Raw genomic sequence first — 72089 nt, 5'->3', positions numbered from 1 at the left:
GGTCACAGAATGAAGAACGTACACTGTGTTTTTAAGGCTGTCGTCTTGCTACCCTTAAAAGAAAATACTTCTAAGGGGCGGGGGGAGTCACTCCAATTTATTTAACTTGCAAGTTGTGCCTTCTGTTCCATAATAGTAAGTATACAATGTTGTTGTTGTTGTTGTTCAGTCGTTCAGTTGTGTCCGACTCTTCGTGACCCCATGGACCAGAGCACGCCAGGCACGCCTATCCTTCACTGCCTCTCGCAATTTGGCCAAACTCATGTTAGTAGCTTCGAGAACACTGTCCAACCATCTCATCCTCTGTCGTCCCCTTCTCCTTGTGCCCTCCATCTTTCCCAACATCAGGGTCTTTTCTAGGGAGTCTTCTCTTCTCATGAGGTGGCCAAAGTACTGGAGCCTCAACTTCAGGATCTGTCCTTCTAGTGAGCACTCAGGGCTGATTTCTTTGAGAATGGATAGGTTTGATCTTCTTGCAGTCCATGGGACTCTCAAGAGTCTCCTCCAGCACCATAATTCAAAAGCATCAATTCTTCGGCGATCAGCCTTCTTGATGGTCCAGCTCTCACTTCCGTACATTACTACTGGGAAAACCATAGCTTTAACTATACGGACCTTTGTCGGCAAGGTGATGTCTTTGCTTTTTAAGATGCTGTCTAGGTTTGTCATTGCTTTTCTCCCAAGAAGCAGGTGTCTTCTAATTTCGTGACTGCTGTTTGAATCCTGCCATTCTCACAAAGAGCTCACCCCCCTCATTTCACAACAAACCATGGAAGAATGCAGGGGCACCAATGCCTGGGGCCCAACCCTCCACCCCCAATATTTTGAGGAGCAGGCCCCCAATGCTCAAAAAAAGTCAGGGGCAAGCATGGAGCCAAGCATGGTGTGAATTCAGTGTCCGGCTCCTTCTTCTCCTCCTGCCATGGAAGGGAAGGAGGGGGGAAGCAGCCACTGGCCAATGAAACTGCACTGCCACCATATTTGGCTCTGCCCCTTAGCTTCTCTGAGGTCCTGACAGAACATCAACACTTCACACGCACGATGTTGGCGCCCCCCAATTTCCCTCACAAGTTGGCACCTCTGGAGGAATGTTCGAATGGACAGAAAGTACAAGGCTTGGGACTCAGATACCTGGGAAACCACCTTTTTGCGTATGCACCTGTCCAGATTTTGAGGTCATTGGGTGATTCCCCTCTTACAGTGTCAGAATTCTCTGACGTATAGCATGTGGTGATTTGTGAGAGGGCATTCTCAATAGTAGCACCCTAGCTCTGAAATGTTCTCCCCTCTCAGGTGCAACCAGCACCCACACTAATGACATTTTGATGCCTGCTGAAAATGTGGCTATTCAGCCCAAGCTTTGATTAAGGTATACTTACTTGACTGATGTAGTTCTGTTGATTGTATATTGTTTGATTTTATATGAAGCTGCATTGAAGTAAGATGTCGCTCCATTGCATAATGACGTTCTTTATTTTGGAATTGTGTGAACAACGATGAGTGTAAATCTGAAGAAATAAACAGCCAAGGTTCATGCAACAAATTTTGTACCTGGGTCTGAACCCATGCCATGCCACTACACAGGGTGCCATATTACCAATGTCCATCCCTGAGAGAAGAAATAACCCATTAGCTTCAGATGTGTGATTTTCCCCAAGACCACTGCTAGAAAAGTCCCCTATCAAGCTTTCCCATGATAACTACAACTTTCTTTGCCATCTTGAACATGACACTTTGCCTCTTTACTTGTGATTCAATAGGTGCCAAGCACATTCTCTGATAGGGCAAGCATTTGTTCCCATGGGGGTGATTGTAGTCATTGCAATCTGCTTTGTGCGGGTGAGTGCAAATAGGATTTTGCAGCCATTGAATGCTCAGCCTGCTTCTGAAATAACTTTCATCTATAAGGCTTTATGAATTAATCATCGGCTTAATCCATCGAAAAGCCGTACTTTGATATCTTTGCTCCATCACCTGCTACTACTCTTGGGAGATTAAGGTTTCTATTGAGGAAACGAGGATATTATTTCCATATAGGTGGGTTTTTTGGGGGGGGGAGCATTGCAGAATAAGAAGTATGCTGTAGTAAATTTGGAAGTGAGAAGTGTTTGATAAGGATCATCCACCTTAGATAGTTGTGTGAGAAATTTGTGCAACACACACACACACACACACACACACACACACATGTGTTTGGTTCCTATCTATGCATAGGCACTAGTTTCATACATATATACTAAAGTAAAGGTAGCCCTGCTATCCTATAAGTAAAAAAAAAAATCCAAAGCCTTTTCTAGGCCATCCAAAGCATCACAAAATAATGTGCAGACTTCTCAGTTTGCCAGACCTCTTCATCAGGCTAGACAGTAAACCAAACACAGGTCTATGACTTCATCATCAACCACCTTTTCCCTCCCCCCTCCCCCAATCCTTCCTTGTTCTCTCTATTGGGCAAAGACTGTAGCTTAATGGTAGAGTATCTCCTTGGAATAGAGAAAGGGTAGTACCTCTGGTGGGGGACATGCTATGCTCCTTCTGGGGTAGTTGGTCCACCTTTGGTCTCCACCCAGCACTCAGTTGTGACTCGAGGACCCATCTCCCGCATTCAGAAATAAAACACAATGACACATAAATTTTGGTTAATGGAAGGAAAAAGGCCACAACTTTATGGGTTACAGCATGTGATTGGTATTGGCATAGGCATTGGGTTGAACCAACTACAGTAGACTCCCCCCGCAGAGCGTGGAGTCTCTCAAGGGTTAACTGCCCAGGAGGTGGAGCCTGTTGATGCGAAATACAACTGAAGCTCCACCCCTGAAGTCACCGGGGGTCGTGCCACGGCCCTAGCCACCAACAGGGCGTCGGACAGAATCCACGACCGCCGGATACCTTTACGGAATACCCAGCAGCTGGAGGGTTAGGCGATGGCCCGAACCTTACCCCTCCGATACCACACTTAACCCAATGCCTAACTGCCAATCTAACAGAGTTGTGACAATTTGCTACGAGGTAGGCGAAAAACCAAGAGGCTGAGCCAATTTGCCACTTGGACAAAAACTCCTACCAGGCCCCTTGCCTAAACAAGGCAACCAACCGAAGTCCATAGCAATGTCCTACCCTAAAACCAACCTAAGGGAGGGCAGGCGGGTGATCCGACGGGTGAGCGATGCGGAATGGCCGAAAGAGCCTTAGGAGCAGCCAAAACCCCGCCCCTGCGCCAGCCCTATTGGCTGCCAGCTAGGGGCGCGGCGCGGTGGCGGGAAAAGGTAAGGCTGGGGGCAAACACCCCCCCCCCGCCTATGCTGGAGCTGGCTCCCGCTCACAACCCCTCCCCTCCTGAAGGAGGAGAGGCTTTCTCACCTGTGGTTCCTAGAAGCTGTCAGCATGCAGCAGCAGTTATACCCCAGAAACGGCCTTGACTAGCTGGCTAAACCAGGTGAGGGTAGCCGACGGGCCACAAACCCACAGTGAGTTTGGGACTTCTACATGCGAAGATGAGAGGATGAGACCAATAGTGGGTCCAACGGTCAAGAAGGTGGTTTCTGCGTGTTCTGTAGAGGGAAGTGAGAGCCAGATGGGGCTCATCAACCTGGGAAGGTAGTCCATCTAGAAGAAGGAAAACTCTGATCCAAACCTGCTTTGCCTTGAGGGATATCTCTGGGAGAAAAAAACCTAAGTAGTAAGCCCTACACAAAACTGGAGTGGAGTCACTAAGACGGTTTGATGGCACCTTGTAGCCTCCTTTTGGCAGCTCCTGCAGCCAAGCTGGTTCCAAATGTATTGCTCTGCTTTCCTTTGGACCACATCAGCAAGGCCGAGAAGGAGGTCCTGTTGTCTGAGAGGGAGGTCTTGCTGTTGTTGACCTCCATACAAACTGCCCAGGCTTGCACCCTGGGGGTTACTTCAGTGCTGCTAACTCAGCAGCTCGACTTCACTCCCAGAGATGCACTCCATTGCCTCTCAAGACAGATGGATGCCAGCAGTGACAATATATAGAGATTCATTGACTTAAAGAAAATTACATACCACTTGACTGTAAAAGTGGTTTACAAAAATCTGAACTAAACCATTAAAATTATTGATTAAAAGAAGAGGTTTTCTAAAATATACAATGGATGATCAAAATGAACAGTAGCTAAAAATGAATAAAACAGATGTGACATTTACATATAGGGATTAAACTAGAAACGAGATAGGATTTATAAATGTACACATGCAAAACTGACACAGGCATTAAATTGTCTGATCTATGCATCCCCCAATGTGGAATAATCTTTTGAGGTCTGCCCTATTAGGAAATGCACATAGAAAATGGCACATGTCACTATTTCCCATATCAAAAGCCAATCTCTCTCTCGAGAAAAGGGCAGAGAGGATGCACTCACCTTGCCACACACACTTTCCCTGTGCAGGGAGTTGTTTTGTCTGACAGCATTTAAATATGTGATGGACTAGCTACATGCTGAAGTGATACAGTACCATGAAGACTGCTTTTTCTGAATAGCTGAATAGGTTCTCAGTGGATGAGGATTATGTAAATGCTTTTATTAATTTATTATTACAGCGCGCACACACACACACACGCACACACACAACACTTAGAAAACAAACTACAAAAGAGAACACAAAATAAATGATAAACATATATCCATAAATCTGCAAGTATCTGCACACAGATTTATGTTATCCAATCTTTAGTTCTTATTCTATTCTAATAGACTTCCTTCCTCCTCAATGTAGGTCTGATTTTAAACTTGATAAACTGTTTCTTTCTCATTTTGCCTTTTTCTACCCCTCTCCATATGTTGTATTTGTAAACCGTGTTTTGTTTTGCAAAAATTATTCGAAGCAAGTCCAGGTTTTAATTTGAGGGCACTGGTTGGTTTTTTTTTTAATAATCTCTGTACTTTCCCCACTCTTTTTGAATTTTTTTGTTTAGACTGTCCCCTAATTTCACCCGTCATTTTCGCCAACTCAAGGTAATCAAATAATCTATCTTGCCACTCTTTTTTTTTTTTTGGTAGTGTTTCACTTTTCCAGGTTGTTTTTTTTTTTGCAATTAGTATTCTTGCTGCGGATGTTGCAAAAAGGAATATTCTCTTATTTTCATTTGCAATGTCTGAATCTATCATGCCCAATAGAAATGCTTCTGGTTTGTTTTTGTTTTTTTTACAAAAGTTTGTTTAAAATTTTTTTTCAACTCCTCATATACCATGTCCCAGAAGCTCTTAATTTTGTTACAGGTCCACCACATATGAAGTAGCGTCCCCTCTGAATTATGAGGATTATGAACATATTTTTTGATATCTTACAGTAAACATGTTATGAACATAGAGACCGCCTAATTTTTTGGAGTTCACTTTGTAAAAAGAAAAGAGAAGAAGAGTTTGGATTTGATATCCCGCTTTATCACTACCCGAAGGAGTCTCAAAGCGGCTAACATTCTCCTTTCCCTTCCTCCCCCACAACAAACACTCTGTGAGGTGAGTGGGGCTGAGAGACTTCAGAGAAGTGTGACTAGCCCAAGGTCACCCAGCAGCTGCATGTGGAGGAGCGGAGACGCGAACCCGGTTCACCAGATTACGAGTCTACCACTCTTAACCACTGCACCACACTGGCTCTTTCAAAAAGACAGAATCAGGAAAGCAAGAGAAAATGTATCCACTGAAACTCAATATGCCCTTTCTTTATTATTTCTTTTTCCATTAAAAAATAATTTACAACTTAAAATGACAAAAAGCACCAGAAGCCAACTGGACTTTTCTTGGTTAAAAAGCAAATAACCCGAGCTAGCCATAAAGCACCGTGAATTTTGTAATTCAATTCATCTTGAAGATGTATCTTAGACTATTTGAACGGTAAACATTGAAACAGGATTCTTCCCTGAAGCCTGAATCAGGGCTTATCCTTTTAATTGAACGGAACAGATCAGTTAATGGAGTTCTGTTCAAACATGCCACAGACAGCAAACAAAAGACAAAAGAATTAGCATGTGGAAAAGAGCCTAGAAAAACACACTGAGCATAATAGCTCTTTTCAAAGATGAGAGAGGCAATTAACTAGCTCATAGGTATTTCCAGGCTAAAGAGGATCATTCATTTGTATGATTTTAGGCACTGGTCTGGAATTGAATTTCCAATAGTAAACAGCTGCCGCATTTTTGTTTTCTTTTATATAGGTTGATAGTTAATGTGGATTTTTTTTGGGGGGGGGGTTCCTAACAGTTATTTGATTTTTAAAATATATATATGTTCTGTGCATTTTCAACCCCCTTTTCAGTTAAATATTCAAATGTTCTCTAGCAGTTCTAAACCTACCATAAGGTAAAAACCTATTTCTCTGGAAGGCAGAAAATTGCTGCACATTCCTATGCATGTCTGCTGTGGGGCTCACTGCTTGTCTCTGGTCAGGTAGTGCTTGTGGTTCTCATCACATCACCTTGGTCCATTCTCATACTTTGTCTCCTTTAGCAGTGTAAGCTTGGCATATTGATCATGAACTTGTCTCTGCTGCCGTGCTTCAGCCTGGTGAGCTGAAAACGTTGAGCTCTAGCTCAAAAGTGTTTGTGACTCTGTAATGTGATTCATCTGCTTGCTGGGCACTGACATCTAAAACAGAAAACATTGGTTGTTCTACTACATAGCTTTTTCTTCTTTGATGAGCTTACCTGATAGGACTATCTAAAGTACCTACCCCATCCACCCTGCTCAGAGATGGACACATTATTTTAACTTTCGTTTTATTTGCCTAAGTAATGACAATAGAGTCCCTTTGTATTTATTTGCCATTTCTGGCATTCACTTAACAACGAATGAAAATTGAACTTTCATATCAGTTTTTCATTGGTTACAAAATGAATGCATGCCCCTAACTGAACTGACTTCCTCTGAAACTTAGAAATCCCAGAAAGAACCAGATTCACTTTGGGGTAGATTTGACCGCTAGAATGACCAGCTTACCCTGCCTTGAGGCCTCCTGTCATTTGTGACATTGCCACAACACTCAGGAAGTGTGAAAAGTCTTGTTCACACAACTGCAGCACAATCCTATACTTGTACTCAGAGGTTATGTTAACTGAGTCTTACTGCCTAAAAAGTGTATTTAGTACTTACCGTAGTACTATCTGTGATCAGTGGCTTAGAGACCAACACCAGCACACAACCGGAAGAGACAATATCAGGTTTATTGTTTTCCGGAACTGCTGACAGCTAACTGCTACGAGTGTCCCCAAGCCACTCCACTGTGATGCATGAATGAGCTCCAGGTTAAGTCAATGCTCATGAGGTTTCATCCATTATAAACAGCTATCATTAGCATGGTTGTAAAGTAGATTGAACTGTATTTAAAGGGGAGGGGAGAGAGCAAGGAAAACATTGTGCAGAACAGCTGCCTTTCAGTTTGCTGTTCTTTACCCTAAAGATATGTGTGTGTGTGTGTGTGTGTGTGTGTGTGTGTGTGTGTGTTTCATGTAGTCCTGCCTGCACACTATCCCTGCCTTTTGGTTGAATTAACCTGAGAGTTTCGGTAAACAGCTGCAGACAGGTTGTGAAGAATGGAAAAATTAGGGTCGCTCACCAACTGTTTCCTGCCAACTCACGGTGGGCAGAGGAGGTAATATATGCTGTCATTATACTTCCATTCATTTGCATGGCTGGCTTGGAGGACATGTTTGTGTTTCATTTATTCACATACTCTTAGCCATGTTTGCTGTTTGCCTGCAGTAAAACCGAAAGCGTGTCATGCGCTATTACACAAGCTAATGTAACGTCTCCAAATAAACGCTCACTATTAGTCCTGCAGACAGTCATTGGAAGTAAAAACGGGTGTTTCCTATATTCTTTGTGATTGCCTACACATACAAAATCTCTTTTATTAGCTTTCAATTACTTGGGAATGTGAGCGCTAGAAGGGGAGAAAAAGGAAAAGTGCAGATTAAAAGTGCTTAGGTTTTAAAAGAGTTCTTCAGCGTGCAGACGGATTAAATTTAGCCTGAATAGCCCTTTTAGGTATTTAAATAGTTATAGTAAATGAGCAACTGCAGAAAACTGTTCAGTCACCAATTAGGTTTTTCATCTACTGTACTTCTTTGTTGGATTTAGTAAATTAAAGTCAAATGCTGCATCATAGGTTGTTGTTGTTGTTGTTTAAAAAATGAAACACCCACATTAAATGGTGTTCAGCATTGAAAATATACTATATAATTCTGACACCACTCTGATATACTGTATTAGGGCTTTTCCAGATAGAGCTAGGTAGGGTGGGATATGTCTACGATTAAGATGGGGAGTGGGTCAAAGAAGACTGCCTTGAGGACAGTGTAGATGACCTGGAGAAGCTGAGAGAAGCAGAGAGGTCTATGGATGAGGACATGACAGAGATGTCCCATTCCCAAGGTGAAAACTTCAATACTTGCATGGAGCAGAAGTGCATCTCCAAGGAATGCCCATTTTGGAGGGGGGGTGAATGCAAGGAATATGCCAATGAGGAGCAGAGGGGCTCCTGGTAGTGGATGATTCAATAATTAGAAAGAGATACAGCCACCCACATCACCCAGCCTAAAACAAAACCAAGCTTACTGGGGAAACACCCAGAGCTCGAGAGGGGATGGGTGGATAAAGGGGGGGGGAAGCCTTTCATTTTGATGGACAGGTCAAACTTTAAAGGTGTTCTGTATGAAACCCTCTGGATGTACCCACTAACAATTTAGCAACCTTAAGTCACTCTGGAAGGACCCATGTGTCTGTAAATTTCATCCACTTTGGCCATAAATGGGGGGGGAACCTATATAATGAGGTGAAATACCTACATACCTTGAATTCAGTAGTGGACGGAGTGATGAAGCACTTGCAGGTGAGTTTCTGCTGCTTGCTGTGAGGAGGTGAGGCAAAACAGCGGGGAGGTTGGCGTGGTGCATTTGCAGTGGCAGAAACACAGAATTTGCTCTGCTGCTGCATTTGCACCATGCTGACTTCACTGCCGCCTTGCCCCTCTCGGTAAGTGCAGTAGCAGCTCACCTATTGGGAGGTCAGGTGAGCACCTCTGCCTTGCCAAGCCATCTGCACCTGCCCAAATTTCTGCGCCCTAGAACAAGTTGTTGGTAGAATCAAGTTTGTGATGGAAAGTCGAGAGAGTCAAATCTATCCAAAATATTTGAAGGTTTTTTTCAACTAACAAAAGTCTAGCTAGACTGTACACTGCAGACTGGATCCATATTGCAGGATCAACTCCCTAGGGGAAAATATGTTTGATTCATAGTTCTTAGTTCAGGGAACTATACTCCTGTTTCTTCCATTTTAACCTCACAAACATCTCCTTTGTGAATCTGATTTTACTCTGCTATTGAACTGGGATTCTAATCACGTTAGGCTGCAGTCCTATAACTACTTACCTGGGAATATGCTCAAACTGAACTAAGTGTGACTTGAGTCTGACTATATATAGGATTACATTGTGATCATTTCTTCCCCTCCCACCCACAACATCAGTTACTCTACAGTAGAATATGCTTAGTGACAATACCACTGGGTATTCCACAGCATAAACAAACCTATTGCTCAGAACAGTGCAGCAACATTTATGGAACAGGAATGCATCTCTTGATGCTGCTATGTGGGTTGTGTTTATACATTCAGTCATAAAGAAGGCAGCAGGAAAGGAGTCTGGGGACATTATTTATGAACCAAAAAATAATAATCAAATGCTAGTTTAGGTGCTTAGTACTAGTACACGATGCATAAGGGCTTCTTTTCATGTTTGTGGTAGAGAAATTCAATTTGGTTTAAATTTAAAGGCAAAACCTACCAAAATTGTATTTTTAGAATATGTGAAACCAAACACAGACATTCTTTGAGATTCACACTTCTCCAAATTTTGCAATGCAGTAGTGCATACAAAAATGCATATAACTAGGGTAATTGTGTGCACACAAATGCATATATTAGTAAAAACAACATACAAAAATGCATTAGGGGAAATTGCTTTGCAAAAAAAAAAATTGTATATTAGGCAAGATTGCCTATGAAGTATATATAAAAGGGGCAATTCACACTAAAATGCTGATAAATTTCCGTAAGGCCTCTTTTTCATTAAAAAGAGAAAAGAAAAATGATGTGAGCTGAAGATGAGAAAAAAGAGAAACGAAAATGGACTTCTGTGCCAAACTGTAGCTCAATGGGCTAAGTCAATGTCGGAGATCAAAAAGGCTATGTTTTGGGAGAGGGCACCAAACCAGGTGCCAGTGGCCACACCAATATCCTCACTGTGAAGTTGGCCCTGCTGCCTGCCATCATGTGTCAAGCCTCCCCACCTCCTCCCATCCTAGAGGAAGGCAAGGAGGGAGACAATGGGAGCAGAGGTTTTTGGTACCACTAAATATGCAGCAAAGCAGGGAAGAATATAGGGCAGTGGTTCCCAACCTTTCTTTTTGGCCATCTCTAAAATCCTGATGCCCCTACCCTGTGACATATAATTTTTATTATTCAAAAAGTGAACTATCCATGTGGAGGAAGCCCAAAAGGTCATTAACTGTTAATAACTCGTTCTCGAATTGCACCCCCCCCTAAAAATCAAATTGCGCCTCTGTTGGAAACCACAGGTGTAGGGGGAGGGGAAGAGGCCCCCACCACTAAAGTGATGACCCTCCCACAGCAAAAAGGAAAGTCGGTAAGGAAGAGAAGGAGCTCCTGCTGCCATCATTGCCCTTAAGAGGAGGGGGGGCAGAGACCAGTGCGGATTTAGGGCAGCGCAACCGGTTCTGCTGCAATGGGTGCCACAATTATGAGATAGTAAATTCAGCAGAACAGAAGCCAAGAGGCAGGGAGTGCCAAATTTGGGGCTCACACAGAGCACCGCTGAAATTTGAAAGACCAAAACCCACCCATCCAGAGATACGGGGAAGGTGAAAGCAATGAAGGATCACACAGTGTGGTTTGTTCCAGGCCCTGTACCTGCTTAGGGATGAACCTGCCAGCAGAGGTTTAAAAATAATGCTATTTAGAGCAATGCCTAAGCACGGCAGAAGGCTCACATATTAACAGAGGGAGGTAACTTGGATTCAAGCCTTTTACAACTTTAAAGGTCAAAAACGTTGGGAGCTAATACCCAATGTTGCTATTTATCACATTTATGATGTACTTTCTTTGGCCAGCTCCCACCTACATGTATCCGAATACAGTGGTACCTCGGGTTACATACTCCGCTAACCCAGAAATAACGCTTCAGGTTAAGAACTTTGCTTCAGGATAAGAACAGAAATTGTGCTCTGGCGGTAGTGGGAGGTCCCATTAGCTAAAGTGGTGCTTCAGGTTAAGAACAGTTTCAGGTTAAGAATGGACCTCCGGAATGAATTAAGTACGTAACCAGAGGTACCACTATACAGTGGTGCCTCGCTAGACGAAAATAATTCGTTCTGCGAGTGCTGTCGTATAGCGAATTTTTCGTCTTGCGAAGCACCAACGAGAGAATAGCGGTTTGACGAAAAAAAGAAAAAAAAATCGGAAATTTTTTCGTCTTGCGAGGCAAGCCCATTGAAAAATTTGTCTTGCGAGACAGCCTTCCGCTAGCGAATGCCTTTCGTCTAGCGAGTTTTTCGTCTAGCGAGGCATTCGTCTAGCGGGGTACCACTGTATATACATACTCCTGTGATCTGGGCATTGAATTGGATCCAGGCTTCTGTGACTGAAGCCCCAAGAGGCCTTGGCTCTCCCTTCTTCTCCCTGCAACCCTCTTCTCTTGCCTCCTAGCTCAGGCGGATTGGAGGACCCTCTGAGAATGTGTGGAAGGTAATGAGAGAGGCTGCAGGGGAAAGATGGAATGAGGGGTTGCCTTCCTCCTCTCCATTCCTAGAACTCTTCACCCGAACCAAGCCCCTTCCTTCCATGTGTGACATGGCAACTTTGGAGCCAATCCACTACAGTGTTAAAGGTAAAGGTAAAGGACCCCTGTGAAAAGGTAAAGTCCAGTCACAAACGACTCTGGAGTTACAGTGCTCATCTCGCTTTACTGGCCAAGGGAGCCGACGTTTGCCCACAGACAGTTTTTCCGGGTCATGTGGCCAGCATGACTAAGCCACTTCTGGTGAAACCAGAGCAGTGCACGGAAATGCTGTTTACCTTCCCACTGGAGTGGTACCTATTTATCTACTTGCACTTTGACGTCCTTTCAAACTGCTAGGTTGGCAGAAGCTGGGACCAAGTAATGGGAGCTCACCCCGTTGCGGGGATTCAAACTGCCGACCTTCCGATCGGCAAGCCCTAGGCTCAGTGGTTTAGACCACAGCTCCACCCATGTCCCTACAGTGTCAACTACACTGCATCAACTACAGTGCTAGTTGAATTGAATAATTTACTCCAAGGCTGTGTGCACATTTAACCATATGCAGCAAAAATGAGTAGATTTTCTCATCACAGAATGTTGCATGCACCACCTCAAAATGCTGCTTTCAATCTAGATTTATTCCAGATCCTGCTGTCCAAAAGGGTGGGTGTGGTTACTGGATAAACATTTGAAAAACTTCTCTTTGATTCGGTTACCCATGGCTTTTTCTCCCTGTGCAGCTGAATGAAGAAGTTTTTGAGAACTGTGATCTTGGTATACACCCAACCACAATGTCATTAAATAGGTATGGATATATACACCTGTTGCTGCTCCCATACTTTTTCAATGGGACACACTAGGAAATAATGCAAGATGTATCTGCATTGTCCTTTTCATATTTTGAATGGAACTTAGTTTATGAAAAAGGACTTTTCAAGGACATAAGATATGTAATAGGCTCAGGGACTAAGTAGAAAGAGAAAACTATATTTCAGGGTGCATTGAATGCAGAATACCATGTCATGTGTAAGCACTCTAAGAGTCCTCCAATTCTCTGCAGGCTCTCCCTACATTAACTTGCGGCATGTCTCATGCTGCAACGTTCTGTTTGTATTCAGAAAACAAACATTTCCCCATTTTTTAGCATGGAGCTGAGGTGCATCTGTGTCTTTTTTTAAAAGACAGCAAGTGTAAGTTTCTCTAGAGGAGGTGACACCAGGAATCCACCAGCACATCTCAATTTAGCTGTGTGTGTGAGAGAGTGGGGGAGAGAAGTGATAGCGGAATCTATCTGTGGGCATAAATAAAACAAATCAATGTCAACGTAGCCAAAAATATATAATCCAATAAGGGTGCCGTACACAGTGACACAGGAAATCTGTGATCAGGAATTCCATAGGTGTGTGTGTGTTTTTTTAAGGTTAATAGCAGAGGGAATTGTATTGTGGCCAGTGTGCTTGAGGAAGGAGATTTAACTAACTAGTTACCAGTTCATTATCGTGTCTAGTTTAAGATGCTCACACTAGTGGTTAAATTCCTAAATGACTAAGGCCCCAAATATCTGAGAACCTGCCTCTTTCTCTCGCTTGGATGTTACTATCAGCAGAGAGAGTTCTCTTGGTAGTTCCACTACCCTCAGAAGTTGAGGAGGTAAACTAGGACAGGGCATTCTTTGTGAAAGGCTCTCTCCACAGAGCAGTGTCTGATACCATCATTATGATGACTCACATATTCTGAAGACTCACTTTTTGACCCTGGCCTTTAACATCTGGGAGATACATTTTCAAGACCCACACTTTCTTGTGACCGTAATTGGTTTTACACTGTTTTTAATATATATATTTTAAAATTACAGTAACCTGCCCTGGATGAATGGCAGATAAGAAACTGAAACAACAAGAGGAAGCGGTCCCTTTCCCTTGTGCTGTTTCCCCCAATTAAAATCACCACCAACATATGCCCAAAGTTGCTATTTGCCCCATGGGAGAGTACAAAAGGTACCACCTCTGCTCAAAATTTCTGCTTCCTATCCTACCGAAACAAGTACCAGAGGCCCCCTTGGCTTTTAAGAAAAGCAGCAGGAGCAGGGGATGTTCAGTTTCTGGCCACAGATTAAACTTCCATTGCAAGACCAAGAACATTGCCAGTGTGTTGGCTAGAGACACTCACCGGAAGCAAATAATCTACCCTCCCAGGAAACAGAGCATTGCCTTTCTAGCATGAGTGAGAGACAAGGAGTTGGAATCAATAATGTTGGAAAGGGAACTTTTACAAAGAACCTTTGATGGATTTGCTACCCATCAGAGAATACAGCTGATGAGCAGAGAGCATCTACCAGCCGCTGAGGGAAACTGATTCCAAAGTGGACATGATTACCTTAATTACTTGACATGTGTTAACCCTGGTATGTTGAATGTTTGTTTTCCTTTGCTTCATTCAAACACCAAGGTCCTAGACCAGGGGTCTGCAACCTTTAAGACCAAAAGAGCCACTTGGACCAGTTTCCGAAGGGAAAAAAAAAACTGGGAGCCGCAAAACCATTGCGACATTTAAAACAAATATAACACTGCATTTCATTTTTAAAAATCCGATTTAAATTTTAAAAAATCCGATTTAAATAAAAAAATCATTCATTTTTATCCACCCTGGGGACCACTACCAGGTCACAGCCTGATCCAAGGTGGGTTGCAACAGCATACAAATATTTGATTTGTTGTTGTTTTTTTTAAAAAAATGAGTCCTCAACTGCACACTTGTGTTAAATGTTTGTCCCATGTCTTATTGAAGACTGCTGGCTTTTACAATAATCTTAGTGTCTTTTACCTTTAATATTCCAGACCAGAGGCTATGCTCACCTCTTCCAACCTCCTCTCTTGCTAAATAAAGCACAGAATTGCACCAGAGAAGCCTGTGATGTTTGTGCTGACTTGCATACAGGTGGCTGTAGTAGTTCGTAGTGTTCAAACCTTTTTAGGGGAGTTCCCTGCCCCCTTAATGACAATGGCGATAGATTTTGCACATGAACACAGATCCAAGTTAGGACTCCTCTCTTCCACGCCAACAGGTGCTTTGTCAAGGCTCCCCTAACACACACTCAGGACAGAGGAAAAACTGCAAAACGTCCCGGCCTTACTCCGGGGCGGAGAGAGACGCGCGCCCGCGAGAGCACGGTCTGAGGCTGCGAGCGGAACCAGGAGTGAAGGAGGCAGCGGCAGGGAAACAGGCGCCACTTCCTCAACCATTTTTAAAAAGAGGGCTTCCCCCCTCGCCCGCCACCCGCCGCCCCTGGCCCAGCCCGCAGCTGCCTACCTCGTCGTCGCCTCGACTCAGCAGCCTTCCGAGAGGAACCGCGGCCAGCCCTCCCCCGCGGTCCCACGACCCAGCCGAGGAGTCCTGGCCTCCAGTGCCCATGCGGGGACGCGTCTGAAGGCCCCCTTCCTGCCCCCATCCCGTCCCGCCTCCCAGCTGCCTCTGGATGCCGCGGGGTCCCACATACCCGCCGACCCCGGAGCTCCCCTGTCCGCCCCAAGGCCGCCTCCCACGCTAGGAAGACTCCCGGAGCTGGGCAGGGTTGGTCCCGCCAGGCAGGCTCGGGGGGCCGCCTCTCCCATGGGCGCCTGCTTCGGAGGCGGAGGCGGGGTCTTCAAAGTTCCCCCTCCCGCTCGCCCAGCTCCATCTCTTCCCGAAGGAGCGTGCGCGCCTCAGGCGCGCTCCCCGCCAGAGCCCTCGGCTGAGCTGCGCCACCTCTACTGCGTCCCCACCGCCTCCGAGCCCCGCTGCCCCGCTGTTCAAGGCCAGGTGATCCTGGGTACGCCCCTGAGCAGCGCCCTCAGCCTACGGAGGGCGGGCCGCCGGCCAGCTGGAGGGCGGTCACTGCCAGCTGGAGAAGTGGGCGGGCGTATCCGCCCCGGAGCCCCAGAGCCGCGGCAGCCATGTAAAAGAGCCACATGCGGCTCCGGAGCCGCAGGTTGCTGACCCCCGTCCTAGACTATGAAGAAAGGTGCATGCACATGAAAGCTCATACCAATAACAAACTTAGTTGGTCTCTAAGGTGCTACTGGAAGGAATTTTTTTTTAATTTTGTTTCAACTGCGACAGACCAACACGGCTACCTACCTGTAACTGAAACAAACAAGGTCAAGGAAGGAAGCAATTTTCACAAGATAGATAAAGGAAAGTGATTGCAAGAGAAGAGGGGGTTCAGAGGGGGGACAAAGACAGGCAACTAACCAGTGCTTATGAAAAGTGAAGTGGGTGTTTGAGAAAGAATCAGGAAGGAAGGTCATTGGGGACTTATTAGAAAGAGTGACAGTGCAAAGGAACATGATAATTGTAACTGTGGGACCCAAGGAGAAGATAGCAGAAATGGTGAAACAAAAGAGACTGCACAATAAATTTTGTGCAGTAAACAAAATGCAGACTGCAGTCCTATACACCAGGGATGGGGAACTGTGGTCTACCTAGGGTTGTTGGACTGCAGCTTCCATCATCCTTTACCATTGGCCATGGTGGTTGGGACTGGTGGAAGTTTGAGTACAACAACATTTGGAAGGTCAAAAGTGACCAATTCCTACTAGACACAGTTATAAGGAAGTGTGAGTAAGCGCCATTGAATAGGACTTTAAAAGTTTTTTTTAAAAAAGGGTGAAGGATCCCTGGACGGTTAAGTCCAGTCAAAGGCGACTATGGGTTTAGGGCGCTCATCTTGCTTCAGGCTGAGGGAGCTGGTGTTTGTCTGCAGACAGCTTTCCAGGTCATGTGGCCAGCATCACTAAACAGCTTCTGGCGCAATGAGACACGATAATGGAAACCAGAGCACACGGAAACGCCATTTACCTTCCTGTCGCAGTGGTACCTATTTATCTACTTGCACTGGTGTGCTTTCAAACGGCTAGGTTGGTAAGAGCTGGGAGCAACAGGAGCTCACTCTGTTGCAGGGATTCAAACTGCCAACCTTCTATTGGCAAGCTGAAGAGACTCAGTGGTTTAGACCACATCGCCACCCACTTCTCCTGAATAGGACTTACCTTGGAGCAGACATGCAGAGGATTGCACTGATGGTGAGTTTGCAGGAGATGCTGCTACCCACTTCCTCTCTCCAATGACTTGTAGACATCTTTGCACCCACCATCATCTCACACAATTGGCCAGACATCTGATTGGCCATTCTAGGAACAGGATGCTAGACTAGATGGGCAAGTAGGCCTGATCCAACAAGACTCTTCTTATATTCTTAAAGGAATTATAAGGTCCATATGACATGTAGGAAAGGCATATGCTATGGGGAATTGGAACCATTAAAACCATCATACTGACTTGCAAGCCCTAAGCTCTTAAGAGGCAAATGTTGGTGTTGACTCACGCTAGAGTTTGTTTGGAGAAACAGGTAGGGAACATGGGAGGGGTCGCTAGAAATGGCTTGATAATGCCATGACAATAATGTTGTCGAAGCCAAGTGAATCCCAGGAGTCTAAGGCTTATCTGGTAAGAGCAGCATGGATAATGCCATTTTGGACTTGGAATTAAAGACTGTCAGTATATAAGGTTCCTAATGGCTTTGTGAATTTCTTTTCCTGTTTCAAATAGCAGGGTATCAGTTTCTAAATAAAGTTTTAAAAACCCACCTTCCTCTACATTGGAGAGGAATGCCATCTTTTCATACATTTCCTGCCTGGGAAAAAATCTCTGTGATTCAAAATATGTGCCATATTGGGGTAGCAGTGGTGGAGTATCTGCATATGTGGACAGATCCATGTTTGTTTTACCACATTCTCTTCCTTCTTCTCATTGCATGCATTGTGCCTGGATGTAACCTCCATTCTCACTTTGTGGAGAACTCCTTTCACCCTGTATAGAACTGGAAACCAACACCCCTGACAAATCTTGTGGTTTCGAAATGCTGGGCTTGTGATTTTGTGCATTTTGTACATTGCCTCTAGGCTTTGGCATTGGCAAGGCATGAAACCCTAATAAATTATCTTTCCAACAGGAGCTGTGAAGTTGTCCCAAAAGACCTGCATGTGGGGTCACAATAACTGTTCTTAGGTTGACAGGGCAGACCCCTCCTCCCAACTTTAGATAGGGAAATGATCCCCAACTGCACACTCACACACACACACACACACACACACACACACGTTACTTAGGGCCACCTCTTTGAAATCTGTTTACAAGCAAGCAGCCCATCAGCTAAAACCTCTCTCCCACCTACCCCCCAAGATCTTTATCGATTCTTTTGGCAGCGTGAACCACAGAGCTTCAGAAAGACAGTGACCGAAGGCACCGCATCAGGAAGGCAACAGGAACAATATGTTGATCGAAGTGCCCATCCGTTTGCGGGCAACCTTCATGTTACAGAGAGAGCTTTGCTTATCTGTAGGGAAGCCGGCGGTGGGTTGTCAAAGCATTCAGAGAGGCGAAAGAGACGGACAGTGAGACGGATTGCCGGAGCCTTCGCACCATGGACAGCTCCTGGTACAGACGCTGGAGAATTTCCCCTTCCTTTTGCGTGTGTGTGTAATAATAATAATAATAAGAAGAAGAAGAAGAATATCCTGCAGTCCACCCCCTATATTAGCAAACGCCTCCAGCTCCTCCTCTCCCTTGGGAACAACCATCTCGATCCGAGCCCGGGAGATCTGACGTCAGGGATCGCTTTCGTCGTTTTGACGTGTCAAGCCCTCATTTCCATTCTGGCTGTGGCGGGTTGGAGTCCTGCTCAAGCATGAGCCAGGCAGAAACGGGCGACCTGTGATCGCAGCCAGGCACTTTCTTGAGAACAGCCAGCTCCTTCTCCACCCCACCCCCCAACCAGCCTTTCTCCTGATCGCATAGCAACCAGAGAGGGGAAGGAGTTTTCCACTCTTCCTCCTTTTTTTGAACCACGAATCCTGACTTCTCCAGCTGCCTGACTCGATTCCTTGATCGATTCTCCTCGTTCTCTCCAAAGCGCACCGTCCTCCTTCTTCCTCGCCGGCTGCCATGGAGAGGCGAGGCTGGGCAGGGCGCAGCGCGGCCGTGGCTTTGCTCGCTGCCTGGAGCGCAGCCGTCCTGCTGGCCCAGGCGGAGAGGCAGTTCGTCAACGAGTGGGCAGCCGAGATCCCGGGAGGTCCGGCGGCAGCCCAGGCCATCGCCGACGAGCTGGAGTATGAACTTCTGGGGCAGGTAAGGCTCCCCGCTTCCCTCCCCACTCCACCCCATTGCGCAAAGCAGGCAAGTTTGTTTCTCCCGCTTTCCCGAATGGGAACCGGGCGGCGCGCGTAATTGACAAGCGATGCCATTGACTAAGCAGCTCGAGATAGCGGCTGTGCGCTAATGGCTCTGTTGCTGAGACAGAGCTACACACGTCACGTGCTCCTTTCTAGACACTGACTCTCTTAAGCAAGGACTTCTCATATTATTATTATTATGGAGTGGTAGGTGGGTTTCCTAGCTCAGGATGGCGAGTTCTCCGTCCATATGGCAAACACAGCCTCCGGGGAAAGTCCTCAGAGTTCTCAAGCTTTCTCTCCTGCCACAGGATTCTTTGCTTTTCTTCTAAGCACACCACCGAATAATCATCATCATCATCATCATCATCAATTTAAACAGAGTTGAGGAAATGACTTTAGGGATAGCATACTCTCTTGAGTTGTGCGAGAGGTGGCTTTCTTGGGGACAACACCAAACGGAGTTGAATCGGCAGCAGGTGCTGGGAATTACAACTCGGGGGAACCGAGGGATGCTTCCTCCTCGGAAGCCCCCGCAAGGAGACCTTCCTTGTTTTGCATTAACCCCTACAGTGCCGTTGCTGGAGGTGGAATGCCTTTAGCTGGGGTTCCAACCTCAGGATCGGTTTCAGTTGCCGGGATTATACGAAGTAACAATCGAGAGAACTGCTAATTCCCCGGGGATGGGTGAAGCAGTATGCAGAAGGAGAATGCATGTGCAGAGTACTTCCCCCATGCTTCTGAGTCACCACAGACATCTGGGTTTATGCAGAAGGAAGCCGTCATTCCGTGGACCGAGCTTTCAAACAAAGAATGAGCTCTATCTTTCCTCCCTCCCTCCTCCTTTGATAAAGTTCTACCAGCCCAGAGCAATGAAACCACTTGCCGTTTCTCTCCCCCAAACCCTCTGCACTTAGGGAGATTTTTGTGCCTCCGTGGTTTGGCGAAGGTGCCATGTGGATTGAGCAAGAGCAATCCTACACTGTATCCTAAAAAAGTTAATAGCGCCAGGTGTTTTCCACAATTTCCTCTCCCTTTCCTTCCCTCCAGCCCACCTCCTCCCCACGTTTGTCATGCCATGACGTCACTGTTGTCAGGGATGAGTAACTTCATTTACGTAATAGCAACCTTGCCCCGTTATCTAATTGTAGAGTTTCCTACCTGTATCCTGTACCCCAGCAGTTGACTCCAGTAGTGCAGAAACCAAACCCCTCTGATCTGGTTTCTAAAGAAACAGCCTAATATGTCTGTGTGCTAGTTAGTCCAGTGATGCAGAGCATGGAGAGGGTGGAGATCAAAGTCTAACATCTGCTTTCTCTTTTATTATCCTCACTTACCTCTTATGCTTGAAACAAGCTCCATTGCCACCGTTGGAAGCAAATTTAACTCCCAGCGCCCCCATAAAGGTAGTGCTGACAAACTGCTGTGCTGGCAAATAGAAGTGCATAGGATCTGATTCACTGCTGTATCCTGTGTCCTTGTTCCAGCGACACAAGCCTACCCCAGCCTGTTACACAGCAGTGGGTGTTGACAATATTGCATTGGCAAGGACTCAGACCACCCAATGAAGCAGAACAGAGGCACCCAGGAATACAGCGTAATGTAGAGATGAGCAATGAAGGGGCAATGTAGCCCAGGCAGTGCTGTAGTTGGGGGTGGGGTGGGGGCTAGCCAGGTTTTTTTTTTTTTGCCCCTGGTGAAACCTCCAGAGGAGTGCCATTGAGGCTCCCAGCCGCTGTGTGTGTGTGTGTGTGTGTGTGTGTATGTGTATGTGTGTGTTTGTGTGTGTGTGTACGCAAGTGTGTGTGGGGGGGGGGGTGCCAAACTGTGTCTTTGATCTGGGTGAAATAAAGCCTAGTTTTGCCCCAGGTCCAGAGACCATGCGATGAGCTTTTGTACCCCAACTGAGTCAGCTACTTCGCCACAGTCTAGGGCAGTGAGCTGTTGCAAAGAGATTGCAACTGATAGGGAGCGTGGCAGAGTTAAATACTCCCCTTGTTTTGCAGAGGGTTCTCTCTACCTGAGAATAAGCCACTGTGAATTTTTGTAGATATGCACATCTCATGACCAGGTTTCCTATATACAAGATCAACTGATTCATAGGCACTTCAATACTCCCCTCCTGTCAGAACTTAATTTGAGTCAGCAAGAGACACTGATTCTAAAGCCATAGCTCATCCCTGGAGCTTGTCAAGTAATAATAAAGAAAAGTCTGCCTTTCTTTTGCCATGTATATATCTGGATTTGGAAGGAAGGCTTTCTAGCTCGGAGGGTGTTGCTCCAAGCCTGTCAAGAACCACTTTGGCACCTCTCGTTTTATAAATTTTGATTTGTTTATTTTAAATACTTCCACCTTGCTAAATTTCCCAAAGATCTAAACATAGATAATACATGGGAGTTGCTGTTTGTAATGCATTTGGAATTCAAGTAATGGAGGACATTTGCAAGCACTCTAATGAAGATGTGTAGTACTTACTTAGATTGCTGCTGCATTAAATGGGAGGCGGTAATGTTGCTTTGAGATGAAGCTAACAGGGATGAGATGTTATATGGCCCAGGTCCTAGTGCTGTGAATGTGGTGGTGGCTGCCATCAGCAGTAAACCACTTCCACATGGTAGGAGCTCCACAACACAGCCGCAACACCTATAATGTTTGGGCAGTGGCCCTAGCATGGTTATTTACTAACCGCTGGCAGTCTTATATATGGGAGCTGAGTAGAACATTACTGTGGCTACCTGGAGCCCCAGAAGTGATTTCAGTGGCAACCAACCTGTGTTCATACTGCCTGAATCAGGCAACAGTTGTAGCTCTAGCTAGGAGCTCACATTTCCTGTCCCAATTAAAAACCTGGTAAGAATTGTTGCTGAGCAGGACTGAAGCCAGTCTCATTTAGTGCTTAACAGAAGGCGGAATCACTCAAGCTCTTATCTCTGTTTTAACACTTCCTGTATTATGCCACTAGCTGGGTAGTATCTAGGCATGCAGTGATTACCTCTCCTCCATCAAGATTTCCACATGATTCCTAACATTTGCTCATAATTGCAATTAAATGGCTGGAGTCTATGACCTGCTACTGTTGCAGCCAACGTGCCAGGAATTTTAAAACAGAAACATGCATGCCAGGCCATTACAACCCAACAAATAGGAGTTATGTTTCTAGTTTCTAGTGCCACCTTAGTGAAGGGAATTAGATCTCCATCCATGCTGAAAATAAAACCCACTCCTTGTCCTGACTGCTAAAAGTCCATATTTGTATAAGCTCCAAGTAAATGTCCACTCAAAAATCTTTCCCCCACTCTGCATACCATGTAACATGAGTCCCGACTGCCAGAACACAAAGTAGGAAAAATGAGGATTCTGAGCAAGCCAAAATTTGTACGGCTGCTGCGCAGATCACTGCACTGTGTGGCATTGCAGAAGCAGGCTATTTCAGCATAGCAATGCAAACAAAACTACCGTAGACATTTCTACCAATTATCATTTCGGCGATGATCACTTGGTAATGAGAAGTGGAGGGCCCTGAACATGTTGCGTTCAGGCCGACAGTGATTCCGTATATCATTTGCTCTAATATCGCAAAGATGAGCAAGAGGACAATATACGGGGGGGAAATCAATGTTACGGAGAAAGAATGGGAAATGATGAAATGAGCTGTGGGGAATCCAAGAAGTGCTGTCTAATGAAATCCATAGCAAGGCCATTGGATAAGAGAAAAGCGAGGAAGACAGAGTGGAATACATCATGAGGTGGCTGTGCTCTGCCTCCACAGTTGGAGTCAGCAATGCTTGTGAGTGCCAGCTGCTGCAAACCACAGAAGGGGAGGGTGCTCTTTTACTCAGGTCCTGCTTGTAGGTTTCCTAGGAGCCACGGTGGGAACAGGATGCTGGGCTAGAGAGGCCTGCATCCTGTTTTATGTGTTTTTTATTATTATTATTTATATAATATTTTTTTCTAATTTACATTTCAAAATATTCATTTAGACAACCTTAAATCAATGACTTCCCTTCTTCTCTTTCCGTGGTTCATTTTGCATACCACACACCCCTGCATATTTTGCACGAACTAAACCATTCAGTAATCCATTGTTACATCCATCAAAACTTATTTACACTGCTGAATTTATCTTAATGCTACCATATATTCAGTAAACATTTTCCAGTCTTCTTTAAACGTATGTTCTTCTTGTTCTCTTATTCTGTATGTTAAATCTGCAAGCTGCGCGTATTCCATCAGTTGAAGTTACTATTCTTCATTGGTTGAGACCTCGTTCGTTTTCCATTTTTGGGCTAGCAAAACATGGGCCGTAGTTGTAGCATACATAAATTAACTTTTTTGACATCTGGGAATTCTTTGTGTTTGAATCCTTTCAGTTCCATTTCTATCTATCTATCTATCTATCATCTATCTATCTATCTATCTAATCATCTATCATATCTATCTATCTATCTATCTATCTATCTAGCTAGCTAGCTAGCTAGCTAGCTATCATCTATCTATCATCTATCTATCATCTACCTACCTATCTACCTATCTATCATCTATCTATCTATATGGAACTGAAAGGATTCAAACAGGGTCTGATGAGGAAAAGCCTGGTCAAATAAAGGTAGGCAAATGCATTTACATGTCCTCAGCCTTTGTTTTGGTTGAGGATAAGGATGGAGAAGTCCTATGCTCTAAACAAAAAGCACATAACAGTTAATCGTCTGTACACATAGATGGGTAATAGAGTTGAAACCTATTTGTTCCTTTTAATTCTAAGAAAAATCCTGTCCCCTGTGCATATTTTCAACACATTGCTCTATTCAAGACACATTACTATTAGATTAAAAACAGTGTATGTTGACAATTATTCACGTGTTTAATTGCTTGGAAAATATTGGTGGAGACACAGTTCTGTTCCCACAGTCTTCGCACTTCTGCTTTTGAATAAATATTTTATCCAGCAAAATTGAATGTTCTTATATTCGAAGCATTTCTGGGAAATTCCAATTATCCGTTGCTATTGACTGTTTGCTCCCTGTGGGAAAATATCTCAGAAATCATCCTGTGTATTGCAGATTGGATCACTTGAAAATCATTATCTATTTAGACATAAGAGCCATCCTAGAAGGTTGCGAAGGAGTGCTACTCACATCACAAAAAGACTCTTGGATGATCAACGCGTAAGTATTGCATTTGCAGTTTCCCATAGACTGCAATACTGAATACACTTACAAGGGAATAAGCCCCCATGAACCCAGATGGGCTTACATCTGAGCAAACATAGATAGGATTGCAGTCTCCTCTGGCCTTTAATTTATTTATTAAATTCATATCTCCCTTTTCCTCAAGGAGATTAAGGGATTGCCCATGGTTCTCTTCAACCATTTTTATCCCTACAACAATCTTTTGAGGTAGGTTAGGCTGAGAAACACTGTCTGGCTCAAAGTTACATGGGTAGTTTCACAGGTGTCAGAGTTTGCTCTGTCGGTGGCAAATTGCGCCCCAACCTCAGTTTAAGGTACAGAAGCTGACTGGACTGGCAGTTGAATCTTAGGCCCCAAGTTTACCATGATACCACTTTAAACAGTCATGGTTTCTCCCAAAGAACCCTGGGAACTGTAGTTTGTTATGTGTCCTGAGAGTTGTTAGGAGACCTCTATTCCACTCATATAACTTCAATTCCCAGAGTTACCTGAGAAGAGTGATTGCTTTGGGCACATCCTCTGGGCATTCTCAGCAACTCTTTCCCCCTTCCCAGTTCAATTCAGAACTGGATTCAGCCAACTGAGTTCTGTCATGTTGGGGCGGGGGAAGCTTTGTATATTCTGGACTCTATCCTGTGCCCACTTTGAGCCCAACTGTGCTCCCGATTACATCACCAGCAGCACAACGGGGTCTGAATCCCCTCCTTGCATTGTGAGACACAAACCTACTTGCCTGACTAATGCAGCAGTGTCTGATGTTTCTGTTTGCTGAGTCAGTGGCAGAGATGGAGTGAGATCTCTGCCTCCTCTCTCCCCACTTTCTCTCCTACCCACTCCTTCCTTTTTGGTTCTTGAAATACTGCTATGGCAAATGGAAGGCCCTAGGAATGCTGGGAAATGCAGGTTTTGTGACATCCCTGTACTAGCATTTCAAGTACGAAGGTGAAAGGAAACGAAAGGGAGTAAGACTTCCCTTGCTGCCATCACTGCAGCCACAGCCAGATATATAGGTAGGAAGAGAAGTTCTTTTTCAGCTTGGATTGTAACCTGAGCCGCCAAAGAACTATGGTTCAGTTCAGTATATTCTAGTGTGCTTTACAAGCATGACAGATTTGCCTTGCAGTGTGCCAGTGTGGTGTAGTGGTTACGAGCGGTAGACTCATAATCTGGTGAACCGGGTTCGTGTCTCCACTCCTCCACATGCAGCTGCTGGGTGACCTTGGGCTAGTCACATTTCTCTGAAGTCTCTCAGCCCCACTCATCTCACAGAGTGTTTGTTGTGGGAGAGGAAGGGAAAGGAGAATGTTAGCCACTTTGAGACTCCTTCGGGTAGTGATAAAGCGGGATATCAAATCCAAACTCCTCCTCCTCCTCCTCTTCTTCTTCTTCTTCTTCTTCTTCTTCCAAACTGTATCATTGCAAAGTTCAGTGGCATCAATGTTTTCCATGTGAAATTTGGTGCTACACATGAAATAATCAGCAGGGAGATCCACTTTGCATAATGGGAATGGGTGTCAGTTAAGTAACCCGCCCTCTGCCCCTCAAACTACTATCTGTCGAAACTGAGCACTTACCAGAATGTGGCTTTGTATATGCAAAGGCTTGGTTGCAGAATTTGTTTTCAATATTAAGAGGTCAACTCTGACATGTGTGCAGTGCAATATTAATTACATTTGCACTAGCAGCAGCTGCTAAAGAAGGCCAGCTTCCTGGCTCTTGCTACAACCTTTTGCAAACAGGGTTATGCCTAATCTGCAAAGATATATTATAACATGAAATAGAGCATGCCTGTCCTGCGATTTAATGCAAATACCCTTTGCTGGGATAGTTCAGTTGGTAGAATTACCTTTTAGAAAGAAAATACAGTCTGTTGAAGTTAGAATCATTTAATACAATTTCCTAAAGTAATAAATCACCATATGCCAAGACTAAACAACAACAACCCAGCAACCTAAAAAATAATAATAATTAAAACTATCTTCCAGTAAATAGGATGCTCTTAATGCTTCCATAGACACACATGCTAAATTAAATAGGGTGTAGTCCTCTGTCATTAATGCTCTTATTCTATTATTAGATATGATCTAATAGTAACAGTTTTCTTAATGTGGAGCTTTGCAATGAGATGTAGTTACGGGGCCAGGTGGAAGAGCATATGGACTGTGAATAAACAACTTTGATACTGGTATATAACAAGAGAGTATATCTCCCACATTCCCTGCTATAATTGTTTTCTAGTTCACACAACTAAATGTTAAACTGTAGCTCATGGGTAAAGTTTATATATATATACATATGAGTGAGTCTTGTTGCTTAAAAAAGGGAGAGAGATAATTTTCTGTTACTGATGTGCCAAAAACCTGTGTGCCTGTTCCTCTGAAAAAGCTTTCTTCCCCTGTGAAAGAGGATTCTGTTTTTCTACTTCACTTTTGGAGTGCTTTAGAATTTCAGTAGCTGTGAGGGTGACCTTGTGTTATCATTGCAAGGTGGCCAAGGGTGATCTGGGTGCTTTTCTTTCCATTAAATATTTCTCCAGTTCTCAGCAGCCTCCCCAGTGGTTTGCACTTCCTGGTCTGGAAAAGTCCCATGGGCACCACCCCTGGATTTTAATTAAAGTGTGGGAAGCTGGAGAGGCTGTGGAGATCAGTGTGCTTGTTGTTTTTAAGGGAAGTTCTTCCTTTTACCTTAAATATATCCACACTGATTTCTCTACAATTAAAAAAGGCAGAAATGTTGTGAGTCTAAAATGCGCCTCTGAGATTCTCAGAATAGGGGTGGGATAGAAATGCAATAAAAATACTTTGGTGCACTAATAATAATAATAATAATAATAATAATAATCTCCAGGTTCTTTAAAGATGATACTATTGGCAAATATATTCCAGGTGTCTTGGGCAGAACAACAGTATGAAAAGAAGCGAAGTAAGCGTTCAGTATTGCGGGACTCAGCGGAAAATCTTTTCAATGACCCCATGTGGAACCAGCAATGGTATCTGGTAAGAGCTTGCATTTACAGTATATGTAGAGTCTACATGACTTAAGAAAAGTCAAAAGTCCACTATGAGCTGCAGTGCAACCATTTAGGCTGCAATCCTAAACACCCTTCGTAGGGAGCAAGTGCCATTGCACTGAACCGAGTGGGACTTACTTTTGAGTAACAATCCATAGGATTGCACTGTATGAGACATGCAAGGTATTCAACTCTTGACAAGCAATTTTCTACTCCTTAGATCTCAGCTTCCAATTATAAAATTAAGAGCATAGTGCACAAGAACTTTTGCAAAATGTTTTCACCTTTTGAGATGGCTTTCTCTTTTCTCCAATAAGTTTCTTATTGCTTATAGCACTGGCCACTGGCTACCAACTATCCCCCCCCCCCACACACACACATTCAGGTTCTGAAAATGGAAAATTCAACAGCTATCGAAGAACAGACTGGTGGTTTGGAATAATCTCTCGACTGCAATTGTTGGAATAAAATGCATTGAAGTTGCAATCAGAAGCAAACTAAGCGAGCAGGAAGGCACTTCCACTCACGCATTGGGGGGCGCAATTTCTGCCAACTCTTCCCTCCATCAGCAGCCCATTGTGCCATACCTCACACTCTGTGTTTGCTACTGTGACACAGAGAATGGGAAATCCCATCCCACAAGTGAGCATACTTCCGACCCAACAGACTTTACTTATGAGGAAAGAAGATCAGGGTACCAGGCTACAATTTACAGCACACTTACAGTACTGGGAACCAAATCCCATTAAGTATGATATGACTTGTTTTTGCTTAACATCAGGAAGTACATTACAAGAATTATTGGGCATAATCCAAAATTAAGCCCTGCTGATCTGACTGGAGAGCAGGAGAGCACATGCTTTGCAAACAGAAATTCCCAGGTTCAATCCCCACCTTCTCCAGGAAGGACTGGGGGGGGGGGAGAGAGAGAGAGAGAGAGAGAGAGAGAGAGAGAGAGAGAGAGACTGTTATCTGAAACGCTGAAGCAAACTACATGGATATATAAATGTATTATCTTTTATTTTTCCTAGCAAGACACAAGAATGACTCCGTCTCTGCCAAAATTGGATCTCCATGTTATTCCCGTGTGGCAAAAAGGGATTACTGGGAAAGGTGTTGTCGTAACAGTGCTTGATGATGGCTTGGAGTGGAACCACACCGACATTTATATTAACTATGTGAGTTTTATACTTCAGCAATCAATCAGTTATTATTTACCAATGGAGTGGCTCAACTCTTGGGGCTTGGATGTAGAAAATGAGTTTTATCTCCCTGCTCAGCAATGAGGCTCACTGGGTGACCTTCAAATCTCTTTTTGTCTGCCTGAACCGCCTCACGTAGGTATTGTGAGGATAAAAATGGAATCCTTCAATAAAGGCTAGGAGATTACAAAGATGACAAATAAAGTTAAACAAATTAATAATGAACAATAGTTGAAATGTCTCTTGCGAGCTCATGTGTGTGTGTGTGTGTAAATATAAAAAAACTGTTAGAAAAAACTAACAGGAGTATTCACTAAAATATATTATCAGTGCTATTTTTCTAGAAAAAGAGGTGCTGGAACTCACCACGAACACCTCCCTTGTTCTCTTAGAATGGCAATGGCACCCACCTGAGAGGTGCCATAACTGAGTTCTGGAAAGTTCCAGCTGAAAAAAAGCCCTATATATTATCATGCTGCTGCAATTGCAAAAAAAGAAGAAGCAGGGTTTCAAAAAGAATTAATTTATCTCCGCTGCCTCAGCAATTTCAGAAGTGTTCTTTATCCACCCTCTTCCTTTGTTTCATTTTTCAATTTAGGATCCTGAGGCAAGTTATGATTTCAATGACAATGATCATGATCCATTTCCTAGATATGACCCAACAAATGAAAACAAGTGAGTAACGTCCTGGTGTTTCTCTCTTTAATATATGCTGCCGATAATCTCTGCAAAACAAATCTTGATAGTTGACCCTTGGTGAACTTTGACCCCTTTCATAATATGTACGGTGCTATTTAAATGAGCTAGCGCAGGGGTGGGAAACCATTTTCCTGTTGAGGACTGCATGATGGCTGTCAGCAGGGACTGAGCCAAAAGTGAGTATGAGCAGATCCAAAAGTGGGTGGCTACACCCCTTGTTCTCCCTTTTTCTCCATATGAACCAAACCGGAAACTGCAATAATCATCCAAGGCCCTTCTTCATATGCCTCCTCCGTGAGAGGTCTGGAAGGTGGCAACTCGAGAATGGGCCTTTTCTGTGATGGCTCCCCACTTGTGGAATGCTCTCCCCAGGAAGGTTCACCTGGCACCTTCATTACATATCTTTAGGCGCCAGGCAAAACCATTCCATTTATCCCAGGCCTTTGGCTAATTAAACAATCTATAGCCTTTAAACTCTCTGGGGGGAGGGGGAGTTATAGTTTTTGTTTGTTGCTGGACTACAATACCCACAATCCCTGGCTATTGGCCCTGCTATCTGGGGCTGATGAGAAATGTAGTCTAACATCACCCAGTGGAGGGCCACAGGTTCCCCACCTCTGTTCTAGCCAGTCAAATAGTACAATATGGTTTTTCGGCAGGCTTGGCCTTTAATGATGGTTTGAGAAGTCCAGGGCAAGGAGAATTGGCTCATTTCAAACATGGAGTCCAGCTCAAGTAGTTGTTCCAAGCCAATGAGAATGCCAGTTTGTAGTGACACAATAAGGAACTTACACAATGGTTCACCAGCATCTATCAGGCAAAAAAATGATATTTCATTTACTATATGGATGCACTTATAACAGAAATAATATCACCGGAATAGAAGGTTTTCAACGGATTAATGTTTCAAGCCTTTTGAAAATCCATCACTCGGCTTCTCTGTAGCAGTTATCGGCAATGGGAGACCATTATCCTCCAATTCAAATGACATTATCTCTAAAATCTACCATTTCTGCATAACATCAGCTCTTTATTAATATGTAAATGGAATTCAGACTGGCAGCGTTCAACAGCTCAACTGCATACAAAGCTGTACTACTAAATAAGGCAGCTTTTCATCTACGGAAGGTGAGCAATCATATAGAACACATCATAGAAAACATGTTACCATTTACCCTGTGAATGGCAACAAGGACAAGTCATACATATAAATTCTGTTTTCTTTCTCCTAGATACCTTGGTATCTTGTGTACTGGAAACAAGGCAGGCATTGCTTTATAGTATTTCCATTTTTGCACTTGAGAAACTAGGTTTGCCCCTGGAATTAATTCATTAAAACTGGCTTATCATTCAAATGAATGGCAATGGCAGTATGCTGCGATCTGATCCCTGTGGGCTCCATTTGAATCTGGTACATTCAAATGAATAATCATTCATAGTAATAGTTGTAAATGGTCGGTATGGACTTGTGGGTTTTGTTGCAGACATGGAACACGGTGTGCAGGAGAGATCACCATGCAAGCCAACAACCTGAAATGTGGAGTAGGAGTTGCGTACAATTCCAAAGTTGGGGGTAAGAATCCAGCATAGCAATTCAATTTTAATAGTGTTTCCTGCCCCTGGTGTGCTTGAGGTCTGAGCAAAGGAATAGTAAATGGAGAAACTTGCATTGGCGAGAATGCATTATTAGAGGAAGTCTTCCATTTCTGTTATATGCCATGCAGAAGGGCTGGAAAGTATTGCTACAAAAGTTGCATGCTATAGAAGGCTTATAACCTCTCCCCAGGGCCATTGCTCTATTTTATTTTAACAGAAAATAATATATTCACTTAACCCTCATGGTTTTTTCCTGCCTGTGCACCTGTGCAAGAATTAGGCTGCTAATTCCTGTAAAACAGGCTAAAATTCAGTCGTGGGGCTATAGAATGCACTTTCACAAATGTTGAAGGGGCCATGTAAATGCTTCTCTGCACAGCCAAGAACTCGTCTCCTACGCCAAAGAGGAAAGGTCACAGTTAGGACTCCCAGTACCAGGCGCAACGTGAAAGAAAAAGATCTCATTCCCCCCCCTCTAATGGAAAATAATAGGTTTTCTAATGGAAAATGCTTCTGAAAGTGGCTTACTAATGGGAAAATTGGTGAAAATACTATTTTAAAAAAAACCGTTGTGGATGTTTAAAAGATACAAAAAAAGAAAAAAATAGTGGTCAGTCCAGTAATGTTATATAAATATAAAAATGCAAAAACAAAACAAAAAACAAATCTAGGTATGTTTTCCAAAACTCCTAAGTGTCATTTGTTCATGTCTGAGTGAAAGAGTAATATGGAAATAGACAGGGGCTCGTTTATGTTTTGCTTTTTAAATCTGAGAATGACAGGCATGTAGTTCAAGAGTAATGTAGCATGCAAGGTAAAAGATTTATTTATTTTTTCTACACAGCTTTTCTCACGGTGTCATCAATCAAATTTCCCAATTATCTTGGTGGTGTCCAGGTCATTTGTTTGTCTTATACTTGAATTGTATGCTAATGTTGTACAGCCCCTTTTTACCCACCCGACCGAATTTTAGAAATCTCAATTAACAGAGGATTCTGAAGCAGTACTAAAGGGGGCAGAAACATTGCTCTTTTTACATATACCGATATATATATATATATATATATATATATATGAAAATGGGACAGCTGTAAGTGGAGCAGACAACTGTGATGGCTGCTGTCACATTTGAATTTTTTCTGAGTTAACAGCCTTCTCCTCTCCTGCCTTGCAAGCTATCAATCATGCTTCATTCCAATCTGGCTTTGTCAACCTGCTTCACACCTTTATAACATCCTAAATGAAGCAACTGCATCTCAAGTCAGAGCCGGCCCAGTCATCAGAATGTGAGGCTGCTGATGAAAATGGTAGGAATAGGGTGTCCCTATTTTCAACGAAGAAATGTTGGAGAGTATGGAATTGAATCCCCTGCGTCAAATAAAGTCCTGGATCAGTCTTCCCCAACCTGGTGCCCTCTGGAAGTTTCGGACCACAACTCCCATTAGCCCGTGTCAATTGTATTTTTAAGCCCTGCCAGATTATATTGGATAATAATATATTTCTATTCTATAGCGACAAGAAATGTTTCATAATACTAATGTTGAGAAAGCATGAAATAACCACTAGTTGGTCTCTGTCTGTCTCTCTGCTTTCTCACATTAAGGCATAAGAATGCTGGACGGAATAGTCACAGACGCCATAGAAGCAAGTTCAATCGGTTTCAGCCCAGATCATGTGGATATTTATAGTGCCAGCTGGGGCCCAAATGATGATGGGAAAACTGTTGAGGGACCTGGCCGGCTGGCACAGAAGGCTTTTGAATACGGCATCAAAAAGGTGAGGCCTCTTAACCAAGAAAGTGGCAGTATTTTTAAGCAGTTCATAGATGCCAGGGTATAGGGCCTGGGAACTTGCTTCGTTCCAAGGAGCAGTATTTATGTGACTTGTTCCCTAGTTCTGTTGTTTTAGAGATGCTGTTTTAGAAAAACTGGAACTATTCCAGAGAGAAGTTGAACAAGAGTGGCTGAATGCTTTTACATACCCCTCAACTTTCCTCAGATGAAAATAGGGACATTTCTCACTCTCTCCCCCAACTGATCCACCTCAACTCCCTAATTTTTTGTCCATTCCCTCCCTCCCCCCCCCCCAGAATTTCCTATCTGAAGAAGGGTGAGTGTCACCACCACTAAACCAATGGAACACAACACAAGGCCCTCCCCCATCTTGAGAAAACCCCTTAATCCCGATTCTATTTTATCGTTTTCTTTGGTAGATTTACAAAAAGAAAAACACACACCAATAAATAAATTTTAGAGAGGCACAAGATTAGACACACAAAACATTTTTTTAAAAAAATCAAGACTCCTTGCACTTTGCTCCACTCCTTCTTTCTTCCCGCCCAGGGCAGCCCTGTCCTCTGCTTGCCCCTCAGAGCCGCCACGGCATGTGGAGCTGGACCTTAGTGGTAGCAGCCTCATCCTGGCTTGCTCTCCAGCAGCAGCTATCAGTTGTCCAAGGGAGGAGGCCAGCGGCAGTGGCCATGGGGAAGCCACAGAGAGGCAACAGGGTGCTCCATCACAGCAGCTGCTGCAGTCACCGCAGCCGCTGCCACTCAGGTCAAGCACCAGCTCATCTTCCTCCCCAAGCGGTGGCAGCAATGGTGAGGAAAATAGGGACATTCCAGGATCAAATCAGAAGCCAGGGTGTCCCTGGAAAATCAGGGCACTCGGGGGCTATGCTTTTAGACTCTAGGGCTCAAGATCTAGATAGCAGCAGCCCACATTGTCTTTCAGCTCATTTCCTTGACTGCCTGTTTTGCTTCCAATACTAATGGGGGTCTTGTGTGTGCAAAGAGGTGCTATAAAATATTGATGGAAACTTTCTGCTTCATGAATATTGCATTTGTCTCTCTTTACATACCAAGATTTTATGCATTATTTTGTAAGCCCGTGGAGTAACTCAATCCAATTATAATTAAGATGGTGAGAATGCACGTTGGGGGGGGGGGTTCTGTCATGTTAGCTCTTTAGTCTAGCTAAAGATCATGCAGGCCTTTATTTGCATCTTTTTATTCATGCCTACCTATGAAATACACGTTTACCATGCCAACGCCGGGAGATCAGAGAGCCCAGGGCATGGTGTTTTGTTTGTGTGTGTGTTGGAGTGTGTGTGTTGCTGAGTCAAATTAACAATATCAATTTGTATGCTGTTGGAGGGCATTGGTCATTATCTTGTTGCCCTGTATATGTAATAAAGGGAAATGCTGTAGATTCTGTAGGTAACAACGCTGTTTGCTGATCCAGGAAGGAAGATTTGTTTGCATTGTACCAAAGGTGCTGAGTTCCACATGACATGGGGGGAGGTTCATCATGTGCACGTGACATCGCACGTGCAATAACACACACGTGACATCATGTGCATTGGGAGGAGGCCATGAGTCCCAATGAGCCCCTTTGCCACTGAGGGTAGGTCCATGGGCCCCTCCACCATTGTGGGGAGGCCTGGCAAGGTCCTCCGCTGTTGTAGGGAGGTCTGGCAGGGCCTGGCCCCTCAAGATTGGGAGGCCTCAGCCCCATCCCCAGCTGACCTCAGCCCCATAGATTTGACACATTGTATCCACATAATGGTGCCCATCTGGGCCCAGTTGAACAAATAGGATGCATCTTTCGATGTCAATGGGAATACTCAGCCACGTCCTAGTAGCACTTGCAATAAATCAGCTGTCTGGGATTAGATTTGAACAGTGCTATTTTTCTAGAAAAAGAGGTGCTGGAACTCGCCATGAAAGCCTCCCTTGTTTTCTTATAATGGCAATGGTGCCCACCTGAGAGATGTCAAAACTAAGTTCCAGCGACTTCCAGCTGAGTTTGAATAAGGGCCTGTGTATAAATCCATTTGAAGTTAATTGTATTTGCTTTTAATATATTGCTCCATTTTTGTAGTTTGCCTGTTGGCCCACATAGATCACACAACAGGGAGCCCCATTTTAGCTGGCAGCAACAACTTGTATAGACATAGTTATGAAAGTGATCCATCAGCAAATGTACAGAAAGCAACTTGGCTGCAAGGAAGTCTAGAAGACCAGCAGCCTTTCTAGTGCTTCACTTATATTTTTCATAGTTCTCACCTCAAGAAGGGTATTTAGTACTTGGAATGGTTCCAAAACAGGCAACCAAAGTGACCAGGAGGTTGGAGCTACTCCCTTTTGAATTGGTGGGGTTTTTTGTTTTTGTTTTTGTTTAGAAGGTGAAAAGGGGGTGTACAAAGTTGATAAGGAGACGTTTTTCTCCCTGCCTTATCCTTCTTAAGTAATTGTGCCACGCCAGCTCTGGATTACTGCATGGCTTCTGTTGAGGCCTATATGAGGGTGAGTAAACTGATTCTGAATCCTGGCAAGATGGAGGCATTGTGAGTGGGTGACTCCTGAGTCAGGATAATTGATCAATGGCCTGCTTTGGGTAGGGTTGAATTCCCCCTGAAAGAACAGGTACATAGTCTAGGGATGCTCTTGGATTCATCTTTGTAGCTGGAGACCCAACATAATGTTGCATTTTATTTGTCACATGTATGCTTGTTGCTCTGACTCATGCATGGGGAGCCTTTTCCAGCCTGAGGGCCCCATTTCTTCATGGACAGCCTTCTGGGACCTCCATTCAAGTGGTGGATGGGTCCAAAGGCAATAGTGGGTGGTGTAGCAGATTGTGAGCTTTTAATTATATCCATCTAAGTTATATGTAGAGTCAACCCATTCATTTCAATGGCTCTACTCTGAGTAGCACTAACATTGGTGACAACCCTTTCCCACCCATGGAAAAATCAAAGGTTTCTGACTTTTGACAGATACTTTTGACATACACTTTTTCATCCAGGCAAACAAAGAGGCGTTGTCACAGTCCAATGACCTTCTTGCCAAGCAAAGGCAGTCGAGGAGAGCATGGAACAGGACTGGGGGTGTGTGTGTTTGGGGGAGAATCCTATGGGTCAGATAAAGAGGCCTGGAGGGCCAAATTTGCCCCTGGACCTGAAGTTGCCCAACCCCACTCCAGTTAATCAAATGCATTCCTTACAAACATTACCAGGAATAATTTCTTTCTTACTACTCTTTGTCCTAGCCTGTGAACTATTCATTTGGAAATTCACCCAAGCAGATTAATAGTGGACCACACTGTTCTTTATAGTGAGTGTAAGTTCAATAATCCCTTTAAAAAAAAAAAGACTCAACGAAAACTATCTGCTGAAAGGTCACCAGCAAGCTGCTACAAGATCTAGCCAATATATTTTTTCATGCTGCTCTAGCTCTGAGTGTTTGCATTTTTATAGCTGCCTCTCACTCATCATCCAAGACTCAAAAGGCAACGGGGGCGATTGGTCCCTGACTTTAACTAATGGAGAGTCATGGATTTTGAAACAACAGGAAGGCACAGATTATAGATTTTGCTATTTCACTGCCATGAAAGTACATGCCAAACATAGAACACTTGAAATGCCAATGCACTTGTGTGAATCATACACTAGTCACATGGGTAATAAATCAGCAATATTATACGTAAAATTCATGGAAATGAAATGAATTCTTAGCATCTATTTAAGAGTTGTTTAAAATATATATACCTGGAATCTGTGGTGTTCCCTCAGAGCAATTATTTATGTTGGTTACATTTTGTTTTTCTGTGTATATTGACTATATATTGTTCAGCTGAGCAAATCACGAGAAATTCAGATGCAATTGCTACCACCACCCCTATTGTAAAAATTGGGGTTAGATACTGCTAAAGTTTTAGAAGTTGTTGTTCTACATATCTAAGGATAATTCTGAATGTTTCTTTAAAAAAAAAAAAAAGAAATGTTCATATACTCAGTATTGTCTTCTCTGAATGGCTGCAACTCTCCAGAGTCTCAAGCAGAGAGCTTCCTCATCACCTGCTATCTGATCTTTTTAACTAGAGATTTCGGGAACTGAAACCGGAGCCTTCTATGTGCAAACCACATTCTTTAGTATGGAGCCTCTAATTCATCAGCCACACAGCCATGCTATTCAACCAACCACCCCTTGTACCTCCCCATCACTAAAAACCACTCTGTCCCCCAATGTGAAGTTTTCACCGCATATTCCTCCTGTCTCATTCCCCTTAGCCTTAAGGGGTCAGGCCTTTAAAAACCCCTGTGTCTTCAATCCACCGCATCACACTAGACCACATGTGATGGTTTCCCTAATCAAGTTATCCTTTCATTTGCAAGATAGAAACTGCATTCATTTTCAACCTTCCATGACTGACCCTTCCTGCTTCAGTCTGTTCTCATAGCAACTCAGTGAATGACCTTATAGCCATGCAGTGAATGAAGTGCTGTACTCTTGCACCAATTACAAATTGTTATATATTGTTATATTGTATTATTCCATAAAAAAATAAGGGGATAACCTTTTCTCAATCGATTTATATAGCTTACTAATTGCTGACGTGTTCAGTTCAACCTACGAAATGGCTGCAACAATGATTTTTTTGCGGGAAAGTACGACAATGAGGTGGCGCTGTGGGTTAAACCACAGAGTCTAGGGCTTGCTGATCAGAAGGTCGGCGGTTCGAATCCCTGCCACGGGGTGAGCTCCCGTTGCTCGGCCCCTGCTCCTGCCCACCTAGCAGTTCGAAAGCACATCAAAGTGCAAGTAGATAAATAGGGACCGCTCCAGAGGGAAGGTAAACGGCGTTTCCGTGTGCTGCTCTGGTTCGCCAGAAGCAGCTTTGTCATGCTGGCCACATGACCTGGAAGCTGTCTGTGGACAAACGCCGGCTCCCTTGGCCTATAGAGCGAGATGAGCGCCGCAACCCCAGAGTCGGACACGACTGGATCTGATGGTCAGGGGTCCCATTACCTTTACCTTTACGGCAACGAGGCTTCCACCCTTGTGATAACCATGCTGTTCCTTTTGTTTCCAATAGGGGCGAAAGGGGAAAGGTTCTATTTTTGTCTGGGCTTCTGGGAATGGCGGCCGCCAAGGAGACAACTGTGACTGCGATGGCTACACAGATAGCATCTACACAATCTCCATCAGCAGTGCTTCTCAGCAAGGCCATTCTCCCTGGTATGCAGAGAAGTGCTCTTCAACAATGGCCACAGCATACAGCAGTGGGGATTATACTGACCAGAAAATTGTAGGTTGTTTTTACCAGATTTAACAAGCTTTCCTTTTTGAGGGGAGGGGAGGAAATCACCTGATCCATGTTTTATGTTCTAATATGCCAAGTCCTTCTGTAGTGGGATGTAAGATACTGCATTTCCCTAATGATGAGACAAAACAGTCTTTCACTTAAGAGCAAAAAGTGATCCATAGTTTCGTCTTCAAGGTGTTGATTGCTGAAAAAAAAGAATGTCACTTATGGGTGAAAGGAGGCTCTCTCAAATCTGTCACCCCGAAGGACCAAACTGCCTCTGTATCACTTCTTGGACAGGGAATTGGGTTGAATTTGCTTTCAGTGTTTGGGTAGAAAATTTGTGGGTTTCCTGTCCCTTTCATGGCAGGGAACATTTCTGCTCATAGACCAACTGATAGATTTAATATTGCAGTGAACAGATCACCCTTCTTGTCATGTATCTAAAACAGGAGGTAGTATGCAAACCGACTGCAACCTTATCAGAAAACCACATGGAAGTAGCAATCATATTGCTCCTATAACATGGAAGGGGGGGGGACACCCTGGTCTGATTGTGAAACAGAGATGGGGGTTAAAATAACTGAAGTGTGATTGGTCAGAAATACTTCCAATTTGGGGTTGACTTATAAAGCTTCCCATAAGTGCAAATAAGAATATGCCGTGTTATTAGTTCTTCATTTCCACACATTGTACCTTTCCTTGCTGACATGTTAGGTACTTTATCTACGTGGGAAACTTCATTTTCTAATAAATCATCTGCTTCCTTTTCTGAATGACCATGTTCTGCTTCTGTTGGAGGGGAAGAGCAACATTCAGTCTCAAACTCTGTGGTTTTAAAGCCAGAAAGCTCTTTAAAAATTCCTAAGCCCAACATAGCAATGTGCTTTATGATTCATTGGTAAACGTGGAAAGCTAACTTGTATGCTCCTTGAGATCTCAGAATAAGGCAAGTTGCTTGACTTGGACATATTTTCCTTCAGTACAAGTTTTTTGTTTGTTTTTTTGGATACCAAAACTAGAATTAAAATGTATGCAGTAAAGAAGAGTCTTCCAATCTCATGCACGTTATTTTATTAGAAAGAGGCAAATGTGCCCTCAGGTTGGACTCGTTACAAAAAATGGGAACTAGATCCAGGCTCAACAATCAGACATGATTATTGGATTTGTTCTAAGCATAACTCATTCTGGATCCCACCCATAGACAGGAGTGTTTTAGTGCATAGAGATAGTAAACTAAAATTCTGTATGTATGATGTTTATCTCCTTCAGATAAGTGCTGACCTTCATAATGAATGCACTTCCACGCACACTGGGACATCTGCTTCTGCTCCTTTAGCTGCAGGGATCTTTGCTCTTGCACTGGAGGCCAAGTAAGTCTTCTTAAACTCCCTTTTAGTACCCATCTCTTTCTTTCTTGTTATCATCACTGTAGAAATAATGGCAAAAGCCCTCCAGCAGTTCAGGTCTTTAAAGTTAGCTGGATTGTTTTTAATCAGATCTCACTGTTCCTCACACTGTTTAACATATAGGCTCGTCTCCAGACTTAATCATGTTTAGCGTAGATCAATGGGACATACAGGTAGTCTGCAATCCTAACCCCACTTACCTGTGAATAGACCCCACTGAATTAAACAGGACTTTACTTCTGAGTAGACATGGTTAGAACTGTTCTGTAACTGAATAGTATTATGACACAATAGTGAATTGACTTAACAAATGTTATATAATCAAGTAGCATTGATCTTCTAATCTACTATTCCAGCCAACACAACACAATCTCTTTCTCTATAAAAGTCCCTGCAAAAGCATGGCTGGGGAACCTAGTAGGGTTCTGCTGATTGATGGAACTATGTGAAGAACAGCGGACAGGATGAAAGCCCTAGGATATTTTGCTAGGAGTGCCAAAATTCATGAGCATAGCCCCACCCACTGGAAAGAATGTGCTGAGTGTGTGGAAGAAAATTCCAGTGGATTGTGGCCAAATACCATTGGGTGAGATATTTAGAAATTGACTAGAATTTTGTTTGTGATAGTCCTAATCTAACCTGGAGAGATATGCAACATTTGGTAGTCTGGACATCTGAATTCGATCCGTTGGCCAACAATCCGGGATGGAAGAAGAATGGAGCTGGACTGATGGTGAACAGCAGATTTGGATTTGGATTGCTCAATGCCAAAGCACTGGTAGATTTGGCTGACCCTAAAACCTGGAAAGAAGTACCCGAAAAGAAAGAGTGCATTGTTAAGGACAGCAGCTTTGAACCAAGGTAAGAATTCCATTGTTAGTTAATAGCCTATGTCTACTGGAAATATTTTATCCCATTAAAGACACTTGAAAAGCCTAGAAGGTGGGTCACTGTTGCTTACCAGGAGAGAGGTGAGAGGAGAGAGGCAACAGGGTGGTCAGGGTTGTGCAAACACAATGGCAGGTGCTTCCAATTGACTCTATCAGTGCCTTTGCATTGTGATTATCTCCCTGCCACTTCATCCTGCTCCCTCCCTGTAAGAAGCAATTATCCACCTGCTGGAAAGCTAGCATAGAGGGTCTGGTCCAGTCAGCAACTCACGTAAGTTAAAAAAAAAACACAGTGTTCCTGGTCTACTGCTTCCCTTTCATGTGCATTAGAACAAGAAGAAGGCGAAGAATTAGAAAGGGACCACTATTCGTTGGTAGCAGAGCATCTGGCTTTGCATGTAAATGGTTCCAGGTTCAATCCAGTCAAAAGTCTTTCAGGGCAATGGATTGGCCCTGGATTGCTGCTGCCAGTCAGAGAAGACAGAAATGATATCTGCTCTGTGCCACCACCACTCCAATAGCAGGCAGCTATGAGCTGCTTTGAAAACTTCCCCATGGTTCTCACAGGTGTATGTAGCATTGTAATCTTGGGCATTGTGGGAAATTCAGCCCATAGCTGCCTGGTACAGAGCAAGCATCAAAGACCAGTCGATCCTTGAACCTAGCTTAGGTTGTAAGTTCAGGTGCTGCTGCTGGACCTGTGAAATACTAGGGGGTCGTCCCCCCCATATACTGGGATGAAAAAACCATTATACACGTTCCTGCTCGTTCACCCAGAATTTATTTCAAATGAGCTTTACAGGAACAGTAAACGAAGCAAAATGTCCATATCTTACCATGAGACTATTAATATCACAAGTGTAAAAAGGCAACAGAACCTCACTGAATAGATGAAGAGAATAAATTGACATTGGGGGGGAAATAACTGGATAATTTCCTTGTAACATTGCCAGGTTATTAAGATCTAGTGGTGAAGTTACCATTGAAATTCCCACAACAGCTTGTGAAGGTCAAGAAAATGCCATTAAATCCCTGGAACATGTACAATTTGAAGCAACGATTGAATATTCCCGCAGAGGTGATCTTCATGTGACCCTGACTTCTCCATCAGGTACAGGAGACAAACTATCCAGTTCAGCTATGTCTAGTAATTGTACCCTAGATGCAACCAGTTTCTCTTTTCTTTTTACAGTTTTGTGATGTTTTGGGAGCTGCAAGGATTAAGCATCCCTTTGGGAAGTGGGATGCTAGTATCAGCACACCAAAAACCCCTGAAATGTCAAACTAAAAATGTGTATCAATGAAGGCGCTTTTGGATGGCAAAGTATTGTTTGCCACTAGCAAGCACAACTGCATGTCAACATGCATATCTTATAACTAACCTGCCAGAACTGAGCAGGTATTTGATACACAGATTTTCATGGGTTTGGGGTGGGGTGAGCCAGCCACCACAATGCTCTTGGCACATGTTTCAAGGAGAAAACCCAAAATAATGCAAAGGAAAAAGAAATGAAAGCACAAAGGAAATTAAAAAGGAAACGAAATATCTTCCCCAGTCTATATACTTTGTACCTGCCTCCAGCTCTCACTTCCTGGAAAATTCATTTACTCCATGGTTTTTTTTCTTGGAGATGGCTATGGCGATCACACAGGGTCCCCGGACATTTCACCGTCCGTTGATCCTTGTGCCACCACTTTATTTCTCGCTGCCACCAACCAGGCCCTACCTGGTAAAATACTGAGTCCAGTCAGGGTTAAATTGTAACATAAAACTTTTGTTTATTTATTGTAGTTTAACAAGCGTGTGGTTTCATAAACGATCTCAGTCAATTACAATCATGGGGTGCCTATCCAGACCTATAACTTCCTCTCCCTGCTCTCACTCCCTAAACCACCTCTCCGCTTTTTACTTGTCTTCTTAGCTCCTAACTGTTCCTGACTCAGCTTATTCTGCTACACTAACTCAACCTACCCACAGACTCTCTCCCAATTCACTCCCACTCCAACCAACCACACAACCCGCCAACGAACTCCTCTCGCCTCTCCCAGAGCTGGTTTTATAGTCCCTCTGACTCCACCTCCCAAGGTTCTGATTGGGTAACCTGTTTAACTATTTCACCTCCAGTGCTCTCATATGTTAACGTCACAATGACCATGATTCATGTGCCCTCTGGCAAATTAGGCAAGGGAAAAACAATGGCTAAGGCAGAGGTGTTGTACCTGGGCTCTTGGTAGCATCACCTTGCTGAAAGTATATGTGGAACACTTTTTCAGTGATTTAAGGGGATTAAGCAAAAGGGGTGAAGAAAAAGTGGAGGAAGCCAATAGAGGCAACATTCTCTTTTTTTAAAACCCAGAGTACCCTGGGAATGAGGCTGAACATCATGGTGTAGCATCATCCCCATTGGGGAATTCTCAAAGAGTAGCACCTAAAGATGTTGCTTCTTGTTGCAGAAAAGTCTCTGAAAAGGTCCGTCACCACTTTCACTAAGATGCGGGGGTACTTCCTTGGCTCCGCCTTAGTTAGATTGTGTGTGTAAATCCCTGCTAAGGCCAATAATGTAAAGTAGAGAGGTCCCGCAGTGTTAAAATTGAAATATAACTCTCCCTTATTGAGGGCATGTGGAGTTTAATCTATCTGCAACCAGCCATTGTTGTCTTAGCAACAGAACTCATCTACAACAGAGCTCTCCTATTTTATATCTTCCATTTTATAGCTTCTAGGCATTTTTAAAAAAATTCTTATTATTTCTCATGACCAATCCTCAGGGCCCCTTCAATTAAAATTAAAAGTGAGCTTTCTGGTGCTTCATCCATAAAGAAGATAACAGTGTGAGAGATCACAAAACCTGTCAATTTGCAAAATAGGGACACCACCTCCTTTATCTACTCCTTTAGGTTGTAATCTCTAAGTTGCTTACTCCAGAGAGCAATGAGCATGCCAATTGTCATCAACCAGGACTACTCTAAAACAAATGTGGTGCAGAAAGCAAATTTAGAGAAGAGAAAATGACAGAGCACATGGTTTGTATGCAGAAGACCCCCAGTTTCAATTCCTAGCATCCCTAAGGAGGACTGGAGGAAACCTGTTTCTGAACCTGCTGTCAATCAATTTCGAGCGACTACCCACTAGTATACTAAGCTAGATGGACCATTGGTATGACTTAGTATAAGGCATGTTATTATGTTCATTAAAATCAATGACAAAGGCACTGATCATAGCCCATGTACTCCCACCAATACTATATTCTGAATCTTATTCCCCAATCATAAAATCTGAACCAATTACTGAAAAACTAAGCCAAAGCCGAGACGTTCAGGCCTTTAAAGGCCATTTACCCTGCTCATGGCAGTTTCTTTTTTCTTTTTGACTGTGCAGTACATTGACACATTAATGGACATGTTGTTAGTTCTATTCAACATATGCAGAACCTACAATCTTGCACAATAACTATATATTGAAGGAGAAGCAGAGCCATGCTACTATCCCCATCCTTGAGTTTGTGCATCTACCTGGCCCTACTCTTACGCATGGACATCTAAGCAATAGAATTCAGTGTATGTTGACTCTCCATGCATAGGATTTTACAGGAGCTGGAACCCTGGGTGATCAAGACTACAGCTTCTGTGGAAACCTCTGTGCATACTGCTTAGATCTGGCTTCCGCTGCTCAGATGTCCATGTCCAATGTGTGGATTTTGGTAGTGGAGCAGGATAAGACTTCCAATGTCAGGGATGATGCTGCTAGTGTGGCCCAAGTATCTCTTTCAACACATGCAGGGAGCTAATGTTTAACTTGTTTTGATGAGTTTTGCAATGATGTGGAAAGCTGCAGATAATGGTAGGGATCCATGGAAGTCCTTGGGCAAACAATTGTTTCTAAACAGTCATTGGAGAATCCCTATTTTTGTCTTCTGATCCAAGGATCTCTGCATCACTGCTGAGGTCACTCCTCACATCCCACTTTATGAGCAGCTTGGCAAGCAGTGCAGGGGGCTGCTCAGTCAGAAGTTGTGGATTTTGTAAGTGACTGATCTCAATGCCTAATTTCTAAACTTCCAGGAAAGAATACAATGTATTCAGTCATTGATTTTATTTGTTCAATGTGCTGAATCATTTTGGCAGTGCATTAAGATCTACAGGAACTCTGTATTCCCAAATCCACATATTACTATAGCTCTTGAGGGACAACAAGCTATTCCTTTATTCCTCAGTGAACCTAAGTGGTACAGAATGTGAAACTCAAGGTTGCTTTGTGTCTCCAGAGCTGACACTGTATTTATCTCTGTCTGCTAAGCCACATAAGTTTTCCTTGTGTGACCTAATCCTGGGATTCTTATTCCTTTCCTCTAATACAGGGACCACCACAGTCTTACTAGCCGAACGGCAAAGAGATAAGTCACCCAATGGCTTTAAAGACTGGGATTTTATGTCAGTTCACACTTGGGGAGAGAATCCAACAGGCACATGGATTTTAAAAGTTGTTGATACGGTAAGCAGGGGAAGCTATTGAAGCAGTCAAATGCATGAGTGAAATGATACTAGGGGTGTAAGCCCCTTCCTGCCAAAAGCGAGGAAATATACGGTAATCAGCGCCGCAAATACCTATCACTTAGTTTGGTTGGAAATTATCATGTGGTGCTTCCAGGAGTTCAGCTGAGACAATAAGACATCAGTGTTTCTAATAAAAGATCAATGCTTTATTTTTGCACATTGTGACAGAAGCAATGATTCATGAGATTGCTTTAAAGAGCAGGCATGTATTTATTTTGAAGAAATTGGGGTACTGAGAAATAAATGCAACAGGACAATGTACTCACACAGGAGACCAAAGAACACCACAGCCAACCACAAAAGAACAATCACGCCCCCACGCCAACCCCAACCTCTCTCACCACCAAAGGAGCACAAGCGAACAACAGAGAACCTGCACAGACAACGCTGACACCAAACACTACACATATTAAGTAAAACAGAAACATCGTCACCCTACCCCACCCATCTCCCCATCCCACCCACCTCTCTCCCCCTTCTCTCCCTAATGTCTCAACAACAACAACCGATTTGTAAAAATGTTATATGGAAAAATATGAGAGAGACATTGCATTACCTCTGTAAATCAAGAAAATCTTTAATAAAAATATTTAAAAAAATAAATAAACAAGGGATTCCCTGCAAAAAAACAAACAAACCAGGACAATGTATGGATTTCAAAGAGTAACACAAACAGTGTGTAGAAAGGTTAAAATGTTTATTCAGCCAGCCTACACACCATTTGTGTTGCACTTGGAGTCACTGCCACCACCAGTTTACTCTCCTCTGTCTCCCACCTGTACAAAGTAGAAGACTAATTATTGTGCTATGACCCCTCAGTCTAGACGATTGCAAAACGAAGGAAGAATTGTGAACTGGAAACTGATTTTGCATGGCACTTCAACTCGACCTGAGCACATGAAGAAACCTCGCATCTACACATCATACAATACTGTCCAAAATGACAGGAGAGGTGCGGAAAAGATGACGGATTTTGTAGAGGTATCAATCTATTCTCATCATACCCATCCTTGAAGCATCCTTGTAGCATTAGAATCAAACAGGAGGAAATCCCCCCTTTTAAAATGTCTTTCTGCAATTCCTCCATTCTTGGGTCTATGTATATCTAATTAATGTACAGAATTGGGAGGCAAAAATATGTGGTGATGGCTATTATGTAGCTTAGATGGCTTTAAAGGGGACTAGATAAATTCATGAAGGATGCAACAGCAACTGTTAGTCATGGTAGCTTAATGCAACTTTTGCCAACCTGGTGACTTTTAGATGTCCCTGGTGGTTCCTCTTTTGAATGGAAGTGAAGCTTAGCTTCCAACCATGGTGGCCTCTGCCAAAACGCAGTGCCCCAGCAATATATAGATATGAAATATATAGATTCCATAGAATGGGTTCTGTACCTTTTATAGAAGCATAGACCTTGCATTCTGGTACATTTAGATGACAGGTGGTCACCATTAATGGAAGCATTGCTGGGTCAGAGTAGTGAGGAACCCTTCTCAGGCTCTTAGACAATGCCAGACCTGGCTGACCACTGGCACCAGGCCTGAACACAAATGAACTTTGATAGCTCACATCACACTGCATGGACCATTCACAGGTAGCTAAGGACCTGTTTTATAGCCCCTTTGCACATAATAACTGTGAGGAAAGCTTGGATGTGCTAGCCCCCAGCCCATGAACAGCTGGTTGTATGAGTTCAACCCCCACAGGCAACATTCAACTTTTGACTCTTGGGGTTTCCAATCTGCTCAGCATTTGCTTTAAACATGTGGAGTTATTTTTCCTTTTGCAAATATTCAATGGCTCCTGACATTTGGCACACTCATACATACATACATATATGTATATATTTCAGGATCACACCACACTGGAGAACCTGAGTGGGAAAAGGAAGGTGACAGAAAGTACCACTGGCGCAGAGAAATTAGAGGAAGTGGCCTCATCAGATGCAATGCTCCGGCTACTGCAAAACGCCTTTCGTGACCAGATGGGTGGGAATCGAGTACCAAAAAAGGTGCTAAGTGAAAACTCAAATATTCCCTATGAACATTTCTATCAAGCTCTTGAGAAACTAAACCAAGCCTCTCAGCTGAAAGACTCAGAGGAGTCTCTGTATAGTGACTATGTTGACCTTTTTTACAATACCAAACCATACAAGCATCGGGATGACAGACTACTCCAAGCCTTGGTTGACATTCTGAATGAAAAAGATTAAGATATACATATATAGAATAAGGCACTAGGTTGGAAACATTCACAGCCACCCCTTTTCTTAATACTCCTCATTCCAGACTGGCTCCCACTTATTCAATCTGCATCATCATCATTTTTATGGTTTTTTGCATGCCAACTATCTTCTTTAGGAGAAAGAGAATGGGCTGCTTGTTGGATGTGAGGAAAGCACACCTTTATGAAAAGCTTTCAATAATCCTGAGAATAGGCAGCTTCCTTCGGGAATGAGACAAATTTATCAACTTGAGAAAACACTAGAGATTGAATGCAGTAGGACCTGTCTAAAAAATTATGTTACCAATCGCAGTTAGGGATATTGTTTCAAGCAGAAAAGCCAGCGATTATCTGTCTTCTCCTGGATTTAAGTGAGTTCTTCAACCCATAGAGAAGATTTTCTTTCAGAAGGAATAAGGCAGTATTGTCACAAAATGCAGCCAACTCCTTTCAACCCCAAATACTGAAGTTTGTCTGTGGACCCAATCCCCCACCCTGCCCTAGTATGGATTCACATGTAAAAACGCTCCTTCAAAAAAATTTCTTCCCTACAGCTGTGGTTCGAGAACTACACTGGTCCACATGCCTAAATATGCCTGCCAGACCATCTGGGACAAGCCACACCCACCTGCCTCTATAGGTAAAAATGTAGCCGGGCCCAAGCACTGACAATCAGCTGACCATCTACTTTGTATGTAGAACCTCTTAGCCCTGATCCACTTATTAGGAGAATCCTATACGACACCTATACCATGCTTGGATACTACATGGGATTATATAGATCCTGGGAAATGTAAATAGGATACTACCAGCACCAGTCTTCTTTAATAAGGCGCAGGAAGAAATGCAGATGTGACTAGCACCATGCCAAAGCCTGGGCATCAGGATCTAATGAGTCCAGTTAGGCCCTTTTGCTGGTGCTAAAACTCTATAGCCCTATTAGGCTCTGAATGTGCTAATTTTTGTTGTTGTTGTTCAGTCGTTCAGTCGTGTCTGACTCTTCGTGACCCCATGGACCAGAGCACGCCAGGCACACCTATCCTTCACTGCCTCTTGCAGTTTGGCCAAACTCATGTTAGTAGCTTCGAGAACACTGTCCAACCATCGTCCCCTTCTCCTTGTGCCCTCCATCTTCGAGAACACTGTCCTCTTTCATCCCCTTCTCCTTGTGCCCTCCATCTTTCCCAACATCAGGGTCTTTTCTAGGGAGTCTTCTCTTCTCATGAGGTGGCCAAAGTACTGGAGCCTCAACTTCAGGATCTGTCCTTCTAGTGAGCACTCAGGGCTGATTTCTTTGAGAATGGATAGGTTTGATCTTCTTGCAGTCCATGGGACTCTCAAGAGTCTCCTCCAGCCCCATAATTCAAAAGCATCAAAAAAATTTCAAAACTAAGTCCATACATTTCAAGAGACAGGCTTCCTGGGGGAAAGCCCTAATATAACCAGAGAGTACTAAATATAAATAGAAAATGCTGAATCTAACTAGATCTGGCATTATTGTGGAGCTTTTCTTGCCGTATGACACATTTGTCAACATCTAGCAGAGAGGCTATTTTGTCAGAAATGAAATCCGGGGAAGAGAGAGACACAGGGGCTTTTAAGAACAAATGGAAACTGAATGCGGAAGAAACATTTCGATGAAAGATACCTAGACTGGCTTGGCTGCTTTATTAGGTGAGGTGGTGTCTGTAGGGAGGCACCTTAGCCTGAACCCTGGTCAAGGCTGAAAGAGGTAAGAAGGCAAAAAAAAGGAGGACATCAAGGAAATAACTAGTGAAACAAAATGTGGGTACAGAGGCTGCAGGAGCAGTGAAAAGGAAATCAAGAGGACAGGAAAGAAAAAAAGAGGACAGAAGAGAAAATGTGGGGAAGGGCTGTGGCAGAAAGCATCACTTGCACAGCATCTAGCTACAGGTATGGTGACTGCCAGGGGAAATGCTAAATCATCAGGTAAGGTTCAAAAGAAAGTATAAATTGCAGGGTGTTAAGTGGAATGGTACCTTTTCCCCATGTGCACATTTTTTGTATAAAATAAAGCTGTAATCTATTATGCTGAAGATGCATCCCAAAGGAGAATATACACTGTTGAAATCAATAGTTTTAAAAATGTAAACGAGCACATTAAGATGAAACTAATGTAAATCTCATAGCTAGGTGAATAAATAGTGATGATCAACATCTCCTCACTCTACCCCTCTCTTTCCTCTATACAATGCAGTCATGGGGAAGGGCCATAGTTCACTGGCAGACCATCTTCTTTGCACGAAGAAGGTCCCAACTTCAAGCCACAGCATCTCCAGATAGGACTGGGAGAAAGTCCTGCCTGGAATTCTGGAGAGTTGTTGTCAGTCACTGCAGACCAGGCATAGGCAAACTCTGGCCTTCCAGATGTTTGGGACTACAATTCCCATCATCCCCAGCTAACAGGACCAGTGGTCAGGGATGATGGGAATTGTAGTCCCAAACATCTGGAGGGCCGGAGTTTGCCTATGCCTGCTGTAGACAATACTGACCAATAAGCTGGCTCAATGAGCTCAGGTGGGTCAAGGAGCTGACTCAATATGAGGCAGCTACCTATACAATGCTAATTTCAAATCAAACTGTAGTGCCAACCAACTGTGCATGGTGATGTTGGTTCGCACCCATTGAACCTCAAAGCATGCACAAATGTAGTCTTGATTACAGCAAGTATTAATCCCCCACCTCTTGGTGCTAATTACATTGGTTGTCACCCATGAGGCATGCCCACTTGCCTTTTGAGAACATCCCTCCAGTAGCAACGGGTCTCTGCATGAGGTGAAAAATTGGCTCTTAGGGGCTTCACCCTTCATTAGTTTAGTTCCTTCTCAACCTTCCTCGTCTCCTCCTACTTGCTCCTCAGCATATGCCATGAACTTTACACTGAAAACTAGTGGCAGATTTGATGGAGTTTTCTATAAAGTTCCCTATCTCAAATAACATTTAGCTCAAGGTTTCCGAAAATTGGGTCTCCAGCTGTTTTTGGACTACAACCCCCATCAACCCTAGCTAGCAGGACCAGTGGCCATGGATGATGGGAACTGTAGTCCAAAAACAGCTGGAGACCCAAGTTTGGGAAACCCTGACAGGGAACAGAAAGTTCAATGATATAATAACCTAATAGAAAGTAACAGTTGAAGTAAAGATGGGAAGATTAACAGGAAATTGGAAAAACAAGTTCCTCCCTGTGCTAAGTTATCAGAACCTGGGATCCACATTGTACATATTGCAGTGCTTCTAGCCCTCATTAGCATCTAGCTTAGATTGTGATATTTACTGGCTGCTTCCTTTAGGGGGCAGTTGTTATTGTTGTTGTTCAGTCGTTCAGTCGTGTCCAACTCTTCGTGACCCCATGGACCAGAGCACGCCAGGCACGCCTATCCTTCACTGCCTCCCGCACTTTGGCCAAACTCATGTTAGTAGCTTCGAGAACACTGTCCAACCATCTCATCCTCTGTTGTCCCCTTCTCCTTGTGCTCTCCATCTTTCCCAACATCAGGGTCTTTTGTAGGGAGTCTTCTCTTCTCATGAGGTGGCCCAAGTACTGGAGCCTCAACTTAGGGGGCAGTAGAACAAGTAATTATTCATTACTGTATGTGAAAATTACCACTGCACATCTAAATTAACATCAGTGATGGCCAATACATGATTGTAACCCTTTCTGGTTTTGTTTAGCTTTGTTCATTTAAGATCAGTAACCTGTATAGTAACTAAAATTATATGAGACCTATATTTAAAGTTCTCTGATACAAATTCTGTTGCTTGAATGCTTCCAACCTAGAGTGCATTATATAGATGTAAAATTATTTTTGTTAGTCTTTTCTTGGTGCCAGTCTGTGTTTTGTGAAAAAGTAAAATGAAAGATAAAGAATGTCTTATCTCAAAGGGGAATTATATTTTCTTTACAGCTATTTATAACATATTAAAGCTTTTATCAGACACAATTTGAAAATAATAAATTATTACAAACTTTAAAAATAATAAATGACAGCAAACCAATTTTTTTTATTTGAGCAAAACAACTTCGTCCAATAAAGTATTTTTGATGGCTTGTTGGGTTGACAACAGCCTTGTGTATATGATGTGATGTGATGTTAAAATTTACATTTGTTTAATCATAGCATAATACAATGTAATGTGATAGCAGAGCCCAGAGTGTGTGGTCTTAACATTTGTAAAGAAGCACAACACAGAGACATCACATGAAATACATTTGCTTGCAAAAATGAAGCAGTGCCATGAAGGGTTGAATCTGATGAAAAGCACAGACACATACAGCAGCAAAGCTATATAGTGGAACACCTCCCCTCTCACTGACTCAGCGAGAGGGCAGGTGTTCCACAGAGGTTGCCAACAGTCACTGGACTCAGCTATATAGCTGCAAATATGACGTTTTAAGTGCATTTTACGTGCATTATACAAATGTGACACTAGATGGCGCTGCTGAGCCAATGGCAAAAGCATTTTATGTATGTGTAGATTCAGCCACTCTCTCCCCCTAGAGGCCAGGGAAACAGGCAGTAGAGCTGGGTGGTAGAACAAGTGTGCCATCCCTTGGCATGGTGCCTCCTGAGGCAGTTGCCTCACCCTCATGTGTGTCTCTAATGCACAGCTCTGCTACCTCCCTGATTAATTATCATGTTTTTATCTTACCCTTCCTGCAAAACGTTCATGGCAACTGACCTGTGTTTATTTTGTGTGTGTGTGTGTGTGTGTGTGTGTGTGTGTAAGCATGTGTGTGTGTGTGTGTGTGTGTGTGTGTGTGTAACAAGACAGGGACTTGGGTTGCAATCCTACATAGGTTTATCTAGGCATAAGCTCCATTGAACTCAATGAACAGACATGCCTCAGATTGCAGTGTTCAGGAGGCCTGTTTAGGGATTGCACAGTTTGTCTGTTCCAAACCCAGTGCTTTTATTCTTTTTTTAAAAAAATGTTTAGGGGTACTCTCATTTTGATTCAAGAAAATCACCATTTAATAGTTCAAATTGGGGGAAATAAATACAGTAAATGGATAAAAGTACAAAGATTCACACAGGGGCGTAGCTAGCCGCTGGGCTGCCGGGGGGCGGCAAGCCAAGCGGCACCCATGGGGACTGGGCGTCGCTCTGTGCGCATGACGTCATGACGCATGCGCACGGAGTGACGCCTCCGCCCGGGCCAGCTGGCCCGCCCCTCTCCCGCTGCGCTCCGTGAGCGGAGCCGTCCTGGGGAAAGGAGAGGGGTTGGGCCAGCGAGGGGGGTGTCATTCCCCTCGCTGGCCCGCCCCTCTCCTTTCCCCGCGGGCTGCGCTCTGGGAGCGGAGCGGCGCAAAAAGCCTCTGAAAGGGGGAAAGCCCCCTCTTTCAGCGGCTTTTTTCGCCACTGGCTGGAGGCGGGCCGTGCGCTGCTGCTCCTGGGTGACAGAGGGAGCGGTGGCGCGTGGGAGTGGTGGGAGGGGCCGCCGCTTGTCACCCCACGTGCCACCGTTCATTCCGTCGCCCCGGGGGGAGCAGCACCGCACACACTGTGCGCTGCTGCTCCCGGGGTAACGGAGCGAGCAGCGGCGCATGGGGGTGACAAGCGGCGGCCCCTCCTGCCACTCCCCACGCACCGCCGGTCACCCCATGAGCAGCAGCGCTGCACGGACAGGGTGCTCGCTCGGCCGTGCGCTGCTGCTCCCGGGGTGACGGAGGGAGCGGCGGTGCGTGGGAGTGGCGGGAGGGGCCGCGGCTTCTCACCCCCACCCTCCCCTGTCGTCCCCAAGCGACGCCCCTGGATTCAAAAAATGTTTAGGGGTATGCGTACCCCAGCATGTCCCCCCAGCAAAAAAGCGCTGTTCTATATGTGTTTGAAAGACACTCTGTATGCCTATGTCACAGTAGCTTTGCTGACGTTTCTGTAAATAATATGCTTGTAACTCTTACCAAGCTATTTATTTTGTTACTTATTTACTGCTGTTAAAACACCGCCTTTCTGATCATTCACTTGAGGCATTTTAAAATTTAAAACAAGGATGTGTGATGTAATAGATTCAATGACAAAAGTGGTGGAGAGGGGAAGCTAGGAAGGAAAGAGGAAGCCCAATAAATTCATGTACCAATTATTTCAGAACGTTATAATGATGGAATGACCAAGAAGGGAGACACCTGGGGGGGGGGGTAGAGGGATGAGGAGCAAGATGCCACCTGGCCCCAGCCAGGTCCAGGAGTTGGGCCTTGCCCTCTCATCTCTCCCTAAGATGCAGCCAGGCAAAATGCCTTTTGATGGAGACAAAGGTGTTATCTTCCCCTTAAGATACTAGACAAGAACAAGGGCTCTGTAGCCAAACAATTATCGGGGAAATAGCTCTTAATGGTGAAGCTACTTCAGCTATTTAGCTATCTAAGAATATGCAGCAGAGAGTGATTTCTTTTCCCTTGCTGTGATATCTATCGGTAGCCAAGAATAAATGGGTTTGCTCTTGTTTTATCTACTAATGTTTTGTTTAACAATACTTCTTATCAGTAAAATGTTCTGAATGCTAAAACATGCAGTAATGCAGGCCTGTACAGCCTGATAAGGAAGTGCACTTAGAATGAAAGATTTGCAGGTTTATTAATGAAGTCCAGAGTTCCTCTGTGGAATAAAGCAATAAAAGCTCGGCTAGTTATAAAGTCAATGCCATATGTCAGTCCCATTAAAGGCAGTGAGCCAGGGCAGAATCCTTTCCTTTGAGGATCATGAAGTCTCTAACGCATAGCATGGCAAATATTCTTGCTAAGAAAGAAGGGAATGTTCCATCATCTGTATTCCAAAAGCCAAGTCAAATAGTGCGTGACTCAATGACAAATTTATATAAAAGAGATGCAAGATAATAGGAGGAAATACAAGGGATGCTTAGCCAATCACCACTTTTGCTTTGCAGGGGAAACTTCCTGCCACTCCTAGGTTGCAGGGCAAATACAGCATTCTCTGTCTCTCAGGATTCAACTAAAATGTCCCATCAGCTTTGTGCAAGACTTCTGCTTGCTCAATGGGGCTTTCCTCCTCTCTTTTCGCCCTGCAAAGCAGAAGCTCAACCGCTGAACTACGGCCCATCATTATTTTTTTGCCACAGAGCGCAAATCAGTCACGTATAATTTCACCTGAAACAGAACTGAAATGTAGCCTGCAGAGGCAAAGATCTTTCCTGTTTACTTACCTCTGCGGTGTGTGGGAGGGTGTGATATTCAGGCTCCGAGAAAAGTAGTTAATTATGGCATTTCATGTTGCACACACAGAGGCTGTTATTGGGTCCGTTCCATTTACCTTTGCCACCTACTATTTTCTAGGTCACCCAAGGAGCTGATCTACTATTCCTAATTGCTTTTCACATGGCTGGCACTGTTGGCAGTGAAACTACTGGAAAGATATGAATCATGATAGAAGGGCACCAACATATTTTGGCGCTAAAATGAAGGGTGGCCTGTTGCTCTGGCTAGAATATGCCTCTAACTCTGGAAAACAAAGACACACAAAAATGACTACTATGAGAGTTTTCCCATTTAGGAAAAATGAGCTGTTGTTAGGGATCCCCCAGGTTTTAACAGTGCTTCAAAATAAAGGCCCATGTCACCCACACTCTTGGGTTATCCATGTAGCTTATGTGCATTAAAATTCTTATTCTGTGCAACAGAATAGTGATAGACATCTCACCAGACCAGACTTTCTCAACCTGGTGTTAGCCAGATGTTTTTTTAATCATATTTATTGATTTTCCAATATATATTTCCAATTACCAATCAAATTACAATCCAAATTAATTATACAATTCCAATTAAAACCATTCCAATTATACCAAATTTTATAATTTGTGGATTCCCCATGTCTCGGACTCCAGAGCGCTTTTCTTATCTCTTCCAGTTGCTTTCACAGTCCAATATTTTCACAGCCTCTGATAAATGCCAGCAAGCAGACACGATTATAATAAATAATGTCTCTGTATGGATAAAGCCATCCTCCTTCCAAATGTCACATTTCGGCCGGCAGGTGTTAGCCAGATGTTTTGGACTCCAAACCCAGGATGGTCAATGGTAAAGGATGATGGGATTTGTCGTCCCAAAAGTCTGGAGGTCTCCAGGTTGTGGGATGCTGTACTAGACTATCTCACCCCTGCCAACCATTTATGACAATGAAGAAGAAGACCAACTATCTGTTTCTTCTAGTCTAAGATGGGAGAGCTGGCTTAACCCAGAGACTTTAGCAATGGGGTCTTGACACCTTGCTCATTGCTCCTCCATGGTAGCTTTCTATCAGAGGAAGCAGTAGCACCACCACGGCAGATGACCAGACACGGGTATCGCAGCTAACATCTGAACCGGAGTCAGGTGAGTAAAGGGGCCAATAGTTTTCTTCCATAAAGCTTTTGACATGCTCCTGGATTCTCTGTCTGGTACTTTGAACAACAAAGTGAAAAGTTCCCTCTCTCCCCTGGTTTGCTTGTTGCACAGATGGACTGTTTGTGATGGCGCAACACTGAATTCCACCCCTCGATTCCAACTTGGGCAAAAAAAAAGAGCACCATAACACCTTTATCTTTTGGATTTGAATTAAACACTATCTGGATTTTGATAGGATGCTTCTTTTTATCAGGTTAAACTATTGCCCATTTAACCCAGCGTTGTCTGGCAGCAGCTCTCCAGGGACTCAGAGAGCAGCTTTCATCCCATCACTGGCTGAGACCAATAGCAGAAAGAGTTGTGCCAACTCTTCATTGAGTGAGCAAATAATGCGTCACAGCCAAGATTAACTTTTGTTAACTCTCTAACTATGGAAAGATTAGTCATCTCCAGACAAATATCAGATTTCTGTTACTCAGAGCACCATCTGCTGTTCTTGCATTTGTCAATTTCACTTCCTATTGATTGTCTTCTTAACATAATCGTTTCCAAAAAGGTTGTTGCCTTTCATCTATTGCAGCAAAAACAACAAAGATGATTGCAGCACCTTAAAATTGAACACATTTATTGCAGCATAAACTTTCATTGACAACAATCCACTTCAGTGATGCATGAAGTGTTTTCTGATGTTGGCAGGCAGGCAGGCAGGTAGGTAGGTGGATAGAAGGATGGATGAGAATAGATAGATGATAGATAGATAGATAGATAGATAGATAGATAGATAGATAGATAGATAGATAGACAGACAGACAGATAGACCACTGAGCCTCTTGGGCTTGCCGGTCAGAAGATCGGCAGTTCGAATCCCCATGATGGGCTGAGCTCCCGTTGCTCTGTCCCAGCTCCTGCCAACCTAGCAGTTCAAAAACACACCAGTGCAAGTAGATAAATAGATAACGTTGTGGCAGGAAAGTAAACAGCATTTCTGTGCGCTCTGGTTTCCTTTGTGCCAGAAGCGGTTTAGTTATGCTGGCAGTGGCGTAGCAAGGGAGAGGCGATAGGGGCGGAGTGCCCTGGGTTCCAGGGGAGGGGGGGTGACACTCGGTGGCCCCTCCCGCCACTCCCTGCCACCCAGCACCCTGTCCATGCTCCTCCACGGACGGCTGGGGCAGCCCCACAAGCCACCCGCCTGGCGGCCCGCCCGTTCGTTGCAGGAGCAGCAGCGCTGGGCCAGATGGACTGCACATGTGCGGCATTTCCATGCATGTGCAGCCCATCCGACGTGCGTCATTTGCCCTGCCCCCAGGGGGTGCCTCCACGCGCCACCCCGGGCGGCCAAGAGGCTTCCTCCATGCCTGCATGCTGGCCACAGGACCCGGAAAGCTGTCTGTGGACAAACACCAGCTCCCTCAACTTCAAAGCAAGATGAACACCACAACCCCATAGTCGCCTTTGATTGGATTTAACAACCCAGGGGTCCTTTACCTTTTTTACCTAGATAGATGATAGATAGATAGATAGATAGATAGATAGATAGATAGATAGATAGATGCAGGTGGGAAGATTGTGAGATTAGAGGGGGAAATAATGCAAAATGTACAGACCATTAAATTAAAACTTAAATGTAAAGTTATTGCAGACTCTTCACAAATCAGTACTGAAAACACAAACATCCTGGAATCGAATCCGTTATCCTAGATTCTATTGATATCCCAAATCGACAGTGATTGTGCTATCACCAATTACAGCCTGTTGTGAATGGCTGTTCTGCTTATTTTGCATGGAATGGTCACAGAGCACACTTTTTGCATTTCATGACCACCTGACCCTGTATAAATCCCCTGTTGACATTTACCCATCTGATGAAGTGTATTCTAGCCCACGAAAGTGAATGGTGATAGCCAGTGTTAGCCTGACTCAGAGTAGGCCACTGAAATCAATGGACTAAGGCCACACGTATTAGGCTGCAATCCTAACGCCACTCACATGGAGTAACCCTCATGGAATTCAACTGGACCTAAGTAGACATGGCTAGGATTGCAGTAGTCCTTTAATGTTTCACGAAATTCTGTATTGGTTTTGCTGCAAGAAACTAACTAACATGGCTACTCCTCTATATCCTGTAGATAAGAGCTCTGGGCCAATGGAAGCATTATTTAAATAATATGTTTATCATTGCAAACTGATATGCTACAGGACACTGAGACTCACTGTAATAACAAGCAGGGATTTCTATTAGCAAGTTTACAGTGTGGAGCTCCATCTAGCGGTTATTATCAATATTATTCATCTAGTGGTTGTTAATAGTATTAATACTACATAAGTATTTCAAATGCATACTCTAATCCTCCCCTGGCTGTCTTCCATACTAGGCAGTGTGGCATTTCTGTGTGGGCCTTTAAAGAAATGAACAAGGAAACAATAATATTCACAGAACCAACCTTAAACCTAGATAACACTTTACCAATATATAACCAAACCCAAGAATGTGTCTACAAACCATTAATGTCACAGACTTACCATTACCTACTTACAATAAACATATTCCTTAAATAAACAGCCTGAGTGAAATTATTATGTCAAAGTTGGTTGAACCATCATTAACGCTGTAGAATATTGATTTTACTGTGTGATTCAGGCAGACATTCTTCCATTTATCAAAATGCTTGAGAAAGACACAAGAAAGATATTGGGAAGTTTCTCAGTACACATTTTGAAGGGGGGAAATGGCACAGCGCAACAGTTTCAGCTTTTGATTTTCCCTGGAAGCTGTTTTCAGCTGCTTCTGTTCCAATGGAAGAAAAAGCAAATTTGCTAAACAACTGCAAATCCTCAAAATTCTATGCCCTCATGACAAAGACATTGAAATAAAGACCCAGCTCTAAATTTACATACAAATTAGTATGCATTTTACAGTCTGGTCCTATGACAGTTTACTTAGAATCCAACACAGGACATTCAGTCTTGCCATTTTTTTATATTCAAATCACATTTTTATATTCCTATCACCTTGTATGATTATTATTTTTAGTTACATTAGGACAGCATTAAAATGCTATAACTTTGGGAAGTATTTGAGCATATTAATGGCATGTATCTTTATGAATGTAAAAATGCAGTATGAGAAATACCGCTCTGCTGTGTGACTAAATTCATCTTTGGTAGTCCTACTGAATGGAACACCTAAGCATTTATTCAAAAACCTATGGGATAAAAACTCTTATTTATGAATGTACAGAAGAATCAGCAGTGGTTTGAGGAAGGTCACAGCTCAAAGACAGGTGAACAGAAGAGTGGGAGAAGAGAAAGTGGGAGACAGAGCCAGAGCAGCCAGATGACTCATTATCACTGGAAAGCATTCCTGACCCCCTTCTCCCAGAACCCAATGTGCATTGAAAGTGCAAGAGCAAAGGACTCAGAGACAATTAGCCCCTGGTGGCCACCGTGAGGGGAAGTGCTGTTGTTAGGAAGGGAGAGGGGAGGATCTCAGTTGGAGCAACGCCATTATCTGAACGGCTGCACCTTACGTCTCTCTCTGTGAATTCTTGAATAAATACATTGGTAAGAACGTCTTGTTTTTCCCATTTCCGGCATCCAGCTGCGAGGGATGGAGATCAAGTCTGACTTTTCCTCATGCTTCATTATCAGCAGATTCAGATGTGTTCATTTGTATCACAAAAACAAAAGCTCAACAGTATAAAAGTAACACAAAGTATCATCAGCAGAAGTTAACTCAGACCCAGATAAAGCTATAGGATTAAGAAATGACCAGCCAAGAGACTGACACTGATGAACTGGAAGAATAGATATACGATTCCCCTTAATCAGTGGTTTGACAATATGACAACATTGGCAACATATGAACGGACAGCTTATAGGCACAGGCTTTCTTTGGATAAATACAATGATATTTGGAATGAGTTTACACAGAATATATTAGGTTATTGACAATTATATGTGTATTGGGATAATAAGAATATATACGTCTGTAAGGTAAGGTAATGTAACAATATTTCTTTTTCTTTCTTTTCTTTCTCACTCTATCCTTTTATAAATCGAATTCTCTTGCAGGACAAGGCATTGGACTTCCCATACCCCAACCCATATAAATAAGAGACTAATCAGACTGGGTTTGGGGTAAAAACAGGCCATAATTTTATTGAATACAGATGAAAGAGATTTGGCTTGGGCATGGGGCAATCTAAGTACTTCTGGCCCGCCTGCTGGAAGTGACGCGTGGTCAATCCAAGCCAGGGTTCCTAAGACTTACATCCAATACGGTGAACACCCTCAGGGACCATTGTCTGGGGGAGTGCCTTCGGCCCTGGCCCTGTTTGGGCACACAGACATGGCCACTCCCCCTGGATCCCTCTAACAGGATACCCCAGCGTTTGGAGGGGCAGGCGGGGACTACAACCTCCCTTCCATCCAAAACAAGGGATTGCCCCAATGCTCAACCAGTTGTGATGAATTGCTATGAGGTAGGCAAAACCACCGGGTCAGTGCCAATTAGCCCAGTGGGCAAATTCCGACCCGGCCCCATAAAGAACGGCGACCACCATAGCCACAGCAAAGTCATTGCCTATCAGCGTAAACCGTGGGTGGGTGGGATAGGGGGGGGGAAACCCAGCGCAGGAACAAACAGGCCGTCCCCCAGGTGTGGGCTGCTTAAATGGGCAGGAGGCAGATCCGAGGGAAGCCCACCGTCAGCTCCATTGGCTCTGCCCCCTGGCACAGCCCACATCCTAGCCTGCATCCCCATTCACCAACACAGGGTGCAGGAAAATGGAAGGGAATGGAGGGGCATATGCCCCCGCCGCCTATCAGGAAGGGCACTGCCATTTGAATTCCACTGTCGGGGCCCCAGTGAAGCTCCTTCCGTCCAGCAACGCTGCCTCACCAAGAGAGGTGAGCGAACTTAATAAAATATTAATTAATTGAAAAACCGAATGATCAGTTGCATTCGTCTGTCCTTAGAAGTGTGATGTGAGGCGATCTAAACAGTCTTTGGATCCACTGCTTCCTGCTGGCTTTGGACATCAGTAGGAAAAGATCCCATAAAATACGTTGTCACAGCCATCCACCAAAATGGCAAGTCAAATGCCAGAACTGATTCTGGTTCCTAGAAGGCAACCTCCACATGCATGTATCTCTAGGGGGACTTGAGAACAGGATGTAAGACAAAATTCACTTGATGAATGGGCACAAAGATTTCCATCTGCACTGTCATACGCAACACATACATTGACAGGGATTATAAAGTTCATTTCATAAATATTACAGAGCGCTGAAAGTGCAAGGACAACAGTTGAGAACGGGATGGAGGAAGCAGGAACTGAGGGGATGAATAAGATGACCATACGATAAAGCGTTTCAAACAATTTATATTGTTTGGAAAGCGGTAATATGTTTTTTAGCAATTTTGGGGCAGGCTGGTAGCTGTGTAGTCCATTGCAGTAAAAAGAACAAAGAGCCTTATGGTACCTTAGAGACTAAGAAATGTATTATGACATAAGCTCAGACCACTTCAGCAGATGCATGAAGAGTTCCAGGAATATGTACACATTTGGGGGTGGGAATTATCATCAGTGAAATGCAATGCAGAAAAGTACGGATAGTGATAATTAAATTTCAGCTGTGGTGAAATAACAATGTTCTCCAAAAATCAACTCTAGAGGGCACTGTATGCTTAGATTTATTTATTTATTTATTTATTTATTTAGAAAAAGCAACACATCAGTGTTTTATAGTTACCTAAATGCTTGTCTACAGCTCACACTAAACAAATTGCATCCCACCCCCTATACACAGGAGAGAAGTCACAATCTCGCATGAGTTATCTGCTCTGTCTTAAACCTGCTTGTGTGAGCAGATGCATGAAAGCAGGTTCAGAGATGGGGGGGTTAGTCTACAAGTAGGGTGGTGGAATATCTTTGTGACTGTCTATCTAGAGATGGCCTGTGTTGTCCTTTTATATATATTTTTTAATATTTTATTTTTCCAATCTGTATTTGAAAAGTGCCAGAATGTCTCCCTCAATTTGAATGCACCCATTCAATGTCGAACAGAACTCAAATGCACTTTCTAGTTCACAGAGGTATTACCGATTCTGTTTACAGAAGCAGGTAACACAAAACCACGATTTGCCACCTGTGGAAAATGTATGTTATACATCCAATATTGGTGCAGAGAAAAAGGGCAGAGAGAAGTTTCTGTCTTTCTCTCAAAATACTATTTTCAGAGACTCACAATCAGGGGCACCAGCTCCTGGCAGGAAGGAACTCCCCCCGACACAAGTTTTTAAGGAGGGTCTGAGCCCCCTCAATACCCAGCGGTGACGTCATGACACCAGGCAACATTGCACGACAATGCATGCGGGATGTCACAGGAGGGATGTCGGCCTCCTTAATCGTGGGCGCAAGCTGGTGCTAATGCTCACAATATGCAGACTGAACAAACTTTTTCAGTGGTGTCCCCCTTCCCATTTCTACTCCCTTCAGGAAAATGTGCTTGGCCTTGGCATTGTCAGTATTTGGACACCAGCCTCAGACATTCTTATTTGCCTAGACTTTTGGTGGCTAAGCTAAATTCTACTATGGCACCCATCTTTTAGTGGGGAGATGTAGGACTTATGCTCCTTGCAGTGTTGTGCTTTATGTGTACATTGTTTTCTTTATCTCTTTGTATTTTATCTTGTTGCCCAGTCGCTTTGAGACTTTTTATTTTGATAGAGTGACTAACTAATGCTAATAACAATAAGATGATGGTGACATTCCTCAAATTTCAGACATTCGCTTTAACAATAAAAGCTGGAATTGTGTCTAACATCAGATACACTAGATGGCACTAGTCATGTTTTCATTTGCTCAGAGTTTTCTGAAACAGAAGTTCAGGAAATCGGCATATATCCTTTTTAACTGGAGCAGTTAGAAGGCAGTTTAGTCTTAATGCAGGGAAGAGTGGCTACTGCAAAAGCTTTCATGCACTGCTACTATTTTACATTTTATGACTATCTGCTATGCAACCTAATATGAATATATTGGATCGTGATATGATCAAGTGATTTGTCTGTTTGTTAATCATAATAATTGCATGTGGGGCAACCGAAGCCTGAAACCAGACATACAATCTGCTGGAGAGCGAGGATGCAAACCCAGATACCCTGTCCTATGCCTTAACCACACACCCATTCTTCCCTTCTTGCAAGATCATGATGATTACTAGTTGCCAAATTCAGCAAACAACTATGTCTGGCTTCTGTCCTGGGACACCATGTTCTGGCCAAAGTAAGCTGATTTAAGAAAGGTTATTTTACACAGGCATCCTCACTGAAGGTCAGGGAAGAACATATGGGAGGCAGCATGCAGGTCCCTGGCTGCTTAGAGCCCTAGAAGCTGTCAAAAAGCTGCACTTTTGAGCTGTGCCTGTAACAGGCAGGCAGCGAAGTCGTGCCAAGGTTGGAGTTTTATACTCTCTGCTCCTGTTGAAAGATGGGCTACTACATTTTGCACTGGCAGCAGCTTCAAAGGCTGTTTTTAATTCACCCACTCTCCACTTCCTCCCAGAGTTGGCATGTCTAGAAGATAGAATAATCCTATTTCCGTGGTTTGGGACACTGAGGGATGAGAACAGGGAGTTTACTGGGAAAGGCCTCTCTAAAGAGGCTGTAAGATTAACTACTGTGTTGGGAATGGGGATAAAAAGTATTAGGGGGGTGTGAAAGGATGCAAACTCCTGCCTTCATTTCCGGGACAATCTTCTTAAAGGCATACATTCCCGTGGCTAAAAACTCTCTTTTATTCTGAAAACACAACCAGTAAAAATAGAAGGTGTCCCCGAATGCTGTGTTTCCCCAGAGCTTCATCTCATTGGCAGCTTTGAATGCTACAGATTCTCAGCATGCTAGGTCATATTCTTTGCACATTGCATGATTATGTAAACATAACTTTTGCTTAATTCTAATTTCAGCGGCCTGACTCAACGCCGGAGAACTTGGCATTTGTTTTAGGGGTGACTGAATGCTAATAACACAAAACAGCTGGATTGTGGTTTGTTTGTTTGTTTGTTTGTTTCCCGGATCCATCTATATATTTTTTTAAAAAAATGATACTTTATTGAATCTTTTTCAATAATAAAGCAATAAAGTGATACAAAAAGGAAACAAAAACAAAACACACAACTGTGTAAAGGGGGTGGGAATTATATGAATATATAAAAAATACCCTAACCTGTACATTATTTTATAAATTTGGTATTATTCTCCTAATACTAATGTAAATATTAACAGCCTACTACATTTTGCATAAATTCATTCCAAATATTGTCGCATTTCTCCAAGCAGAGTCTATGTCTGTAAGCAGTCTGTGTGTAGGTTGCAAGTTTTATCATATTATCAATTCACTGATTGAAGGAGATCATGTCTTAATGCTTCCAGTTCATCAATAACAGCCTCTTGGCTGCCATCAGAGCACGTAAAATCCATTTTTTGTTGTCCCATGGTTAACTTCCATACAGTAGGTATATGGTTCAGAAGAATATTCTCTGCTGAAAATTTTAGTTTTTTTCTGAATAGTCATAGTTATACAATTCAGCGCTTTCTCCCAAAATTTAGGAAGTATAGAACAATATATAAACATGTTTCAGGGAGGCTTCATCTTTATTCCAGATATCCCAGTTTGCCACTCACCTTAGTTGAGAACGATATCAAGTTCAAGGGGTAGTCAACTTTAGTTTAGGAGACAATGAGATACCTGACTGAGGGCATGCTATGTTCCATTGGGTCCAATCCAGACAGTATCTTTTCTTAGGAGTTGTGGTGTGGGTGAAACATAAGCTTCTCTCTAAATATAGAGCAAAGTTAACTTGATGCCTATAGGATCAAGCACTTACTTGGTGTTTGGCATCGAGATCCTATAGGCATCAACGATGCAAGTGATGATAGGCAGAAATGACTGGGCACAGTAGCTGTAGGTGGGGGCCGATGGTGGAAATGATAATAAAAACATATTTTATAATTGCTTTCTTTTTGAGTTGCAGTGGCTACATGGGCCAAACTAGCCACACCTCCCTGGAACTATTTGAATTTCGAGAGAAGCCTTTAAAGTGGGTGCTTATGGATTGTGAAGAAGGAGGAGGAGGGGAAGAAGACCACTTACACAACAGAAAGCACATCCAATGTACATATAAAGCATATGATTTCTCAAGGAATTTTGGGACCTGTAGTTTAAGGATGCTGGGAATTGTAGCTCCATGAGGGAGCAACTATAGTTCCCATTATTCCACTATTCTTTGCAAGACTCATGCGATTAAATGTACATTGTGGCTCTACCTGAAGAGCAAATGCATCAACAACAAAAATCACAAAGTGATGCAGAATCGTGGAGAACGGAACGTAGAGGAAACGAGAAGCTGAGAGAAACCAAAACTGATAGATCCACCCATCCCTAGAGTTAGGCACACATGGATTGTAATATGCACCTTGGGACTGTATAAATTTAGCTTTCTTTAATAAGTGGAGAATCAGCTTTTATTTACTGCTGCTGATTCATCTTCAAAGCACTGCCATTAAATAGTTATACTGTGCATTTAATGTACAACCCAGTAGCTGTGATACTTTATATATGGTGCAAAACTAGCCAGACACATTTCATAAGTAGAAAAAGAAAGGAGAGAGAGAGAGAGAGAGAGATGTTCTTTCTTTATTATTAGCTATAAGGTAACATAAATGCTATACTTAATTGGTTGCTGTCTCTTTAAGGATTATGCTGGCTTTTAAAAGGTGGTTGATATTTTAAATGACAGCTGCTTTCAAATACAGACACCTACATGAGACTGATTTGCAAAGCTCTGTTCTTAGCCCAAAGTTAATATATATGCCAATTACCCTTAGTCCCTCTTAGTACTAAGGATTTCTTCTGGTTGTCTTATAATTCAGTCTCGCAGGCAGTTCTTTTCTCTGGTCTGCTCCAGAAGGTCCTTGCAAAATTCTTCCTCACTGCTCACTGCCCTTAGATGGCCTCTCTGCCAATATTTGGCTTAAGTAAATGATTTAGCATCTGGGGGACAGACAATATTACCAGGCTTTCCCTAATCTCAATAGCCTCTTGCCTGTCTTGCCTGTCTTGTTTCAGCTCCAGCAGCAGATCTAAGATTCCCGCCTTCAGCCATCTCTTCCAGGTTCTTCCTCTGCTTCCTCTTTTTATCAGCAGTCTCAATCCATCATACTCCTTCCCTGAGCTGTGGGAGAACTAGCCTATTTATATTCCAGCCAGCCTACCCTTTGACCAATCAGATTTCAGTGGCAGAGAATCCTGTCCTACCGTGTTTCTCCTAAAATAAGACACCGTCTTATATTTTTTTTCGCTCAACAAAACACAGTATGGCTTATTTTCAGGGGATGTCTTATTTTAACCGCGTCGCATCTGTACGCTGCATAGCCACGCCTCTCCAGGCTGTTTTAATGGGAGGTACCACGTCACTATAGCTTATTTTCGGGGTATGGCTTATTTTTGGGGAAGGGCTTATATTCCGCAAATGCATAGAAATCCTGCTATGGCTTATTTTATGGCTATGTCTTATTTTAGGAGAAACAGGGTATGAATGACCAAGAATTTCAATCTCTAACTCAATATAAAAAGAACCTTGCTGTTCCCAGACCAGTCTTATATAACTCAGTAAGGATTCGCAGGGAAACCAAAATGCTCGTTTACAAAACTATCGTCCTACCAACTTTACTGTATGCTTGTGAAACATGGACCACTTATAAATGCCATCTCCAACTCCTCAAAAGATTCCATCAATGGTGTCTCTGGAAAATTTTTTACATCACTTGGGAAGACAGGTGAACCAATGCCAACGTACTGGAAGAAGCAAAGATCACCAGTGTCAAAGCAATGATTCTTCAACATCAATTTGTTGGACTGGTCATGTTGTTCGGGTGCCTGATTATCATCTTCCAAAGCAACTACTCTATTCCCAACTCAAGAATGGAAAGCGAAATAGCAGCGGACAACAAAAGAGGTTTAAAGACGGTCTCAAGGCAAATAAAAAAAATAAATAAATAACATAAGCACTGATAATTGGGAAACACTGGCCTTCGAATGCTCCAACTGGAGAACAACCTTTACCAAAGGTGTCATGGACTTTGAAGAAGCATGAACTCAGGGTGAAAAGGAGAAATGAGCTAAGAGGAAGGCACGTTTGGCAAACCCTCACTGTGATGAACTCCTGCCTGGAAACCTATGTCCCCACTGTGGAATGACGTGTAGATCCAGAATTGGCCTCCACAGTCACTTATGACTCACTGTTAAGATTGTGTTCATGAAAGACAATCTTACTCAGCTACGAGTGATCGCCAAAGAAAGAAGAATATAACTCAGTACCAACTAACTGCCAGCCACCAGTGGATCCTTTGTATTTTAAACTTAATCCATCACATAACTACACACATTTAGTGAACTCCTAGACATTGTGTATATAACGCAAACCCGGTCTCATTAGACACATTTTAAAATATGACTTCTCCACAGGGACTAAAATGAAATTATCCCCAAAGAAAGGCCCCAATCCAGATTCTCCCATGTAAGCAGCTCACGCAGCAAAATGCACAGGATCCTCGTGTGGCTCTAACTCTTCCTCCTTTTACAGGTAGGTAGCCATGTTGGTCTGCTGCCATAGTCAATACAAAAAATAAAATAAAAAATTCCTTCCAGTAGCACCTTAGAGACCAAGAATAAACTTGGTAAAGAACAAACTTAGTTGGTCTCTAAGGTGCTACTGGAAGGAATTTTTTATTTTTTATTTTGTTCTTCCTCCTTTGTTGACATCACTTCCTGCCGGACACATTGCAATGCACCTGGCCATTTCCTGGAACAGGAAGGCCCATGCACACCACCCACATGCAGATTCTACTATCTTGCTCCTTCCTGGGGCCATTCAAACAACCTAGACATGCTCACACCATTAAGTAGCCTGCATGCATAGTCCTGGAAAACAGTCAAACCACTGAATCTGCATCAGTCAGTAGTGGGTGGTGTGGTGGAGCCATACTGCTTACCTGACCTCCTTTGGGCTAAGTCACTGCTTCATACCAGGATGGAGGGGGCGGTGAGGGTGGTGAGGTACAAACGCGCCAGAGGTGCGCTGTATTGGCTCTGCTGGTGCATTTGCACTGTATCAACCTCATCACCTCCTCTTACCACCCCCATCCATCTCAATATGCAACAAATGCAACCAGAGAGATGTCAGGTGAGCGGTACAGCCTGACCACACTGTGGCCAGCTAATGATCTCTGTATGGGAGGTGTGGGAGGTTTTTTGCTCAGCTATACTTGTTACCAACAGAGAGACAGATAGTGATAGGGACTGAGGAGAAAGGGGTATTCCAAGGGGGCATGGATTGTGCCTAAAATTAGCATTAAAATGGGCAGATTTGACCACCTAAAATTGTAAGCTCATTTTTTCCTGGCAGTTAGTTTTTGGATCAGTAGTGCAGTCTGTATGACTTTAAATGTGCTTTCACAGAACAGCATACCGAGTGGGGAATATCATGCTGTGAACGAGCATGAAGAATACTAATGCGCACGTGCTGGAAAACATTTTGCATTGTGCATCTGACTGTGCAGGCAGAGCAGAAGAGAATCTCTCATGGTTTTGCACTAAGAATATTTTAAGGTTGCCTGCTAGCCTCATTGAACAAAGACCTTCAATGGCATTTATGCTGGAAAATCATGATGCCATAAACCGGGAGGCCCTAAAACCATCTTCACTTTTCTGCACACACAAACTTCAATATGCAGAAAGAACAATAACTATGGGCAGCTTCAGCTGTTACTCAGAAGCTCAAAAAAGAAGGTGTACAAGTTCATGTGCAATAAACTTAAGACTGAATCTGGGGGGCGGGGATTGAAGTGCTGTCGGTAGATGGCTCACATTTTTATTGTATTTTATAATTTTACAATAGTTTTAATTTTAACAACATTACATGTGTAAACTGCCTTGAAATTATTTATTACAAGCAATGGTATAGACCTTAATTAGATAAATACACACAGATATAAATCAATGTACCAGAGGAGCTCCAGGTGTGCATTAGAGCAGTGAGACTTGCAAAGCACTGCTGGTTTAAAGTTTTGGCCTGAATGAGCCAGTTTTAAGCACCAAGTGAGTCCTTGGAGGTGTCTGAAGTGATTAAAGAACATTTGTTTTAAAATGCACCTCAGGGTGTGTAGACCAAGCTGCCTTTGTTTACTCTATTGATATAAAAGAGCCTTTAATGTAAATTAGTTATGATGCCTTTGGGTGTTTTTTGAATTTAATTAACACCCAAACCAATTCAACACAAAGTTCTAGTTACAGGTAGGTAGCCGTGTTGGTCTGCCATAGTCGAAACAAAATAAAAAATAAATTCCTTCCAGTAGCACCTTAAAGACCAAATAAGTTTGTTATTTGGTATGAGTTTTCATGTGCATCTGAAGAAGTGTGCATGCACACGAAAGCTCATACCAATAACAAACTTAGTTGGTCTCTAAGGTGCTACTGGAAGGATTTTTTTTTTCAATTCAACACACAGTTCAACTGGATTCAAAAATAATTATTTTTGTTTCTCAGTACTCTGTTGCATTGTTGTTTAGGCTAAGATTGTTACGTGTTGTCTCACAGAATCTGAGGTGTGGTGAAGTGGTTGTGTTCGCTTTGTAAGAAGCGTAGTCCATCTCAACTAGAGAGCAGGATCAATGGGTCCTCTAGCAAGAAAACAAAGAGACCCTGAAACTAATTTTCCACACTGACATCTGGAGCATTTCGGGAGGCGAGCAACACTGACTGCACAAAATGCATGTTGGCAAGTTGGAGAACCATGCGAAGATTAAAGCCTTGCAGTTATAGAAGTATCAGTCACAGCTCAAGTTATGTGCAATTCATGAGGAAATCAGGAAATCCTAGATTCCATCATGCTGCAGAATCTTAAGAGGTAAATCCCATTGACAAGCATTGTCTTTGTAATACTTAGCAGCATTTTACCTACGTTTTATCAATACAGTAAAACTATTCAAATGGCAATGTATTATTTTATATATTTTACAGTGTCAACTTGACCGAAATGTGTTGGACCTAATAAATCGCATTTTTGTTCTCCTAGAGGTTATCTTTCCTGCGGCCCACATGCTGACAGACATTCATTTAGCAGGGATGAAAGGCCCTTGCTGCTTACGGGCTCAGAGCATGGAATGACCTAGTCAGTATGCATTTCCCCGGTTCTGGAGAGACAGGCAGCTGGCTGGCAATAAACAGGAGCTTAGAGTCCTAAGGGAGCTGTTGCTCCAGTGATGATCTGACTCAGGACAAGAGGCTAAATGGGAGGGGGAGGTCCTCCACTTCCTGGCTCTCAGCTGAGCCCTCATCCAGGCAGGCACCTGCACAGACATCCCCCTCCTCCCAAGTATTCTCATAGGTGCTTTGCTTGGAATAGTATCCCTCCCATTTGGCCGTTCTGTTTGTGATTCAGCAAGGAACACCACTGGGTTGCTACTGCAGCTCTGTCACTGCTCAAAGTGGTGACATTTCCCTGCTCCCCTGCAAAAGAAAAATAAATAAAAATGCAGCCATCCTGTGCCACCTCTTCTCCTTCGTGATGAGCTAGTCCAACCATGAAAAATATTACGGCTTTGCCCAAGCCCCTCGAAGGATGCAAAAATCTTCAGGTGCAATGCAGTTAATTAAATACACTTCCCTACATGTCCTGCAAAGGGGGGGGGGACACACACAGTGCTTCTCCACTGGAAGAACATGCAAGTCTGCAACAAGGAACACCTGCTATTTGCTGCTTCACACACAACCTAGAAGCAAATTCAGGAGCTGTACAAATCTTTTGTATGCACTTCCAGGTGAAACACAAAAGTATCCTCTATAGCTGCTCTGCAACTTTTATGTTCTCTTCACCAGGAGTCTCACAAAACCTGGAGTTTTAAAAACAATGTGAAATCATTCTGTTTCGGTTGGCTTGTTAAATAAAATAAGTTTTATTTTTCTTATTTACCTAAAGCTAACTGGCTATCTTATTTGTGGTTGTTTGATTGTTGCTTTCCTTTGAGATGGACAGAGCTGGACTATGCAGCTGAATGACTAATAATTAAAACCATGTACTATTGTAACCCCTCTGTTAACAAGCACTTCGGTCCGGGGCGGGGTGTGTGTGTGTGTGTGCATCAAGCACAATTATTCTATTGTTGGACACATTTCACTATATAAAGCAGAGGAAGGAAACAATGTACGTTCTATAAGATGAAATCCAGCTACTTCACATTTTTCGAGGGTTAACAAAATAGCTGTTTCTATTTCTAGCATGGTTTTCAAAAAGGACTATCGGTGCACAATCCATTCTGCTACATAGGCTAGCTCTTTTCTCATTTATGGGCCTCACCGCTTAACCATTCCATACACTCTCCATTGTGCCTATTGATAGGAATTGCCCAACTTTGTGCAACAAAACTGTGAGGTCTATTGCCTAACAATTTTATTTGTCAGATTGGCGCAGGAACAGGAGATTCGAGCTGAGAGAACACAGGAATAGCCTTGCTGGATCAAGCTAAAGGCATATCAAGTTCAGCACTGCATTGGGTAAATGCATCCATTTCAGATTTTCATTTTTCCAATCTTAAGTTCAGTTCTCCACATTTTCATGCCAGTTCACTAGCTGTGGGTTTTTTTTTAAGTGTTCTCATGAAAATTCATTGTGATTTTAGTGCAAATTTCTCCTAACGTACACATTTATATGCAATTTTGCTAAGCGTACAATTTCGTTTACAAAGCGATCTTCCTTCCAATATTCTATTCTTGTGCACACTTTACTTCAGTCTATGCATTTTTGTACACATTTCTTCGCTGTAGCCCTGCACTGCAAAATTCAGAGAAGTGCAAATTTTCAAAGGATGGCTGTGTTTTGGTTCTTGTACTATTTCAGAAAGTGTGAACTGGGTTGATTTGTCTTTCAAAATAAAATCTCCCCCTCCCTATTCCATCTCATTGGCCGGCCAGAATAATATAAGAATAATAATTTATTATTTATACCCCGCCCATCTGGCTGGGTTTCCCCACAAGCAAAACCTGTGTACAGCAGCATTCTTTACCACTTGTGATTCCCAGCAACTTGTATTCAGACGCATACTACCTCCAACAGTGAAGGCAGAGCATAGTCATCATGGCTACTTACAGTATCACAAGAAGAGAGAACTGGCTGTACCATAAACTACCAGCTCTCTTACACTGTCACAGTTTTCACTTGCTACTTCTCATGTGCCACGTGACTTTTCCCTGTTGGATCTTGAATGGTGAGATATGAATGGTGAGATTTCATATCGTGCTTCTGGGTTTTTGTGCATAATCAGCACACCCAAACCATGCAAGCTGTTTGGCATCCATCCATGCACAACATCCATGTGGACTGATTCACCCATAAGCATTCATAATTCAAGTGCCACAGCATCAAGCGATAAACAGCTCCCCAGATCAATCTTTCACAGCTCTCATAGCTTCATGTGGTGAACAAGTTTTCTGTCCATTTGCACACCAGATGTGGGCAGCTGTGAGCAGCATACAAATGAAGCAGCTCACATAGAAAAAGACTGTTGACATATAGAACTCTGTACGCACTTCATACCATTTCCTCTCCTCACTTCTAGTTTTGAACTAAACCAGGGGTCGGCAACCTAAGGCCCACGGGCCACAAGCAGCCCATTGGGGTCATTTAACTGGCCCGTGGACCCCCGCCACCCACTTGGTCGGCTCCCGTGTGCCGCACTAAACTGGTGCAGAACAGAATGGGGACCACCTTCCATGATGCTGGCCAGCTTCCCA

General features: G+C 43.4%; 1 protein-coding gene across 2 annotated transcripts; it reads left to right on the top strand.

The window, feature by feature from the left end:
* Positions 1–18447: 18447 nt before the first annotated feature.
* PCSK1 (proprotein convertase subtilisin/kexin type 1) lies at positions 18448–47415 on the top strand. Of its 2 annotated transcripts, none has more exons than XM_033164528.1 (14): positions 18448–18978; positions 24084–24188; positions 27098–27208; positions 28254–28400; positions 29023–29099; positions 30608–30696; positions 32323–32495; positions 37598–37810; positions 39080–39180; positions 39844–40077; positions 41060–41217; positions 44465–44598; positions 45480–45641; positions 46513–47415. In XM_033164528.1, the coding sequence occupies exons 1-14, from the start codon at positions 18796–18798 to the stop codon at positions 46870–46872; spliced, it is 2247 nt and encodes a 748-aa protein (XP_033020419.1). In that variant the 5' UTR covers positions 18448–18795; the 3' UTR covers positions 46873–47415. The 2 variants fall into 2 exon arrangements, with proteins under 2 accessions (XP_033020419.1, XP_033020420.1); XM_033164529.1 differs by having other exon boundaries at positions 18850–18978; positions 24116–24188.
* Positions 47416–72089: the final 24674 nt, after the last annotated feature.

The sequence above is a fragment of the Lacerta agilis genome, chromosome 11, assembly GCF_009819535.1.
Source record: "Lacerta agilis isolate rLacAgi1 chromosome 11, rLacAgi1.pri, whole genome shotgun sequence".
In the NCBI taxonomy this organism is placed as follows: Eukaryota; Metazoa; Chordata; class Lepidosauria; order Squamata; family Lacertidae; genus Lacerta; species Lacerta agilis.
This window is presented reverse-complemented; position numbering and strand designations above follow the sequence as displayed.

What these genes read in the sequence shown, in the direction of transcription:
- PCSK1 (XM_033164528.1), top strand. Translation starts at nt 18,796, where the DNA reads ATGGAGAGGCGAGGCTGGGCAGGGCGCAGCGCGGCCGTGGCTTTGCTC. An exon ending in GGAACCAGCAATGGTATCTG is followed by an intron (nt 27,209 to 28,253) that starts GTAAGAGCTTGC and finishes TATTTTTCCTAG; the next exon opens with CAAGACACAAGAATGACTCC. An exon ending in GACCCAACAAATGAAAACAA is followed by an intron (nt 29,100 to 30,607) that starts GTGAGTAACGTC and finishes GTTTTGTTGCAG; the next exon opens with ACATGGAACACGGTGTGCAG.